Source organism: Sorex fumeus, unplaced genomic scaffold, assembly GCF_029834395.1.
Source record: "Sorex fumeus unplaced genomic scaffold, SorFum_2.1 ptg000099l, whole genome shotgun sequence".
Taxonomy (NCBI): domain Eukaryota; kingdom Metazoa; phylum Chordata; class Mammalia; order Eulipotyphla; family Soricidae; genus Sorex; species Sorex fumeus.
Genome location: NW_026606156.1, coordinates 1,783,176 through 1,855,264, shown reverse-complemented (window position 1 = coordinate 1,855,264; position 72,089 = coordinate 1,783,176).

Below are 72,089 nucleotides of genomic sequence, written 5' to 3'. Positions count from 1 at the left end.
TAGGAGAATGAGACCCATCATTGTTACTGGTATTTGGCATATTGAGTATGCCACGGGGAGTTTGCCAGACTCTGCCGTGTGGGCAGGATACATTCGGTAGCCTGCTGGGTTGTCCAAACTAAGAACAAGATAATAAGATGTCCTGCGGTGATGTCCCACATAGATCCCTAATCCTTCCCCGGAGTAATCCCTAGGTTAAGAGTCAGGGATAAGTGCTGAATACCAATGGGAGGGGCCAAAAATAAAAGTACAAAACTGCTAGTACTTAGAGGTCTTAAATGCAACACAGCAAGAATCAGGGGACCCAGTGCAAGGTCTACGGACAGGTCCACTCATCTAGGACTCAAATCAGAGGGCAAACATGATCCTCTGGGTCATGCAGACATGTGGAAAGGGACAACTAAATTATTCTTATATTTAATGGTGCTAGGTAGGTACTAAGTGGCCAGTAAGGGGAAAAGACACAAAGCTAAGAGAACAAAAATGCTTTTGAAAATTGAAGATTAATATGTGGCAGAACCAGAAAATGAAGCAGGACTTCAAGCATGAAGAAAGAAGTTGAAGCAGTAAGATTCTATCCTTTTGTTTATGACTAGCTAGATGCTGCAGAATTTCAGAAAGTAAACTCTGTGGTAATCTCCTTTTAGAAGACTCTTGTTACACATGGCAAAGTAGTCATTCACACAGAGACTGTAAACCTCAACTAGGGCAGGAGAGAAGAGGAAGTAAGAAGAAAGCAAAGAAAAGTGAAGTTGAGGATATTTCTGTTGGAGGTAACGGTGGGGATTCATGCAGTAATGCTGGATGGTATTTCAGAGAAGGAAACCACATTTGAATTAAGACAGTACGAAGATTTATTCAATAAAGGATATCTGGAGTCTTTGGAAATGCTAAGAACTTGCAAAATCATGGCCCCTAAGTGAAAGATCTAGAGATCAAAGAAGAGAATTTATTGATACTTAAAAAGTGGGCTTCAGGGGAATAATTCGGGAAGATGGTTGAGAAAGAATGGATAATAAGAAAATCAGAAGAAGGCCAAGAAACCCAAGATGATAAATACGCATCATTACAACGATCAACAAGGCCAGCATAGCTACCATGTTAGCTGGCGTCAGATTCTGTGGCAAAAGGATCTAAGAAGATGAGCTTAGAGTGCGAAAGCAAGGATTCTGTGTAGAGTGCTGGCGTAGAAAAGATTTGCCACCGCTTTCCTCGACTTGCTGTGGTCCATCAGGCTTCATCTGAATTTCCATTCATGCTATCCAAAGTACCATAGCCACCATGAAAACTTCAAATGAAACGGAAGTCCTCACTTGCACCCAAAATGGACTCCCTCCTCCCTACCATCCCCTTCTTCAGCACACAGCTCCTGCCCCGCTGCTCTCAACTTCTGTACAAAAAAATAGTTCTTTACTATTTTCTTTACAACTCCCCCTGATCAGCCTGTTAGATGGTTAGACAAGCAGCACAAGATTATTTATTCTGTGCAGGATTGGGGCTCTGGGGTTCCCTCCGACCTAAACCCAACTCCAAGTCCAGATGCAGCACTGGCTCATGTCACAGGAAACTCTGTGGCCCACTGGTTTCCAGCATAGCTGGACCAGCAGTGCAGTGCTGTTCTCTAGCATCTCGCTCCACTCCTGGCTTGAGGATCTCATGCCTTGCAGGAATCCTTAGGCAGTTGTTCTACGTGGAGGGGGGAATGTTTTGCAAGAACGGCCAACCTCCATTTCAGTCGTGGTTAGCAATTCTAATGAAAACTCCGATTGTCCTGCCAACGCCACCTTCAAAGGAAAAGGAGCAATTTCAGAAAAGCATGTTAGATGAGAATGGGGCAAGTGGCTTTGGAAGGAGAGAGAAGCTCTGGTAAGGGAGAAGAGGATGGGGTCCTTGCCGTGTGGAAAGTGAAGTATGGCCACATTATATCCCATGACGGCAACCCAACTCCCCTGCCCGACATGCCTTTCCAATCCCGGCACCTGTGCCCTCCCCTGCCAACGGAATCTTCACAGAAAACTCTTGGGCTTGGTCTCTATTTGCATAAAAGTGAACTTCACAGAGAAAGTTCAGCCACCTGTTCTCTTATCAAAGAGCTAGAGCTCTTGCAAATCTCCGTGAAAGCATGCTATAATCTTGCTCTATAGTTGGAAGCCTGTCTTGTGAGCTGGGGAAGAAGGCAGCTGGGCTAGAGAAGAGATCACTAAGTCAATGATGGTTGGAGGAATGCTTCGGGATGGGAGATGCGTGATGCAAGTAGAGAAAGGACCAAATGTGATAGCCTCTCAGTGTGTATATTGCAAACCATAATGCCCAACGGTAGAGAGAGAGTATGGGGGAAATGGTCTGCCATAGAGGCAGGGAAAGGGTTAGAAAGGGACGGGAGTAATACTGGAGACATGGGTAGTGGAGAACGTGCACTGCTGGAGGGATGGGCGTTTGATCATTGTTTGGCTGAAACTCAAACATGAAAGATTTGTAACTGTATCTCACAGCAATTCAATAATATTAAAAAAAACATACCATAATCTAAAGCAGTATATTCTAAGCGGTGCCATTTGACTCCCCCTACAGCCATAGGTGAAAATCGTATAAATGGAGGGCCATGAGACCCAAGGATTATAGGTGCACTGGGGGAGGGAAAGACGGTAGGAAGTGGACCTAATTGGTGGTAAAAATGTTAAGAAATGCTAGTCTAGAACCCCAGGAAATCACTTCTGGTGCCCAAGTTCTAATCTCCAGGGGAGAGTGCATTTCCCAGCACAAAGGGCAGTAGAAGACATTCTGCTGCTCCTTTGCCTCCTCACCAAACTGCAGTTTCCAAGCTTAGAGGGGACCTGTGCTGGCACCAGAGATGAGCTGGTTCTACTTGCGACCTTCTATTAACTGCAAACAGGACCAAGCAGCAGTGGGTTGCAGATCATTTCTCTGCATGTTTCTTGTGGCAGCACTGGCTGATAAAGCAGCAGAGAGAGGACCGTTTTGTTAGACTTGCACTACGCAAAGCCCAGAGCCCACAGTCACGGTTCTTCACCCATTGTCCAACACCTGCTTGAACCAAACCTCAGTGCTCTGTGTGAAGAAGCCTGAAGGGCCACTCGGAGAGGTCCCAACTCTTGCTTCTAGACTGTTTCTGCCTTGTTACAGGAATTCTGCACCTGGTGTATGATTCTGAATTCACTCTTGTTGTAAGTGTGACTATTTTTAAATTTATTTTTTATTTTTATATATATATTTTTACTGAATCACCATGAGATACAGTTATAAAACTTTCATGTTTGAGATTCAGTCGTACAATAATCAAGCACCCATCCCTCCACCAGTGCACATTCTCCACCACCAATGTCCCCAGTATCCCCCCACCCCATCTCAACCCTCCCCCTGCCTCTATGGCAGACAATTTCCCCCATACTCTCTCTCTACCTTGGGGCATTCTTGTTTATAATATGGACACTGAGAGGTTATCATGTTTGGTCCTTTATCTAATTTCTGCTCACATTTCCCATTCCAAACGATTCCCTCATTATCTTAGTGAAAGAGTGAATTGCGCTTAATTCACCTAGCTATTGGTCCATAGGACTATACTTTTAACACAGACTTTCAATACTGGAAAGCAGTTTTTATTAATTAAAAAACATTTTATACCCCCATCATTCTTGTGTGTGTATTAAATTCCATATATAATCGCTCACAGAAAACAGATTGCTCAAGATTTTCATGGAGATAGCTCAGTAATGCCCTTTGACTTAATTACAGTTTTGAATTTTTGTAATAACACTTTTGATTTTCATTTGCTGGGTATAAGTAATTAACATTTGCCTAATGTTCTTGCTTCCTTGGTTTATTTTATCTTGCTGTTAACTAAAAATTTATAAACGCCATCCTTTTGTATCTTTGTAGATTTGAAGTAAAAAATAACTATTATTACCTTATTTGAAAGAAATGTTCAATGTTCAAATCACCCCCTAATAATCTGCAAAATATGGCTTTTCTCTGACAACCAACACTTGAGAATTGAAAGCAACAGCTAAGCTCTCTAACACAAGCCACTGGTAAAGTTCACTGCAATGAGTAGGATTTTGAATATTCTCTTGGAATGGAACAGTTTGGGAGCCCTTTTTTAGACTTAAGCTATTTTGTGATTGAAATCTAAGATAAACATAAATTTCCCCCCTTTTTTTAATTTCCCAGAAAGTGAAAAATAATAGACTCAACATCTTTCTCATTTAATTCTTTTATCTGGACTCCGCGCCGCGCTGTCTTCACTTGGGGCGCCTCAGAGGGGGGCGGGTGAGAGCCCTCCCTGCTGCTAGGGACCCAGCCCTGGCAGCCGACCTCCACTACCCAACTGCTGCCATGCTCCAGGCCGCTTTCTGGACCGCAGACACATCATAAGACACTTCCTACCCATTTTCCATAATTACCACAACATACTTGATGGGGTTCAGACATTAGGCAACAAATTATAGAGAAAAATCTATCTATCTATCTATCTATCTATCTATCTATCTATACCTCTCGGAGAGCCTGGCAAGCTACCCAGAGCATCCTGCCTGCATGGGCAGAGCCCGGCAAGCTCTCCATGGCATAGTTGATATGCCAAAAACAGTAATGATAACAGGTCTCATTTCCCTGAACCTGAAAGAGCCTCAATTATTGGGAAAGACTAGTCATGGCTGGGAGGAATAGAAACAATACTGGCGCCTGTTTGAGTAAATCGACAAACAACGGGATGACAGTGATACAGTGATACAGTGATCCATGGTGTTATCTGGATATAAAATATCTAAATTTTATTGCTTCTTAGACTAGATTTTTTTAAAGTACAGAACCCCATAATGCAACGTATATCTGACTAATCATAATTCCTGAGAACAGAAACTTGCAAATTCTTATAGCAGTTTTACTTTGTTTGACTTTTGGTCTCTCCAGCTAACTGTGCTAACCAACTAGTACTCTAATCTCCTATCCAAAATTTTGCTTTAGAATTTGCAACTAAGTTCTTCCAGCCAAAAAACTTAAAACCTTACTATTTACTGTCTAATGTCAAAGCCTGATATATCTCTCCTTAAATTCACATTTTTACTAATTATTGCTCCATTCCTACCCACATAGGATTGCAATAACAAACCTATCATTAATTTTCTTTTTCGCTCCTGTCTTTGCCTCTCCAGTTTTCATCCAGTCTCCATGACATATTGATTCCATTTCCACAATATTTCTCTTATCTGTCTTCTCCTTTATATTTCCACTGTAACTACTTTATTTCAACTCCCATTTCTCTTGCTAAGACTTTTTAGAGAGCCTATTCTCTCTGAGTCTAAGATTGACTCCACATAATCCATCCTACACCCGAATCGGAGAGAAGATACGTGACCTTAGCTTGCCTTTCCCAGACATTTTTAACAGTACTTCAATTTCTACAATAACATGAATGTCCATAGTATAGTATAAAAGTATTACTTGGTTATTATAGCCACTTAAGCTCCATGTCCCCTTTTCTATTCATTTATGCAACTACCTGTTACCATCCCTCAAACATGTTCTGTAGTTTTCATTTTTGTGCTTTTGCTTATGGTATTTATCTAATCTGCTTTGCCCTTGGTGTTTCTCTCTGTTGTCTTTTATTTATATTTCAACTTACACTTCTAATGCTGCCTTCTTCCCATTTTACTTGATCTCACATGTTTGCAAGGATGCATTTGTCTTAAAAATCATAAAAACCTCCATCATAGATCATTTTCAAATTGTTTTTTTTTCTGTTTTATTGCTCATAAGCACTTTGATAATTGGAACTGTAAATTATTCAGTTTTCTTTGCCCCAGAATACCTGGCATATTGCCTTGCCCACAATGAGGACTCAGTAATTTATGGAATAAATTGATGGGTTCATGAATAAATGGCTACACAGAGAATCATAAAATAACAGTAAAATGACTATCCAGGCATCACTAAAATTTGTTTACCAGACTCAAATGGGAGAAATTGAAGGTAATAGTGCAACTCAGAAATTAATATTATCTATGGATTATTTCACTTGGATGAGATGAATAAATGATTACCTTTTGCCTGTATTTTTGAAGTAAAGCTGTACTTGGTGATTGTTTAAAATGAACTTATTTCTATAATAATATTTAGGTGATTGAATTCCAAGTCCAAAATAACCTATAGACCCACTCAAGAGTTTATTTATGTTTTTAAATATTCTTATCAGAATAAAGTAACCGTTTTGTTAACATTAAGTAACTAAGATTTGAGTAATTTCTGAAGGCAATTTACCCAATATCTTGATGGCTCTTTCAGGCCAAAACAGCCTCTAATTCCACATTCATTATATAGACCTCTTGCTCTCGAGAGAAGCTGTTGTTTACTGAGAAAAACATTATCCTGCAAAATATTTGGAATTTCTTCTCGGTTCTGTGTTTGTCTTCATTACTCTTAGACTATGACATGCGTTTGGCTTTTAGAGGTAGCAACATTCACATGCTTTGGAAATTCAAGAATTTAACTGTCAAAATACTAGAGTTAATGACTGTAGTACTGAGCTCAGTTTAAAAGTGAGCAGGATATAAAACCTGAATATTTCTGTTACTGGCAGAGAGCACCAAGTATTAGGAAAGCATTCTCCAAGTGCGCTTCCAGATAACAGGATCCTCTTCTAAAAATGCCAGGTGTGTTGATGGCTTTGAGTTTAAAGGCAGAATTTCCCATTTATTGATGTGACCTTAAAATGACCTCCAAGAGTTCATGGAATTCATATTCAGGCAATGTGGAACCAAAGATTGAAGTCATAGACTTCTCCTTTGGTTTCTTTTTTACTCCTGCTTCTCTTAAGGTTGATAATTCTGTTTACTTTCTTCCTTCTCAGATGGCCGGAAACTGCTCATTGGCTCTGCTGATTCTTTGTGATCCCTTGGTGTTGGTTGTTCCCTTGTGACAGCAGTGTGATTGCTCGGTTTGTTTGGAGCATGTTGTAATACCTTTAAATTTGTTTTGATTTATTGAGTATTTTTATTGTTTTATTAAACATTTAGGTTATTGTCCAACCTAGTTGTTGGACAACCTGGCAGGCTACCGAATTTAACCTGCCCACACAGCAGAGTCTGGCAAACTCCCCGTGACGTACCCAATATGCCAAATACCAGTAACAATGTTGGGTCTCATTCTCCTAGCCCTGAAAGAGCCTTGAATATGGCACTTTAAAATCTCAGGGTTAGGACAACAGAGACGTTACTGGTGCGTGCTCGAGGCAATCAACAAACAACAGGATGATCGTGATTATGATTGTGAAATATTTAGAAATAGAGAAAATAGTTTTGCAGGTGAGAAGCTCTTTGCATAAAATGTGGGCTGGAGCGATAGCACAGCGGTAGGGCGTTTGCCTTGCACTCAGCCAACATGGCCGACCTGAGTTCGATTCCTCCGTCCCTCTCGGAGAGCCCGGCAACCAGAGCCTGGCAAGCTCCCCGTGACGTATTTGATATGCCAAACACAGTAACAGCAAGGTCTCCAATGGAGACGTTACTGGGCCCGCTCGAGCAAATAGAAGTATATTAAGCCTATGATAATCTTTTCCGTGGTTTATTAATTGAACACTGAACATAATCCTCAAGTAGCAATCATGACTATAGAAAGAAGCATTTTTACATTATATACTTTGCTTTACAGATCATGAGCTTTAATTTACCCAATTACCTACATTGCCACCCATGTGTTTGGGATAATACACATGAGACATTACCTTTTAATTCATAAAGTGACAATATAATTAAATTAGTTCCTGTGTTGTCTGATTCCTATACAGATTCTGACAAAACAACTGTTCACAAATCACAAATTACAACGATCCTGTTATTCGTCGATTGCCTCGAGCAGGCCCCAGTAACGTCTCCTTCATCCTAGCCCTGAAGTTTTTTTTAAAAAAGTGTCATATTCAAGGCTCTTTCAGAGTTAGGAGAATGAGACCCTTCATTGTTAGTGGTATTTGGCATAGTGGGTACGCCACAGGGAGTTCACCAGATTCTGTCGTGTGGGTAGGTTACATTCGGTAGCCTGCCAGTTTGTCCAAAGTAGAAATGAGATGATAAGAGGTCATAAGCTTCTGGATAAATTTCCAGGAGCTGGGTTTTATAGTCTCTGAGTCTTGGCCTTTGATGGGATTACACGGCACCAGGGGACCAGTTGGTGGGTGTGACCCCCACCTACTGAAATTTGGAGGATCTGGGTGGAAGATGCTCAGCCCTGATCTGAGTAGGCTTGGAGATCTCAGCCCCGGGACACGCGTACCTTTGTCCCTCTGCCGGTACCTTCATGTGTGCGGAGAGTGGTCTCAGCATGGTGGTGGCTGGTTCTGGAGGTATTCGGCTGCCGGAGCCCTGGTCGGGGCGGGGAGGAAAACTCAACCCGCTCCCTTCCAAGGGGCCCTGGCAAGGACAGCCAGGCGTGGGGGCAGGAGACTCTGAGCTGTTCTCTTCCAGTAGGTGGGTTTTATAGTCTCTGAGTCTTGGCCATTGATGGGATTACATGGCAACAGGAGAAAACACAGAAGTTGAATTTTTACTATAGTATTCTTGGATTGGTTGTTCATGGGTTTAACAAGTACATAGATGACTTGTTGGTGAGGAGAAATGGGATAATGGTTGTAATAGCCTTTAAAAAATAAAATTGACCAGTCATCTGTTCTTGGGCACTCAGGTATTTTCCAGATTCTGGCTATTGTAAAGAGTGCTCTGCAATGAACAAACAAGTGCAGATGTCACTTTGACTATACATTTTTGCCTCTCTGGGATATATTCCCAGGAGTGGTATTGCTGGGTCAAATGGGAGCTCAATTTCTAATTTTTTGAGAATCGTCCATACTGTTTTCCAGAAGGGCTGAACCAGTCGGCATTCCCACCAACAGTGAAGGAGTGTCCCTTTCTCGCCACATTCACACCAGCATCGGTTGCTTTTGTTCTTTCGGATGTGGGCCAGTCTCTGAGGTGTGAGATGGTATCTCATTGTGGTTTTGATCTGCATCTTCCTGATCTACACAATGGAGTACTATGTAGCTGTTAGAAAAGATGAAGTCATGAAATTTACATACAAGTGGTACTACATGGAAAGTATTATGCTAAGTGAAATGAGTCAGAAAGAGAGGGATAGACACAGAAAGATTGCATTCATCTGGGGGATATAAAGTAACAAAATAGGAGATTAATACCCAAGAATAGCTGAGTTCAGAACCAGGAGGATTACTCCATAGCTTAGAGGCCAGCCGGGCATTCTAGGGGAAAGGGCAGCTCAGATAGAGAAGGGAGCACCAAATAAAGGGTGTTTGGAGGATCCTCCCAGGAGGGGAGATGCATGTTGAAAGTAGACTATGGAAGAACATGATTGCCACTCAATGCCTTTTTTGCTGACCACAACACCCAAAAAGAGAGAGAAAACAAAAGGGAATGCCCTGCGATAGAGGCAGGGTGGGATGGAGTCGGGTAGGGGTGGGAGGGATACTGGGACCCATGGTGGTGGAAAATGGGCACTGGTGGAGGGATGGGTATTTGATCATTGTATAATCAAAACCCAAGCACAAAAATTTTTAAGTCTACAACTGTACCTCATGGTGTTCCACTAATAAAAATTTAAAAAAATAAAATAAAATTGAAACAAAAATCTAGTCGTTACTGTGCAAAGTCTGTGTTCTTTATCATGCAGCCCAAGCTAGTCCCTCAATAAAACATAGCTTCTTATATATAGCTTCTTCCCCTCCCACTTAAAAATGTTCATTCCCTGAAGGGCTCATCTTGCTTGGGGAGCTTAAGAATGTCCCTAAATCAAGGAAAAAGTTTTTCTATAAAAATTGTGTCTGTCTTTAAAAAAGAATGTTTTGATTTTATTTTTCTGTATTTCTGGCACTCTGCCCTCTACGCTATGCAATTACCTAGCATGAGTTATATGATTAAAGTAATTGTTTCTCAAGTGTTTAAGAGCAAGTTAGAATGTAGTTCGCCTAAACTTCAAAGATAGATCATTTTATTCCTTTTTGGAGGTGGAAAATAAACCCAGGTCTTTTTATTTACAAGAGACAAAAGTTTATCTCAAAATACATGTTACTGTAAGGAAAGGAAGTAATTGGATTACATAGCTTCCCATTAGGACGGCCATGCGTGTAATTAGGGTTGGATCCTGGGACAGAAAGGATTCAACCTTATCTTTTCTTTGAATTATCTTTCTTCAAAATGTAGCCATAGATCTAGGGTTGCAATTGTTTTTATTATTATTTCTAATCCTAATGAGCATACTTAGTGTTTCCTTTCTAATGGAGTGGTAGTCTACAGAAAATTCCCAGGGAAACTGGTTTAGTAAAAAGTCTAATGACATCATGACCTACAGGAGAGCTAGAATCAGTGAGGGCGAAGGGGCTATTTCAATTAAAATAGTCCACAGGCAATGGATAAAAAGCAACTAGCACTGACGTCAGTTAGCTGTGGCCCAACAATTCCAAAGCTGCATTGACAAGGTAGACTTGTGAAGAAAGAGTTCTCTAAAGTGAAAACACAGTACCCAAAAGAAGAGAGAGAGAACAAGGGGGAATACCCTGCCACAGAGGCAGGATGGGAGGGGGGGGATGAGGGGGGGGGGATGCTGGGACCCATGGGGATGGATGACGGGCACTGGTGGAGGGATGGGCACTTGATCATTGTATAACTGAAACCCAAGCACAAAATTTGTAAGCCTATAACTGTACCTCATGGTTTTTCACTAATAAAAAAAAATAAATAAAATAAAGTGAACCTCTTGCTCAAATCTAAATATTTTAAGATGGAGAAATGGGATTTCCCACTAAGTGCTTATGTGTTTTCCTCTCTGTGATGCAGATGTGTTTTCCTCTCTGTGACTCTTTTTGACCTGGACGTAGTTTATACTCCTTCCTCTAACACTTTCCTCTTCTTCAAGAAAGATGTTGGGACGTGAGCAATAGCACAGTGAGCAGGGAATTTGCTTGAACAAGGCTAATTCTGGGACCTGGGTTTGATCCCAGCAGCTGATACCAGGAATGATCCCTGAGTGTGGAGGCAGGAGTAAGTTCTGAGCCCTCGAACAAAACTAAACAAAAATAGTCTTCTCACAAGCTTGCTGTCATATTCAGGGTCATAAGTAATGAGGGTGTGGAGGATGGAGGGCATGAAGGATTAAGGATCTTTTTTTCTTCCTACTTTCTCTACTCATCTAACCCAGCTTTTCTCAACTTTTTCCTGATCCTGGCGCCCTTCAGACCTTTTACTCTTCCCCCAGCACCATTCCTACCTGATGATTCCCAAGTCCCATGCTGTCTCCTTCAACACCCCTACCCCACCCATCTTGGAATATCTTTGGGACCCATGAGAAGACATGTGGCCCCCCAATTGAGAATCATTTATCTAATTTCTAATTAATTTCACTCTTAATTACATAAACAACATACCACCTGCCATCAGATTAATGTCTACAAAAAATACTGGACTGAATTGTCATAATTCTTCATTGGGAATTCTATTATTATTTAGACTTCAACTTGTGTAAATTTATCTTTTGATCTTTAAGGATTTGAATCATATTCCTTAACTAAAATACCAAAGGCCCTCCCGTTGATCATCGATTTGCTCGAGCGGGCCCAGTAACGTCTCCATTGGAGACTTTGTTGTTACTGTGTCTGGCATATCGAATACTCTCGGTAGCTTGCCGGGCTCTCCGAGAGGGGTGGAGGAATCGAACTCGGGTCGGCCATATTGGCTGCGTGCAAGGCAAATGCCCTACCCGCTGCACTATACCAAATGAATGTGAAAACTCTTGATTGTGGCTGGGTGTCTTTCCTGGGGTGAGCGAGGGTTGAGTATTCGCTTGTGGCAGTCGGCTGGGATTACTCCTAACTCCGCTCAGCGGATTCTCCCAGAGGAACTCACAGGGTCCATTTGTTTCTGGGGTTTAAAATCCAGGTTGGTTATAGGTAAGACAAGACCCAAACCCATAAACTATCACTCTGCTCTCACAGGAATGTATTAATGATTCCAAAGTAACATGTAGCTCAAGTTTCCACACAGTATGAGGGAATCATGGGAATTGGTTTTGAAGAACATGGTAATTCAATGATAGCATTGCTGTCAGCTGTTGACCCAAGGCTGCCTATGGAATGAGGATGTCTATAAGGAGCAGCTGTTCAAAGTCCAGCCCCCCCCCCGCCCCACGCCAGCTGAGCAATTGTTTGCTGACTTGGGAAGGGCATTCAAGCAAATCTGGGGAAGGGTCTCGGCTTTCCCTTAAATTACACACCTAAAAACTTTCCTAAATTCTGGTTTTTTTTTTGTTGTTGTTGTTTTTGCTTTTTGGGTCACACACAGCGATGCTCAAGGGTTACTCTTGGCTTTGCACTCAGGAATTACTCCTGGCGGTGCTTGGAGGACCATATGGGATGCGGGGATTGAACCCAGGCTGGCAGCGTCCAAGGCAAACGCTCTACCTGCTGTGCTATTGCACCAGCCCCGAAACTTTCCTAAATTCTGAACTACTTCCCAAGTCATTCTCCTTCCTTGCTCTTGGTGAAGACCACAACACCATGGTTTGCTTGCCGTCTAGCCCGAATGGGATGGCAAAAAAAGGAACTTAAGACTTTGAGTGATTTTCAGATAAACAACTGTCACAAAACCACGGGATTCTGGGAGGCAGTTTCTTTAAGCCCATTCTGAGACTCTTATAATAAACAAGAAAGATAGTGAGCATTTATCAGTCCCAAATTGGCCTGAAATACTATTTACTCCAAGTGTTTGCAAAATTAGAGTGCAGTAACTGCAGCTTAATCAGTGAGAAGTAGAGCCCAATTTTCTTCCTTACACTAATGAGAGTAAATTTTATTAATGTATCTTATGTTTTTAATTATAGAACTACCAAATTTGTTTCATTTATCTCCTATATATTTTAATAGTCACTCTTCTAAAATAAAACAATTCTTTTGTTTTTCTTTAATTGAATCTTCTAGTATATCTATGACAACCCAAGAAGAAACATTGAAGTATTTTTTGCATCGCTTGTTTCCTCTAACGAAACTAAGAGTTTAGTTTAAACTAAGAGTCCATAAACTAAGAGTTCTATGCTGTAGAACATTTGTTGATATTTTCAGTAAAAATGTGAAATGGGGGGCTGGTTTACTTTTTTCCATAAATATAACAATTTACAGACGTCCCTGTGACTCACACATAATAGAATGCAAATTTCAAGGTTATATTCAGCAAAATCAAAATGAAACCCAATATTTGCAAGATGAAAATAGTATCAACCCTAGAGTATTACCTACAATTTTTATAGAGTGACTGTTTAAATTAATCACTAATCCAAATCATGCAGGTGTCTTATTAAGAGCAATTATGTTTTAAAATTATACAGAAAAGAATATTACACAAACATTTTGTGTTAATACTAGTTACTGATTGTTCACTTTTGAGAAAATTTCTATGAAAATCAATATTTTATCTATTATTTTAACAATTTTCTTTTTTGCTTTTATACTTAAAATCCATTTAATTAATGCTCATTTGGTATTCAGAAATTTCTTATTTTTTGCCTATTTTATTTTTATTTTGTGGGCTTATACACACAAGTCCTTAGGAGTTACTCCTGGTGGTGGTCTAGGGACCCAGGAGTACAGTGAATGGAATCAGGGGCTCCCTCACACAAAGCATAAGCTCAAGACCACGACACTCCCCAATTATCTCCTTTTTAATAGACCTTATTTCACAAAGTGTCCTTTCACTATGTAAAATATATTGATGTGTGAATAGTCATGACTTTGTCTAAATCCACCTAATATGCTGATTATAGAAACCATCTGACACTAACAGTGCTATAACTACATAGAAAAAACTTAAATTATGTAATTCCTGGATTTTTTTCAAATTCTCATAAAATTGTGGAAAAGTTACAAAAATAATTTTTACATAAAAGTTACATAAAATTATTTAAAAATTCATAATAAATTTTACAATATATAGTAAATTGTGGTACTAAATGGAGATAGCTAAATATAGGTCATGTCAATATGATCATTTAAAATGTAACATAAACAAGCATTGTTTATTATTTGTCTGACATTGCCTTCACCGAATGTCCCACCTTGCATCTTTTTATTTTGTAAATGAAATAACCAGAAATGAACAAGGTAAGTCTACTAAGTGAAAAATTTACCTTTTGAAAGAATTGAATGTTTGAATCCTATAAATAAGGGTTGTTTTGAAAACAGTGGTAAAATAGTAAGCTGAAGAAATATTCAAAAGCTGTTTTCAATAATGAAAAATGTTTTTAAGTGTTCCAAGTTGTTTGTGTAATTTTATTCATAGGAAGATAGAAACAATATAAGTCTCATGGGTGCACCAAGTCATAAAAGCACATTAAGAGATAAAAATTGAATTTATTATTGTGGCATTCTATATAATGTATATGTGTTGGTGATAAAAATTGCTCTACTTACTTCAAACATGGACACAAATAATTTTTCCCAATATTTGATTCGCTAAAAGGAGACGGTGTGAGATTTTATCTTATGCCTTAAGGATAAACAATCAAGGGGCTGATGAAACACAAAAAGAAAAAGCTTTTAAAGTTCAACCGCAAAAATTTCTCTGCCAATAATTCTGAGTATTTAAGCTGGGGATCATGAGTTAGAATTGTTAAGCCACTACAAAGAAAAATTATAGTTGAGATTTTTATGTCTAGAAATACCCAGAGCTGAAACAGAAATTATCCCAGGAGGTTAAAATAAGAAGCTTTCAAAGGCTTTCCCATTGAGCAGCTGGTGTCATCAAAAGGCCTGAGGAATGTGAGCTTGCAAAGCTGCCATAGTGCTATTGTTGGGGTCACCTACATTAGAGTCATCAGCATTTCTCGCCTTAAATTTCCTGAGTATTCCGACGTTTCCAGTAAAAATTTCAGGTATTCAAAAAAAAGAGAGAGAGAAGCTAAGGTAGTTTACCAATTTGTCAAACATCATTTTGCTCTCACACTGAATAAACCAAAATATTCCTGTTATTCCATTTCTTTATTTCAGAGCTTCATCTTATAATGGATAATTTCCAAAGCAGATATACTTACCAATTTTGGTAATAAAATCTTTTATTGACTAGGAAGCTGTATTAGGGAGTTTTTCAGGTGCCAAGTGAGTGGATTTAGATGCTGAAATGCAGAATTCCCCTGTGATCTGGTGAGTAGAGTTACAACTGAGTGTCTAATTGTTAATGAGCAATTGTAAATTTAAAAGGAATATCATATTTAGCATTACTAAAGCAGAAACTTGCTGACATGGAAATAAATTTTGTAGTTAGCACACAGAACTGATGCCAAAATAAAACTCCTTTGTTTTAGTGATTCTCTTGTGACAGAGAATTCTGGTTTGCACCCAGTTCCTTAGTGTTAACATGGGAACTTGAAAGGGTTAACAGTTTGAGTCTCAACTTCATTATATTTAAAATTAACGTAATACTGAATCTATCTCGGTTGTAGAGGACATTTAATTATTTTTATGGTGCTAACAACACAATTGCTGGTGTACTAATATTTCATTAAGGTATAGAAAATATTTCCTATTACATTTTATAAGTCCCTAATAAATTTTACATGGAACATTTTTCATTTATCTAATTATTCCAAATGATTACAATAGCTCTCTTGGTCAATTATAATTATCTGCATTAGGAGGATGTGGAATCTTGCTAGTCAAATGCACATGGTTATTTCATGAAAATGTGTCTGTACCGTAATTATTTTGTGTGCCACAGGTACTAAAGAAAACTAGAGTCCTAAGAATAAGGCACATCTCCATCCTGTGTGACTTCAGTTGCCTGTGGCATTTTCATCCAGGTCTTTGAACCTAACCATGTAGCTTGTAGCCCCTAAAGGATTGTGGGAGACACCTACCTTTCAGTTACAAAAGTGTATTCCAATTTACATGGTACCATAAAGTTTGCATCCCCAAACTCATTTTCTCTAACTTATACAATCATTTACAAACATGTTTCTTCTTTGAAAAAAATATTTTGAGAGAAATCATAATAAGAAATTTAGAAAGTTATTCCTAATGCACTTATTTTAAGAATTCTTTTCTCATTTCCATGGTTTCAGAGATTTATGGCAATGCAAAGTGTTTCATTGGGTGATGAGAATTGTGAATGTGAAAATAGTTTATATAATCACTGATAAATTATTGGGTTTTCCCATAATCTTGAATATCTAATTTACCTCTTAAAATAAGTCTGTGTTCCTCAGAACCCATACTGAGGTTCAGCAGAAAATTATGTCACCCCACTGAAGTTATCCAATCCTGCTTCAAAGTATGACTTTTTAAAACTCTTTTTATGAAAGAAATAAGAACTATTTTAGTTGATGTTCTCATAAGCAGATTTGTCCTTTCAAATAGCCGTGTCCCGTAGAACTGTCTTGAGTGTTATATGCTCAATTGGTGGCAATGTAGATTAGAACTTAGATGTGAAATAAATATATGTACATACACAATATATAGATTTTCTGAAAATTTTATGACAGTAATAGCATTTGGCCTTTTCAACACTGCTACCAGAAAAGTAAGAATGAATTCAACATTGAGAGATTCACAATGAAACTTATTATTAAATTTTTTCTCTCTGATATTACAGATTTTAATTTGGATAGCATTACAATCATACTGATCCCAATATAGGTTAAGATTTTTAATGATGTTGAGAACTGATGGTAAAATAAGTAGATCTAAAGTCCTATCTCTGGAGATAGTACAGTGAGTAGGATATTTGCCTTGTGTGTGGCTGCCTGAAATTCCATCCTAAGCACCCCTTTGGTCCCCTAAACCCACCACCAGCGCACAGGGTTTGGACCCCCCAAAAACTTTAAAAACAAAACTAATTCACATCATGCATGGTAAAACTTTTCTCACTCCAGTTGGAACCCTGTGAACCATCCAGTTATTCTAGAACAGTCTCCATAGAACAAGGAAGGAAGGGAGAAGCAATTTCTCTGTTCGCCCCCACGGTGGGAAACATGTGGAATAAAAACTGGACAGGAATTCAGCAGCCAAGAACTACACAAGCCATTGTCTGGACAAAGACAGGCTGCATTACACATGCGCACATCTGCGCGGGACCATATGCTTCCTGGATTCTTGGGAAAGAAGAAAGTCATTCTTCAGGAGTCAGGCGAACACAGCTGTCTCTGGGGTCCAGCTGCAAACTGAGCATCAGAGAGAGGGACAGACAGAGACAAAAGTCACAATGAGGGACTAACAGCAGTTGCAGATTTCAAAACGGAAGATTCTTTTGAAGAGAGTTTATATTGTTTGAGACCAATTGCTCTTTCTGCTCTGTCCCTGTGTTGGGGGTTGCATAGGTCTTGCTCCGGTTCACATTTCTCAGCCACGCTCCCCAACTCCATGTGGTGCTCATAAAAACCCATCTGACTCTCGGCAGAAAAACCAGAAAAGACCTTTATTTGCTTTCCGGCTCCTTTTCAATAAATTTCTGTATTAAGAATTTATTGTATACGTATGCTATTTGGATCATATGCCATACTATATTAATATTTTATAATATAAAGTATATAAATGGAAACCTGAGCTAGCTGTTTTAAATTATTAAGTTGCTATTCACTTTGAAAAATTCCAATCTAGAGGAAAGCAGAGGTGTTCAAAATTTCCTTGACAGGCAGGAGTCAACACAGCAGAAAAGGCGGCGACCTTCGATGTCTACCAATAAACAGATGAATTTTCACCCTCAATTCCTCGCCTCATGAAACCATTCAGTTTTCTTGTTTATTTATTTATTTACGGCCATGACCAGTTTTTCTCAAGGCCAACTCGTGGCTCTGTAGGTGAGATGGTCCACAGGGGACCATATGTGGTGCCAGATTCGAACCCAGGTCAGCTACATACAAGGTAAGTGCCTTACCCACTGTACTATCTGGCCCTAACATGTCTTTTGAAGTGAACAGTTGTAGCTATCTAAAAGTGTTTCAGAGCAGCAAAGATTCAATATTAATGAGAGGCTTTGTAGAAAAATCTGTTTTACTTTATACTTAATTCAGGTAATGGCTTATAAAACAATATGTTTTAGTGGCAGAATTATATTAATATTCTAAATAAATGTTATCATGCCACACCTACCATTAAAATATTGATGGTAACCCACTCATCGCTTTGACTCTTTCAGTATTCGGTTCAAGTATCTGTTCACTGGGGAATTTTGTAAAATTCTGGGATATTAAAAACATATAGAGAATGTCTTCGGATTTGCTAAAGACAAACAATGATATAGTGCTTAAGTGGAAACCCAAATGCTACAGGCCCAAGGATGCCCACAGGTGTCCATTTTTCAGTCTTTGTCTCGCATTTCAATAAATTACCCACATTTTTTCCTGGTATGTACAATCTTCTTTCTCCTAGATACCTAGTGGAACCTGATATATTTCAAACTTATATTTTAAAGAAAAGTTTAGAAATCAAGAACAGATAATCCAACACTTGCATAAATATCTTGAATATAGAAAACTCTTACAAAATGCCTCAGTGTAAAGTGTTTTACTGACACACACTTGAACACAAAAGTTAGAAAAGAACATCACAAACACCAGTCAAATCACTTTATTCTATATTATTCTGTCCTAGTTACACTAACCTTTATTTAACAATCTAGCTGTCTACACGAAATAAGTATAGTCTTGAAGAATAACATTCCAGAACTTGATATCCCCGCTCCCAAAATAAAAACATCACAAGTTATCACATCAGTTTGGGGGATATGATCGTCTTTTCAAATATGTTCCCTTCATTAGTTTGTTTTCTTAGCATTCTTGTCACATCTTCGCTGTATGACAAAAATGTCATTTCTAAGCCCATCCTTTTGATATACTCTGCTAGGCTTTTAAAGCAATTTAGAACCCTTTTACTGCCTAAATTGAATAGCTTAAAGCAAAAGAACTAAACTAAAGTGATTTGTAGTTAAAATTATTTGCAAAAAGTTTTACAATGAGATAAACTTCTAAAGAGACTGCAAGGTTCTAAATGCATATTTTAAAGGCCTGAAGGATTTTGTCCAAAGAAAAAGCATGCTAGCAAACTGGACAGTCGGTTTACTTAAGTTTGAAAATTCCATTTCATTCAAATTGGATACAGTAGTTAGGCAAAACAATGAGCCTTCTATTTTGTGGCACTTTTTTTTCCCCCCAAAACTGTATACAGGCACTGTCATATGAGCAGTCGTCTTGCTTGTTCAGTGCAAGGTTTTATGTTTCCGAGGGCCTCCACCCCCAGCTCTTAATGCTGCAAATAAATCAATTTCATCTGTTGGTTGTTTTATTTCTAGGGTTCCCCCCTGCCCCCGCTTCCTTTTAGGCCAGTTTCCACAAAGCCATATGGCAGCTGAGGGGAAAAAAAGCAATGAGCTGTATTTTCAGTCCTTAACAAAAGGGACTGCGGTGTCCAAGGGGCCCATGAATGCATGAGGCACTGGTGTGCATAGAAAGGCCTTCAGCTTGTCACCAGGACTAAAGCGAAGGCGGATGAGGCAGCCCCTGCTTTGACAGAGAAATGCCCAGCGCCTTCGTGGCTCCCGACATCCACTTTCCTCTCCCCACACCTGTACCCCCTTCCTTCCCAGTTGATTGGGTGCCTCAATCCCATTAGTACGATGAATGACATATGGTTGGAGGAAGAAATGCGTGGCAAGACAAGAAAGGCACAATAGGGCTTCGTTCCATTCATTTCTGGTATTTGTGTCCCAGATGCAAGAATCACAACAAAGATGGTGCCCATCATGTTTCAAAGGGCTCAGAATGACCACAGAGAAGGCACCATAAAACATGTGACTTACCCCTCACCTAATGCCATTGAACTCTTCTGTGTTCTAGGAATCAAAATTACCAGTCAACCCTCTGGGAATGTCAAGGATGTAACGTATTCTTGGGTTTGGGGCTTTTGATTCCTAAGTTTTGATATGCTGATGTTTAGAAACGCCCCAGCCCTCTGATAACATTCACCACATACACAAGTATCCAGTTGCTAAATATGCATTTAAAATTTTAAATACACAAGCTTTTAAAATCATTCTGCTTCAGCCCTTCTTGTAGACATATAAAACAAATCACATCAAAGGACACACATTTTAAAGATCATCATTCAGAATAAAAAGTCACAATGAATATAAATACTATGATCAAAAAAATCTTTAAAAATTAAATAAATGTATTTGTTTTTCTTTTTTTTTAACTTTTTGGGTCACACCCAGCGATGCTCAGGGGTTATTTCTGGCTCCGCACTCAGGAATTACTCCTGGCGGTGCTTGGGGACCATATGGGATGCTGGGAATCGAACCCTGGTTGGCCTCGTGCAAGGCGAATGCCCTACCCACTGTGACATAGCTCCGGCCCCTAAATTTATTTGTTTTTCAAGTCCATCCTTATAGGGAAATTTTCAGTGACAATATAGGATAATTACATGGGGAAGTCTAGGAATGCTCAGAATCTCTTCTGAGTTAAGTGCTTAAAAAGAAAGAGAAAGAAGATATGAGGACTAGTTCCTGCTCATTCCTGTTATCATTTGTAGAAAAGTTTACAGAATAGACACCAATGCACAAATCAGCAAAATGTAACACAACTCAGTGAGAAATAGCAATAGGAAGATTTTGGGCGTTGGGGGTTACTCAATATGATAGCAGTAACTCTGCGATACTGATATAAATCTTTACCAAATTATTAGAAACAAACAACATGTACTTCTGAAAACAAAGAGCAAAACCAGAACTACGTCATTGGCAAAGAGTGTTGTGGCTTTTCCCCTGTTTACTCTACAGCTCCAACTACTGTATGGGAAAGCTAGGGCCTAGTGTCTGAAGGCAGCAACTAGAGCACTTCAGGGAGGGCGAAGAAAGATTGGGACTGGACAGCACCCAATAGCTGAAGTTCAAGTCCGCCCAAGGGCCAAATCCCTGACCCAGTTTCAGGCACGGTGCTGGCTCTCGCCAGTCTGGGATATGAGTCTGTGTGAACCCAGGAGGGTTCTGGCTGGCAGAGACCCGTTGGTTCCTGGCAAGAGACGAGAATTGGCAGCAGCTTTGATGGAGGTTTACTCCCCACCCCATGCCTTCCCTTCCTGAGTGAGGACAGGACTCAGCCCCAGTCATGTAAAGAGGAACCACAGAAGAAAGAGCATTCCAGAACGAGTAACATCCCAGACTGGAGTATAAACACGACCCAGACCCGTGACAAGTCTCTAACAAGACAAAGTCGACAGGGGTTATGGCTAAAATTTGACTCCAAAAATCCAAGGAATTTGGACCATTTGAAATTCAGTTAAGCTATCTGCCTACTGGCATAAAAATAAAACATTCTGAAAGATTATATATAGCCCGGCAAGCTACCGAGAGTATTCGATATGCCAAACACAGTAACAACAAAGTCTCCAATGGAGACGTTACTGGGCCCGCTCGAGTAAATCGACGATCAACGGGAGGGCCTTTACCTTTACCTTTACCTTTATATATAAATACATAATGTATACATAAATTACATATATATGGGTATATATCTTATTTTTCAAGCAAAACTAATAGGTATATAATAAAATTAAATAACTGAGTTTGGACTTAGGGTAAGCAGTTAGAAAATGGTTACAGTCAGATCAGACATTAGACTTAAGCAAGAAATAATTCAAACTTAGCTACAACATACACACTTGAAGTTATAGGAAACTGTTTGACAGGAGTGAAGAAAAACTCAACATGCAGTGAAGATGACATTTGGAAAGTCTAGAGCTTAAGACTGCCAGCTGAAAGATTCCTGATCGGGTTTGGGCTGGAAAGATAGTGAACGAGTAAAGGCACCTGCCTTGCTTGTGACCAACACAGTTCACACCGTCAGAACCACGTGAGGTTTGCCCAACCCTAACTCTCACTCTAGGGTACCAGGCAGAAGCAACCCCTAGACACCGCTGGAAATGGATGGACTCCTCTTCTTCTAAATAAATACATTTAAAAAAATAAAGATTTAGTACAGGATTCAATACTAAATTTAATATGAAAGGATATCTCCGAAAAGATAAAATACAGAAGACTTAAAAAGAAAGGAAACCATGAAGGAAAATCAACTAACTGTACCTGAAACCAGTGAAAAATTTGTCATCTGACATTTTTATAATTGTACTAAAAAGCTAAGTTCTAACTATCACTGCCTGTGCGCTTGTAACTGTTTAATAATCAAACTGAAAGTTCATTATGATTGTTCACAATTGAATTTGCCAATACTACCCAAACTATTTTATTCATGAATGAATAGTTTGCAAATTGAAGAGGTGCGGTCCTTCTTATTAGTGAGTACTGCTGAGTGAAAGCTCTTCCGGTGAGGATCAGAATTCTATCACCTGCTCAGCAAGGAGTCCCCAGATTTCTCAGGGACATTGACCCCCACTGATCGGCCATGAAGCTTATATTTCTTTCTTTCTTTTCTTTCTTTTTTGTTTTTCTTTTTAGGTCACACCAGCAATGCTCAAGGGTTTCTCAGGAATCACTGCTGGCGGTGCTCAGGGGACCATATGGGATGCCGGGGAACGAACCCGGGTCCTCAGGGTGCAAGGCAAACGCCCTACCCACTGTGCTATTGCTCCAGCCCCAAGCATTTGTTTCTTTGTCCTTCCTCCCAGGGCTTATATAATAGTCTTCAGTGGCGTTTTACCCATTGAGAAGATGTGACTGTTTTTGAGAAGAATTGAGAGCGATTTCACACATGAGGCTCTCAAATAATCTCTTGGCTTTTCTGAACCTACCACATTAGCTTTATTGGACCTTTTTTTTCCCTTTTGGGAGGGGTGACAAGCATGCTGCCTGCTGTACTATTACTCCGACCACGGAGATATTATTCCTAACCACACTTTCTTGGTTTTGAAATGGATGCTTGGAAGAGCTTAAATAGGTTACAGAGTTTTTCTTTTGCCCTTTCCCTTCTCCCACATAGAAGAAAATAGATTCTTAGAAAGACACAGGGCATCTTTATCTGTTTATTAAATTTTGGTTTAGGGGCCATAGCATGGTCATTCCTGGCTCTATGCTCAGGGATCACTACTCGTCGGGCTTGGGGGACCACACAGAATGCCATAAATCCAACCCAGCTCAGTGGTGTCCAAGGCAAGCGCCCTACTCACTATACTATCTCTCCAACCCAAGAATCAGGATCATCAAATGAACAAAGATAAACCACTTCAGGGCTGGCTGTTAATTTGGTCTGGCTCATCACACTGTTCATTCTGGCATTAACATTTGTCCAGAAATCATTTCTTAATTTCAGTACTTTTATTGTCAAACCAAGCTGGAAATGAGAAATAATTTTAATTTTTAAACTCAGTAAATCTTTGGTTTACTGATATTGCAGGTTCTTTCTATAGCATAAAGTTCTTTCTCCTTTGTTAGGCAGCTAGAAAGAAGGTGGTGCAATCTCCAATGCATTGCCTGGTAGAATTCATTAAACAAATATGCTATTTTCATTTTGCTGCAGTTGAAGAATTTCTAAACTCTCCCACTGGATACCAAGTGCCCTAGCCCTCCAGTTTGGAGTACTGTGTTTCTTTATTTATTGAACCTTCCCACTGACAGACTATTTGAGGTCTCGAAGGTCTTATTTCATAGCCACTCCCTTTTTGGCTTTTACTAACTCAAATTTTGAATTTTTTTAAGCTTTCTTTTGCCCCCTTGCAACTCAGTCCCCAATACAGATAGAGAGATGGGTATATACCTTATAGGTATCAGATTATTTATATATGAAGATAATTAGAGAGATAGAGAAATAGAGAAGATACATAATATATTTTATATTTTGCTAAAACCAAACTTACAAGGACAATTCCACTCAAATTATTCTGACACCTAGTGACTTAACAACTATCTTAACTTTACTTTTTAAGGTATCAGAAGTTTGGTCAAGGCCCATGAAGGCCAGTTCAGCTCTGCATCCTATATGTTTGTTTCCTTGTGTTTTTCATTCTACATTGTGATATCTTGTAGAAACTGGGGGAGATGATTTCTGTTCGTTCTACACCCTGTTATAACCAGTTGTTGAATTGAGCAAAACCCTATTGAAATGAATTAAGAACCTGACATTGAGTTAAGGAAAGGAAAAGGCCAAGAGCTTTGGGAGTTAAGCTTCCTCATTAGAGGCTAAATATAAAATCAAAATTGTATTCCACTCTGATTCTGCTACACTAGGTTGGAACCTCCTGACCCTGATCTTTACATGACACTTTGGGTTACTACATTCTTATACTACTCAAGAATTGCATGGAATTTGTATCCGTGTGTGAGGAAACAGGACTGCAATAAAATAACAATCAAAAAATGCACACAGTTCCTTGTCTATAACTTTCGGAAATATGTTTTATTGGCTGCTTCAGTCTGCTCTACAATTTCCTTTTGAGAGTTCTTCTTAAGTTACCCCAAACCTGTACTGAACAGCAAATTGGATGAGGTAAGTGTGATTCAAATCCAGATACTACGAAAATGTTTGAATTTTACATGAGAAACTATGAAAAACATTGTTAATATGGAAACTTCTAATATACCCAGAAAGCATTGAAATAATAACAGTAATTTTATGAGTCATTTTGCATTCACTAGACATAAGACAAACTACTACTCCAATTATAAAAAGCATGTGGGAAGCAGTTTTGTTACAATTTCTTGCGTTTAACTGTGTGCTATCAGCACTCATATTTCTTTCAAAGTGGAAAGTCAATGATAGAACATAAAAACCGTCTCCGAAAAAATGGAAAATTTCTTTTTCCCTTATGACCCGTGTTATTACCTCATCTCTGAGGAATGTATGTGGTAAACACCGAGTCTATAGTAACACCTCAGATAATTATACAGATTTAGGTGTATTGAGCAGAGAAAGAACTGCTCAGAGATAGACACAATGCCCTCTTTATTCAATATTAGTCTCAGAAGAATATGACCACATAAGATAGCTCAGTTCACGTTGTCCTTAAGGAGAAGAAAGTTTATTATTTTTAGAGGTCAGTATTTTAATAAGCAACACTAGCACGAAGGAAAGAAATAAAGCCTTATAAAAATTGGAATAAATGTCTTCACACCAAACATTATTTGAAACTCTGTTTTACATAGTGCTATCATTTTTTGTCTCACCCTCGCTTAAGTCTGCAAATAGCTACTGAATTCAAGCTGTCTCAAGGGTAAAGGCATAAAGCTGAAAGTTGTTGCTGGATTTAGCAGAGCTCAAAGAGCGTCAGGATTTGTTGGTCATGGCATTCCCTGTAAACCCTCAAGTGTCTGTGTGAGTCTAGTTATACCAGAACAATCCAACAATGCAGGATTTCTCTTTTTTTCTGAGTAAAACATCTGTTTACATGGCTTATGTCTGATTGAATCTAAGCATGTTATCATTCACTGAAACAAAATGACAAGAGGGCACAGAACTTTTGTACCTAGTAATCTTTATTCTTTTCTTATGCTTCAATACTTTAATAAATTGTAGGATATGGCCTTATTTGCTATGCTTTGAGCTATTTTCAGCAGTACATTGTCAATCAGAAAGCAGAGATTTTAGAACTAATCTTTATAGAAAAATATGTTTTAAAACACTATTTACTACTTATTTTTAGAGTTACGAGGAAGTACAAAGGCAAATACGTCATCGGGAACATCAGCATTGTTACGTCCACCTCTTTTAAGTAAGAAAGAGAAAACAGATCAGAAGTTAATAATTTATTAGCTATATTTCTATTAAAAAGTCTTCTTTCCCCCACCATTCCAAGATGGAATGGAATATCTCTACACAAAAACGGGATCTCAACAGAGTACCCTGAATAAAAGGAAGAAGCCATTGATTTCTGTCTCCTCTGTTATCTGCGGCTCTGTCTCCTGTTGTTAATTGAAGGTGTGAACATACAATGTTGATGGATGTATGAGAAAGGACTCTGCAAAAGGCTGAAAGGCTCTTCCTTCACTCAGATGGCTCTTGCATTACAGCACTGGCAATTTCTGAATTTCAGAAATATCTCTGTCCTTCAGTTCTCCAGCATGTCAAAACCATTACTTTCATGTTCATGTTCTTGACATGTTTGTGCCACCTGAATACAAAAAAAAAAGTTAAAGTGTTTGCCAGAAGGATGCATTTGAGCAACACCATGTTGACGCGGACTGAAGAATAGAGTTTAGAAGACGAAGAGATTCTGCTCTCGGGAGCTTTCTGTTTTCCTTTGGGAATTCTCTCACCCTGGAGATACCTGGTTTACAGTTCCCAGGTAATGAGGACAAGACCTGTTCTGGCTGTTTAGTTCCCCTTTCTTGCTCTGCGGAACAGGTTATTTGACCAGATCTTTGTCCCTTTCACTTGGTTTCTTCTCTTTGATTCATAGATGCCCCATCTGTGGACACCTCCCTTGAATCAGCCCATGTGGAACATGTATGTTGACACATGCTTTGCTACAGTCAAACTGTGGACTGCATGCCAATTCTGACAGCAGAGATTATGTCTTCCTTCCCATTTGTGGGTCTTGGATGTGTTTTTCAGGGGATTCAAGGGAACATATATGAAACTCTTCTCTGGCTCATTTTTCTTCCTTTGTCAGCTTAAGGAGGGTAGTTAGTGCTTGCATGGCCCAGCCCCAGAGCAGGAGTAGAGGCAAGAAATGGTCCTCGGAACACAAAAAGAGGTCCTCAATGGCATTCCTTCTCTCATACTGCACAGTTTATTTAGATAGAATCCACTTTAAAATCAGTGGGTATTGATAAGACATTTGAGAAAGTGAAGAAATATTTATAACCCTACTCTGTAAAGGGTTGGAGTGATAGCAAAGCAGGTAAGACTTTCACCTTGCACCTGGCCAACCCGGGTTCGATTCCTCCGTTCTTCTCAGAGAACCCGGCAAGCTACCGAGAGTATACAGCCCGCAGGGCAGAGCCTGGCAAGCTCCCCGTGGTGTATTCGATATGCCAAAAGCAGTAACAAAAAACTCTCAGAGTGGAGACATTACTGGTTGAATTACTGAGATATAGTTACAAAGCTTTCATAATTGAGTTTCAGTCATACAATGTTCCAACACCCATCCCTTCACTAGTGTACATTCCCCACCACCAATGTCCCCAGTATTACCCCCACCTCACCTATCCCCCAGCCCCCACCACAATGGCAGGTACGTTCCTTCTTATTCTCTCATCTTTTGACACAGATACTGAGAGGCCATAATGAAAAAGGCCATTCGCCTTTTTACTATTTTCAGTTCACATCTTTCATTCCAAGCCATCCCTCCAATTAACATTGTCTTGATGGTCCTTTCTCCTTCCCAACTGCCTTCTCCCCCCAGCACTTGAGAAGGCTTCCAACCATGAAACAATTCTCCTGGTCTTTGACTCTAGTGTCCTTGGGTTTACAGTTTCATACTGTAGCACTGTCCTCCTGTTGTTCATCGATTTGCTCGAGCGGGCCCAGTAACGTCTCCATTGTGAGACTTATTGTTACTGTGTTTGCATATGGAATACATCAAGGAGAGCTTGCCAGGCTTTGCCGTGTGGGCGAGACACTCTCAGTAGCTTGCCGGGCTCTCCGAGAGGGGCGGAGGAATTGAACTCGGGTTGGCCTCATACTATTTTTTTAAAATCCTACAAGAGTGCAATCATACTATCTGTCCTATCTCCTTCTGACTCATTTCACTTAGCATGATATTCTCCATGTCCATTCATTTATAAGCGAACTTCATGACTTCATCTTTTTTCTAACAGCTGCATAATATTCCAGTTTGTACATGCACCATAGTTTCTTTAATCAGTTGTGTGTTCTAGGGCACTTGGATTGTTTTCAGATGTTGGCTATTGTGAACAGTGCTGCAATGAACATACAAGTGCAGATGTCATTTCACTGTGTTTTTTTTGTGTGTGTCACTGGGATATAACTTTTATGCCCCATCTAAATGATGTATTTTCAATACAAATAACTCACTGAATGAGAATAACTTGCCCTAACATTAGAGCATGCTATGACTAAACTGACAGCAAGAGAGGACTTTGCTGAGTCTTGAGTATACTACTACTTATATCTGTACATGGACATCAACTTGGTATTCATAGAATAGGAACACGAGAATTTCTTGAGTATCTGTTGTGTGGTAAATCCTGTGGGAGACATGCCCAGAGATAGCCAGAACTAACTGTATCCTACTGAAACAGGGAGGACGACAGCAGGGGCCTGCAAAGACATTTGAGGAAGGATCAAAACCAAAACTCTGTAAAACTAAATTTTTACTTCTCAGAAAGTAAAGATATGAGTAAGATTCTGAAATTCTGACACCATTTTGACCCAGAGATGGCTGGAATCCCACACAAGTCTCTAGTTACGCATATTTTGTTCCCAACTGCTAATTCTTTCATTTTTGCTAAAGTTCTATTACTCCAAATAATTTTTCTCAAGGACTGTAACACTTCTTCTAAAAGCAGATGAACAGCTTTCAGTATAATCTTATTTCATCTAATTGCATCAAATACCTCTTCCAGTAAATCCTACACTGGGATGTGATGGGAATAAAAATATCTGTTCCAGTTCGTTAAAATAAAGTTTGATAAAAAGCATCAGAGCAATGATGTAGATTGTTTCTTGTTTTGTTTTAAAGCCTTCTCTTAGAATAAAAATTCTTCTATTTTAATTCTAACAGCTTTCTAAAATGGGTGCTTCATATTTCAAGCAGAAATGAAGAAAGAAGCATTCTCAGGTGTTTGTCAAAATTCAAGAGCAATAAAAATGAAGACCATAATCTGAATATGTTGCATCAAAATAAGTTAAACTTCTCCAGTCTCCATTAATCATCTCATGCACAAATTTTAAACAGACATGTACACTCTCAAAGTCTATTACTGCAGATTTTAAAATGGAGTGTTTTGGTGTTGGGGGGTGCAGGATATTATCCTGGTCTAAACGTTTGCCTGACAAAGGAAAAGAGAGGGCAGAGTAATAAAGAGAGAGAGAGAGAGAGAGAGAGAGAGAGAGAGAGAAAGTAGAAAAGAAAGATTCTAAGTAGCTAACATCATTTCAACTGTATTTAACCATATACAGCAACTTGATGAAATTATTTAAAGCTTAATTCGATCAGGAAAGTTAATTTAAAAGAAGTTTAATGGAAAGTTTAATTTAAACGAAAAAGAATCTCTTGAAGACCATCTCTTGTTAAGACAGTGGAGTTGTGGGGACGTATTAATTATAAGGAATCCACGCGACCTGCCTAAGGCAATAGAAAGAGAGTGTGGTGCACCCACATCCGCGCCAAATTTTTCAGACAGAAAGAAAATTAATATGATGTAAAATTATCAAAGAATGGGATCTGAGTGTAAAGTTTCTGTTGATTAAAATTGACATTAACTTTCTAAAGTTTTTAAAAATTGTTAAACACTTCCCAGTGAAACATTTCCTACATGAATGCAAAGTAATTCCTGGGAGTGCTCATTATAATCTAAGAATATTGAGCAGTGAGTTTCTAGGACAATGGAGTGCTTGTTCAGCCTTTCTCCTCCTCCTCCTCCTCCTCCTCCTCCTCCTCCTCCTCTTCCTCCTCCTCCTCCTCCTCCTCCTTCTCTTCCTCCACTACCTTCTCTTCCTTCTCCTCTTTAGAGCAGTATGAATAAATCTTTCCTCAAAATTGAGGTTTTTTAAATGTGCATTTTAACACTACATATTTTTAGAATTTAGGATTAAAGTTTATTTTTGATTATAGAATATATATAATATATATGTAAATATCCTGCCCCCACCCCTGCTAAACCCTTTTATTCTAGTTAAAAAAATGTTCTCTTCCAAAAAATGATGCTGCTAACAGTGGATCAATGAGTAATAAAAATAGTTAAAAAGGCAATATGTCATCAATTAAACATGAGTTATAAAAGAATAATACAGGAATCTAAGAAATCATTGACGGCTCTGGAAATTATCTGCTTTGTGTTCTTCATTAAGGAGAAGATTAGCGGAGGAGTGGGAAAAGGATATTCCAGGAGATCCCATGAGAAAAATAAATATGTTAAAGTGGTTCCTGTGGAATTATAGGCTGTGCAAGCAGAGCTGGAAATCAAAACCAGGAATAGAAAATAATCTAGCAACCTCTTAAAACTATGGATCAAGTGTATAGAAAACAATCCAGACTCAAAGGGCCAAAGTAGCAGATTCAAAATTTCAAAACTTAACCAGTATTTCAGAGAAAACATCAGTTAAAGAAACAGAGGAAAATGCTAATCCCTAATTTAAATGAAGGGAAAAACATGCAAAGGGCCGTTTTGACCAAAATGGTCAAAATAATTAAAAAACCAGGCAAAGGCATGGGATCCGGAGCTCTACAATTAGCAAATATTGAGGTGAGATGATTATTTTAAATGTTTCATCTCAAAGCTATGGCTTTGCTGATTAAAGAGACAATCCTAGGTTAAGATCAGTTGATTTTTTTTTATTAAATCAGGAAAACATTTGCAGAAACTGTGGCCAGAGAGATAGTACAGAGGGTAGGGCGTTTGCCTTGCACACAATCAACCTGGGTTCAATACCTGACACTCTATGTGGTACTCCAGGCATCACCAGGAATAATTCTTTAGTACAGTGCCAGAAGTAAGCCCTGGGCATTGCTGGATATGGGAAATTTTTTTAAAGAAAGAAAAGAAAAGAAAAATGTTTTCAGAAATTAGTTTGAAGGTACCATCTGGAGCAATGTAAAATATGGGTTAGGTGTAAGCATAAGAGCTCATTAGATATAAGCAAAATCACAAAGATGAAAGGTGATTGCAAATAGCAAAGAAAATTACAGGTGGAGCAGAAGAATCACAGGGAGTACCTCAATTTCCTTTATAAACAGACTCCAAAATGCTAAATTACTCAAACCCAAACAGGAGTTTCTTCTTTCTCACATAATGATAATGGAACGTGTCACCCTCCGTGACCTCACTTATGAGCCCAAGCTGACGGAGTTGCTGCCATTGGCACAAGGATTCCAAGGGATGATCTTCATTTTCAGGTGACAGAACCACATAGGACTCCCGCAGTCAAGAGAAAGCTTCTCCTCACTTGTCCAATCTGACCAATGATCCCAGATGCTGCTGGTGGAAACCCAACCCAACATTTTCAGTGAAGTCAAATTTACCCTTTCAAAGTCTAAACATGTTTCCTAAAGAAGAATGTGCCTGGGAGAATGCTATTACTCCTATGCAGCTCTGCTTCAGACCTCCGGGTCGGCCTGTTTGAAGCTGTTAGAATGTGATCCAGTCCAAGCTTTTCCACATCTGACTGGCCTTTCTCTTCTCTCTAGGGACCAGAACTTCATCAAAATCTGAGCACTCACCCTTCTTCTTCTATTTCCCTACTTCTCCTAAGACATTAATTCCCCTTCTACATTAATACAGATCACTAATTTACAACAAAGAACATCCAACATAACCAGGCTTTTTCACAAGCGTATTAAAGTTTCTTCAACACATGATGTTGAGAAAATTGCACAGTCACCACCAAAGGATGAAACCGAGCCACTGTCAAAGAGGTGCAAAATTTATTAAAAATAAAGACTTGAATATGAGCACTGATGTCATAAAATGCAAAAATGAAGTGTAAGTGATACGCTCTTTGGTATGTATTAGGGGATGTCTTGGAAATGTTTTAGGGGACTTGACTCCAATGGCAAAGCAAGCAAAAGCAAGAGCAACTGGGCTTATCATAGGATCCCAAAAACTTCTGCACAGTGAGAGAAACACATCAAATGGAAAGACCTTCCTCTACATGCGAGAAAATAGTTGCACATTGCATTATCTGCAAAGAGGTTAAACATTAATTTAATTTTTTTTTTTTGCTTTTTGGGTCACACTTGGCAATGCACAGGGGTTACTCCTGGCTTTGCACTCAGGAATCACTCCTGGCGGTGCTCGGGGGACCATATGGGATGCTGGAAGTCGAATCCAGGTCAGCCGTGTGCAAGGCAAGTGCCCTAACTGATGTGCTATTGCTCCAGCCCCCAAATTAAATATTTCTTAAAGCTGATAGTGGGCCAGAGAAATAGTAGAGAGGATAAGGTGCTCGCCTTGCACAAGACCAGTCCTGGTTGATCTCTTGCACTGTGTGTGGTTCCCTGAGCATCCCCATGAGTGATCCCTGAATGGAGTCAGGGTAAAGCTCCGAGTACCATCAGTGTGGCTCTCAGCCCTAAAAAAGAAAAACAAAAAAAAACAAAACAAAACATGCAATCCAGTTATCCCAGTTTTTAGTATATGATTTTCTACACTGGTCTGGTGTGGTCTCAGAAAGCCAAAACAAGAGACTAAGAAAATGAACACAAACTCAAAATATTTATTTCTCAAATGTAACTGGCATTCCATGGATTGGGAAAGGACGATTGCTCAATGTTGACTTGTTGCAGTAAACAAATGGGTGCGGACATCTTTTTGAATTAGCGTTTTCATACTCCAGATAAAAATCCACACGTGGCATGCGTGATCACGTGGCACTTCTAGTTTTAACTTGTTGCGGAACCTCCACACTGCTTTCCACACTGGCCCTACCAGTTTACGTAGCAGCACAATGTATGGGGCTCATCCTTCTCCTTCTCTTCACCAGCACTTACTCTTTCTTGTGTTTTTATAATAATTCTTGTCGTAGGTGTTGGGAAACTCAATTCAGCTTCCTTTCCTCATCCCCAGTTCTTTATTTCACACTGTCCACAATAGCTAAGATTGGGGCACAAATTGAAGGTCCACCAACAGGTGTGGATGTGCCCAAGACGGACAGAAATCAACACATCGACACAAAGCAGGCAGTCTTCTTTCCGAATTCATGTAATTCCGGTTAAATTTGAGAAATAAATATTTTGAGTTTGTTTTCATTTTCTTATGCTCATGTCTTAGCTTTCGAAGGTCATACCAGACAAGTATATAAACCACACACTGAAAACTAAAAGATGTTTTTCTTGTTTTGTTTTGTTTTGTATTTTAAAGGATAACATTTGTTTGAAGGTGCATAGTCACAGCCATTCACTGTGTAAATATTGACTCTTCAGGTCGTGAATCAATGTTTCCCTATAAGCAATAGTATTGAACAATTAGATACATCAGGGATCTGACTACTCTAGTGGGCAGTTTTATTTTCTTTTATTGGGACACATCACATATCTTTTACCTATTTTGTACAGGGGATTTCACATTGCAATGAAGTAGATGTAAATAAAATTCAAAGCCCACTGTCCTGATTTACTTAGTCAGGATTCCATTAAGCGCAAAAGAGTTTGATGGTCCAGATTCCTCCTTTACTCGATTGAGCAAGCAGAGAATTCTTTGAAAAAATTAAAAACATATGACTTTCTCTAATCTATGACTCACATACGCTTAAAGATTTTCAAAGAGGTCGATTTTGTCACATTGTTCTGATGTTCAAGTTGTAACCCATTCCACTGGAAATTGCTCTATGTGAGGCTTTAATGTACTGCGGGACTTCAATAAGTGAGAACTAATATTGTAATGAAATATTTTACACTTTAATGTCTTGGAAGAATATATAGGCACATAGAGTTATTGCATTCTTATCTGAAAACTGAAGGTAATATTGGAGCAAGGTCCGTTTTTGTAATCTGGTCTAACTATTCAATGTATTTGTAGGACCACCGCCCAATGTCTTGAATAAGTAACATTTTTTTAAGTAGGTAAAAACAAGACAGGAGAAAATGAAGTCACATCTCTACCCTTCTGGAAACAATCATGTATGAGTCAGAACACCAGGCCAGGGCTGTTTGGCCAGAATACCATGCTATTATTCTATTTAAGAACTAACCTTCAAAAAATAAAGCAGTAAAAAGAAACTAAAGAAAACATTCAGGGTCTCACAGGCCATAGAGTTTGATGCTGTGTGATAGTCTTCATTTATAGCTAGGGATTGGAAGAACTGTCGTGAAGGGTAGTGATTAGACCTTGGAAATAAAAGACAGCAAGCAATTCCAGGATAGACAGTATAACAAGTATACAACTTAAAGGGGGTCTTTCATTATTTAAGACCACTTAGCACCTGTCCTTCAAGATTAGAACTACCCACTGCTTCCCCATTTAGTAGCACCTGACGATGTGCTGCACATCCCACAATAATTAGGAAGACAACAGTCTAACAGAAGCAGCCATACATCTATTTAAATGTCACAGTACAGTCTGATACTTTCCTTGCTCACCATCAGACAATGATATCAGCTGGAATAAAATGGACTTGGAAAACACAAACTAAAATCCTACCTTAGGGTATAGGATATAGGTATATTTTTGGAGATAAATAGCTCCAAATTTCATTGTTTCTCATATTTTTTGGTGGTGATAATAGATATCTTTTTATGTCTCTGTGTTTAAGTTTGTACAGTTATGTATAATGCAAAGTATATAAAATTTTAAACTATCAAATATTGATGAAAAAATAAAATGTGTTTTTAATTATGAAATCTGTAGAAAAATATTACCAGTCAAAAGAAAAAAGCATTTTTCCAATTTGATAACTCATGTGGCATGTTTGGGCCAGAGATTCTCTTAGTATGGTTTAAGAGACTACAGAGAATTTTGGTTTATAGCTATAACATAAATATATAATATATATAATATATATATCGCTCCAGCACACTATAATGATAAATGCTGATATCTATGAAAACTACCCAAGGGTAAATATAGTGGTAAAATAGAATATAGGAAGATGATAGATAAATAATAAATGATCAATATGACTATGCATACCTAAACACAGAAATACATGGAGGAGGAAAACTACTGAAAAACTCACTATGATTTGGAATCTATAATCCTGGTACGTAATGAAAGTTTATACATGTCTCTGCAGATTCTATTGAACTGTAGCACTGTAGCACTGTCCTCCTGTTGTTTATTGATTCCCTCGAACGAGCACCAGTAATATCTCACAACTAATTGTGAGACTTATTGTTACTGTTTTTGGTATATCGAATTCATCACGGGAAGCTTGCCAGGTTTTGCCGTGCAGGCGAGATAGCCTTGGTAGCTTGCCGGTCTCTCCAAGAGGGGTGGAGGAATAGAACCAGGGTGATTTTATATTATTATTTTTGTTTGGCGTTTCATGGGGGCCTTCCTGATGGTGTCCAGTGCTTTGCTCTGAGGAATCACTCGTGGCTCATCACTCAGGGGTCACACTTGGCGGTACTTGGGGCATCTTATGCATTGCAAGGGATCCAACTGGAGTCAGCCATTAGCAAGGCAAGCACCTGCCCCAGTACAACCTCTCTGGCCCCTGATATTATTTGTTAAATTTTACGATGGAATGACTTAAGTACTCAGTAAAGACTAAATTTCTTCTTTACTGCACCAATTCCCATTATGTTTCAAGGCATTTGCTTTATTTCAATACACTAAACAAAATAAAGAATAAAATAAGGGGCCAGTGGGGCTGGAGCGATAGCATAGCGGATAGGGCCTTTGCCTTGCACGTGGCCGACCTGGGTTCTATTTCCAGCATCCCATATGGTCCCCCGAACACCTCCAGGAGTAATTCCTGAGAGCAGAGCCAGGAGTGGCCCCTGTGCATCGCCAGGTGTGACCCAAAAAGGAAAAAACAACAACAACACACAAAATAAGGGGCCAGGGAGATAATCCAAGGATTAGAGTATTTCCCTTGTATGTGGCAACACAAATTTTGGCCCCCAGCACTGATGTAGTCCACAGTGTTCTGCCAGGATTGATCTTTGAGCACAGAAGTGAGCTGTGATTATTGTTGGGTCATGTAAAAAATATAGAAAGAATAAAACAAAATTAAAATAGGCTTTTGGCACTTATATAAGCATTGCCATTCTATTTTTGTAAAGTCTAAAATTGCTACTACTACTATACCCTTCTTACTTCTCCGCACACAGTGAATTCAAAGTTGTGTTTTGCGCAGAGGTTATGTAATTAATGATTTATTACAAAATATACGTAGTTCTAAAATATTGCACAGAATAAATACGGCACAGTGGATAATGGCAGAAGCACCAGTATTATTGCAAAAGAAATGAAAATGAAACTGATTAAGACCAATTCCTTAGACTTATCAGATTCAGTTTTTTGATGAAAAAAAAATCTTGACTACATATATGTTTGACAAAATGATTGTTTACCATCATTTAAAATCTATTTATTAATTTATTTTTCAGCAAAGCAGAGGTGGTGTAGTAGCCGACCATCTATCTTTACTGCCATTCCTTCCTATTCCAGTCATCGCATGGCATTCTCGAGGGTGGCACTGAAGAGGTTTGGTGAAATGGTGTCACCCTGCCGAACCCCTCTTGACATCGATGATCACTTCTTTGTAGAATGGTGAGATCCTGGTAGTGAATCCGTAATACAGCTTATGGAGGATCCTGATGTATGGAGTTTGAATGCCCTGTTTGGCTAGTGTTTCGTTGACCGCTTCCTTCTCAACAGAATCAAAGGCCTTCTTTAAATCAATGAATGTTAGACAAAGTGGCATCTTGAACTCCCGAGAAACCTCAATGAGCTTGGTTATCGTGTGGATATGGTTGATGGTGCTGAATCGTTTGTGGAACCTGGCTTGCTCGCGTGGTTGTCCTTCATCAGGCGTTCTGCCAATCCTATTCAGAATGACTCTAATGAACAGCCAGTAGATGACAGACAACAGGCAGATCAGGCAATAGTTGCCAATGTTGTGGATGTCTTCCTTCTTGTACAGTAGTACAGTCCCGCTAGTTTTCCGTTGGGACAGAACCTGGCACTCAGACAGGTAGTGTGTGAAGAGCCGAGCCAGTGTATTGATTAGTACTGACGGCAGGTTCTTCAGGTGTTCTGGTCTAGCTTTGTCTGGGCCAGGTGCTGTTCAACTTTTTACCTAAAATATGGCATGTTGAATTTCGGAAGGGAGAACATTGGGAACAACATATCCATCCTGGAGAATTTTGTATGTGGGAAGGTGGATGTGGCTATCGAAGAGATCCTTGTAGAAGTCACGAATAGTCTTCTCCATTGTCCTGGAAGATGTGAGAGATTCATCAGGGTGTCGGAGGGCAGTCATCTTGGTCTTGTAGTTGGTGAAGAACAGGCAGGCATTGCAAATGCTTTTCCCGGCTTCTGCCACATCTGCCAGCAATGCTGCTCTTCTCTCTTTGAGGTCTTCCTTGATCACTTCTATGTATTACTTTGTCAGCTCGGACATTTGCTTGCAGTTGTCTGAAGCTTGTGTCAAGCCACATTGGCAAGTGAGCTCGAGAGTGTTCGAAGACAGGCGTCTTGTGTGGCTATCTCTTTCCCGACATTCCTCGCACCAAACTTTAGCCAAGCCACACAAATGCTGGCCGATTTCAACCCTGAGTGTAGAAAGGTCGGACTACAGCTGAATCTCATGAAGACAATATTTATGAAAAACAGTCTCATTTCTAATATTCCATTCACTTTCAACAGAACGAACATCTCTGAATGCAACATTTTGTGTACCTAGGTCAACATGATGAATGACCTGGCAACTGAGTTGCACAGGAGGAAGAGAGTGGCTTGAAAAAGGAATGCCCTGCCACAGAGGCAGGGTGGAATGGGGGAGGGGGTGGGTGTGGGAGGGATACTTTGATCAGTGTTGGTGGAGAATGGGCACTGGTGGAGGAATGGGTATTTGATCATTGTATAACTGAAACCCAAGCACAAAAATGTATAAGTCTACAACTGTACCTCATGGTGTTTCACTAATAAAAATTTTAAAAAAAAAGAAGAACATCAAAGAAATAGCTTAGAGGACAAAGAACTTCAGGCTTCGTGCATGTTTCTTTGATTTCACTGTTGTTCCTGCATTAGCATATGCCTCAGAGACCTGGGCCCTTGAAAACAGGATGAGAAAGCTATTTGGGTCTCCCAAAGAGGAATCGAAAGAGCTATACTTGGAGTATCATGCTTCATTCAAATGAAAGAATCTGGAGTTCTGACCTCCGTCGATGGTCAAGAATCAGGGATGCGGTTAAAGAAACTTTGGTACATTTACACAATGGAGTACTATGTAGCTGTTAGAAAAGATGAAGTTATGAAATTTACATACAAGTGGTACTACATGGAAAGTATCATGTTAAGCGAAATGAGTCAGAAAGAGCAGGATAGACACAGAAAGATTGCATTCATCTGGGGAACATAAAGCAACAAAAAGGAGAGTAACACCCAGGAATGGCTGAGATTAGTACCAGGAATTTTGCTCCATAAATGGAAGGCCAGCCACAGGCTCTAGGTGAAAAGGAAGCTTAGATAGAGAAGAGAGTACCAAATGAAGGGTGTTGTGAGGGTCCTCCCAGGGTGGGAGAAGCATGCTAAAAGTAGTCGATAGACCAAACATGATTGCCACTCAAAGCCTCTCTTGCAAAACACAGTACCCAAAAGAAGAGAGAGAGAACAAGGGGGAATACCCTGCCACAGAGGCAGGATGGGACGGGGGGGGGGGGATGAGGGTGGGGGGGGGATGCTGGGACCCATGGGGATGGATGACGGGCACTGGTGGAGGGATGGGCACTTGATCATTGTATAACTGAAACCCAAGCACAAAATTTGTAAGCCTATAACTGTACCTCATGGTTTTTCACTAATAAAAAAAGGAAAAAAAATAAAAAAAATACAAAACCAAAAAAAAAAAAAAGAATCAGGGGTGCTCTCTCATTTGCGAAGGCGTCAAAGATCAGATGGGCTGGACATGTAATGCAATTTGGAGATGACTGCTGGATTAGAACCGTTACCAACTTGATTCCATGGGACATCAAAAGATCGCATGGCCACCCACCTATGAGATGGTCAGACTTCTTTGTCAAGACCCTGAATGATTGGTTTGAGGTTTTTTGTGTTCCTAGAACGAGCATATGCCACTGGGCTACACTAGCATGTGACAGGGATGAATGGAGACATTACTTGCGCCTGTTTGAGCGAAACAATGAGTAACAGGATGTCAAGTTATCAAGTCAAGTGAATTTATTTTTTAACACTAGATATAAGTCATATCAACAAACCATTACTTGTAGAACTGATAAAAAGAAGATCATTTCTATATCTACATTTATCAAATCTGCATTGCTTCCATATAGAATTTTAGTTTGCTAAGTTCTGAGGCTAAAGGATCAGTGAAGCATTATCTTTGGGTTACGGATTCTAGCCTCTGGAAGGGTTGACTGCAAATCGACTTCATGCATCAGTGTCATAGTGAAAACAGCCAACGGAGCCAAGAAACAGGGAAAAAAAAAACATTTCTTATGCATTTTCTTTACTTCTCTGTCTTTGCAGATGTAAGGAGTTTCTTAAATTTCTTCTTTAAAATGATAGTCCTTGTCTCTTTGTTCTTCAAGGTTGCTTTCTCTCCGTGTGTGTTTGTTTCATTGATTTTTATATAAAACATGTTCTATTGTATTTCTGTAATATGGTCACAGTCCTACTAACATGAACAGGGTTTATGTACAAAATAACAACTTTCCCCTCCCCAATAACTAAGACCTTTCAACCCCCCCCCCCCCTTTGCTGTTGTAATGCTATTGGTGCATTTTCACTCCTGCACATTTGTTTTGCTGATACCAAGACCAAGGCCAAGAAAAAAATGAAACATTATGCAGGTGTCATATATTTATGCCAATTCTTATTTGCCCAAGTAAATTTAAAATTGTATGCTGCTCCTTATAGTCATCGTATAAAAAAACATATGCTATTGGATATGTGGGTCAGGGGTAACATCTAAAACTTTCACTTAAACAATAGAAATATTAAAATAATACATCAGCACTTAATATATAATTTGTGAAAATATTTGTTTTTATGTTTATGTGATTTGTATGCCCGGGTGATAGTAAGAGTGGTATGAGACCTTTGTAGAGAAATTTATGATAGTCTTTTTTTCTTTTTGTCTTACCTACATGGATATATTTCAGCTATCATCGGTATGTCTTTCATAAGTATAAATTCTACAATAATACAGCAAAATCAATTGAAAAACTTGTTAATGCTAGAACCATTTTGTTCTAGGAGCAAATGTGAAAAATGATGTAATCTGCAGATAATAAAATGGTGCTTGTTTAAGGTCAAAATGATCAGTTTTATTTTCTCTTGAGCAATACAGGAAGTAAAGGGACTTTTTCATTAATTCCATCTGGCTCGCAGATGTTATTTATTGTGAAAATTGGAAATATATGAAAACCTTATGGCTAATCTTTTTTGAAACACATTCATTTTAATGGTGAAACATAGCCCCAAAGACATTAGAGGCATGTTTTTCAATGATATATTTACATAGTTATCAAATCTAAAAAATCTAGTTTTCCTGAACTTTTTCCCCAACACTTGTTTCTCATCTGAAATAATGTTCAGCAGCATTTTTCAGCAAGAGATGAATTTCAAGTTACATATTTTTAAAAGACATTAAATGTTAGGGGTCGGAGAGATAGTACAGTGGGTGAGGGGTTTGCCTTGGAAGAGCTATCCCAGATTTCATCCCTGGCACGATTATGTTTCCCTAGAGCCATACCAGGAGTGTTGCAGGAGAATAGAGCCAGGAGAAAGACCAGAGAACGTGCACCCACCCCTCCAACCACCACCATCCTTCCTGTTGTTCATCAATTTGCTCGAGTGGGCCCAGTAACGTCTCCATTGTGAGACTTGTTGCTACTGTGTTTGGCATATTGAATACGTCACAGGGAGCTTGCCAGGCTTTGCCCTGTGGGCGAGATACTTTCCGTAGCTTGCCGGGCTCTTCGAGAGGGGCGGAGGAAATTGAACCCGGCTCAGCCGGGCCAGCTGCGCTCAAGGCAAACGCCCTACTGCTGTGCTATTGCTTCAGCACCAGTGTGCCCCCCAAACAATAAAAATAAATAAAATGAAAGAAATTAATTTGTATTGTGCAAGGATATATGGGACATACATGGCAATTGCTAGGAAAAAGCTTTATTCAGATAATGTTGTTCTTACAAGTCTGGGATCATTATATGAAAAAAAAATCTGCTCTAGTTTTTGGTTTTTTACTTAAATAAAACTTTTAAGAAAACATCAAGGAGATACTAGAAATTACTTTTAGGTTGTGGAAGACCATACCTCATGGTTCTTAGGGCTTACTCCTCACTACATGTTTAGGGATCACAGAGGCAGTACTTGGGGGGACCATACTCAGTGCTGAAGATCAAACCTGGGTTAGCAGCAATTAAGACAACTACCCTACCTGATGTACCTGCCTCCAAACACACACACACACACACACACACACACACACACACACACACACACAAACACCACCATTTTTAAAGATCTTTTATTTAAAAAGTGCCAAAGTAGACCTTTGAAATGTTATCATACAGTGTGAACTGTAACATTAACCTTGTCAAGACCAAAGGGGGGTTCCATTCCAAACTCAACTCCCTCATAAGCACTGCCATGCACTCATTTGGCTGATAAAATAGTTTGTAAGTGAACTTAAATGTGGCTCCCTATGCCGCTTTGATAGGGCCAGATGCTATCCAGAACCTGACTCACTGCATCTTATTTTCCCACCTTCTTCCCTGTAGGGGCATCCAAGCTATATGTATCTAGAATCCCTGTGAATAGAAAGGCAAACTCCTTCCTGCCGGTCAGCGGGGAGGGAAAGGTGACAAGTTCAGAAAATTGTGCTGACCGAAGCAGCCTCTGATTTCACCTATGCACTTAGGGAATACAAATAGATTTTCTCAGTATCACACAGAGAGACGTGAACTAACGCCTGTATTTTTTTGGTCAGGCGTCTGTGCTGAGATAATAACACTAAGGTCCAGTGAACACAGCCTCGCTGTGATATACAGTTTAAAACGACAAGAAGATTACAGTTAATTATGGCCTCACTGACGCCGAGGTAGATGTGCAGTAGATAAAACTAGAATTGGGAAGGGAGGCTGCCGGGAGGTGGATGCAGGATGAAACAAAAATGTTATGCATGCCTTTCCATCTGAAAACAATTTGAGATTTTGGCCCCACAAATAGAGGCTGCATTCTGTTCCTGCTTTTGATCACTATGGGCTGTAATTCCTAGTCAAGTGTTTAGAACTCCTAGGACGTTAGCTTCAGATTACAAATATCCTGATATATTGTCATAAAGTTGAGGATGATTCTACCAGGGTGACCTCAGAGCTTTTCTAAGCATGCTGGTACACACTTTTTTTTAAGACTTATTTTGTTATCTTTATTTTTTTAATTTTTTTATTTTTTAATTTTTTTATTAGTGAAGCACCACGAGGTACAGTTATAGACTTACAAATTTTTGTGCTTGGGTTTCAGTTATACAATGATTAAGTACCCATCCCTCCACCAGCGCCCATCCTCCACCACCAGGGGTCCCAGCATCCCTCCCACCCCCCGTCCTCCCATCCCATCCTGCCTCTGTGGCAGGGCATTCCCTTTTGTTCTCTCTCTCTCCTTTTGGGTTCTGTGGTTTGCAAGAGAGGCCTTGAGTGGCAATCATGTTTGGTCTAGAGTCTACTTTCAGCATGCTTCTCCCATCCTGGGAGGATCCTCCCAACACCCTTTATTTGGTGCTCTCTTCTCTATCTGAGCTTCCTTTTCCCCTAGCACGTGTGGCTGGCCTCCAAGTCATGGAGCAAAATTCCTGGTACTAATCTCAGCCACTCCTGGGTGTTAGGCTCCCATTTTGTTGCTTTATGTTCCCCAGATGAATGCAATATTTCTGTGTCTATCCCGCTCTTTCTGACTCATTTCGCTTTTTCACAAAAACAGAAATGTCTCCTTGGAAAAAAATGAATGGAGAGTAAATAACTAGAACAATACCTAATGTCTTTGAATAGTCCATCAAATCCAGTCTTTTGCAAATACAATCTTCTGACTTAACTATTTGGGGGCTCAAAACCACACTCTTTGGATTTTAGAAACTAACAGCCCTATAGTCAATGTCAAGTCAGTAATGATATTTTATTTGGTTCTTTTATTGTTACTTTCTAGAATCCTGATAGGTCTAATAATTTCCGAGTGCTGATCAATACCCCACACATTATGTCAATATAAAAAGTACAAGCATCCATTTCAGTTATTTGGAAAACTGTCTGAGAACTCACAGAAGAATTTCCTCCACCTTCACATCCTTAAGTACAGGAGTTAGCAAACTTATCCTTTTTTTTAATGAGCATCTATCCTTGTCAAAGAGAATCGTGTCATGTGTTAGCTTTGAGCAACGTCTGCTGAAGAGTTTTGCTAGTATGTGCTTATTTTCCAATTTCTGAGTTTATCAGGGTCATTTGATAATGAAAAACTATTTGAATAAAATATAATGTATTATTCACCATGTGACTTGGGAGCAGATTTCTCAGCCTTGTTTCAGCGTCCTGCCGCGGTGTGCTCTGCAATGACAGGTTTTAAGAAGGGTGTTACAGAAGATCACAGTCACTTCCTTCCTTGCAGCGTCGGGGCTGCTCTTCCTACTGTGTATGTTCAGCTGCTTCCCCAAACCTTGGTCACACTCTCACTGACCTTGGTTGCCTAGTTACAAAACCCTCTTTGTGATTTGTGAGATGCTTGTCTTGAAGGAGAGCAAAGAGGTATATTTTTTTCCTTAAGTAAACTTAGGCAAGTTCTATTTCAGATTATAAATATATTAAAATACCATATCTTACTAAAATTTAGAACTCCAATGGCTTAGGGATTAAAATTATTAGCCGGGATTTTTTTTCCTGTCCATTTTTTTACTTAATATTTCAATATTTCCTTCCTGATTCTAGGAAATAGTAACTCAGATACTGTGGTTGCTGTGTGGGTTCCTTTAAAAAGAAGGCATCTGGAGGAAACATAAAGTAAAAATACGAAAATATGCTATAAAATGCCATTGTATGTGTTTTTCAAAGAAAATACTTTCAAAGTGAATTAATGTGTAATAGGTACTTCGTTTTTACATCCTTTCTATAAGTGAACTTGGAAGGAATTCTTTTTAACAATGTTGATGCTTAAAAAAATAGTCTGTGGTGTGTATTTCTTAACCTTCAGTACTGTACTATTTTTCTCTTTTTATAGCCATATCTCTATGCTAATGTGGAAAATATATGTCTCTCCAGACAAGCATTTATTCACATTTTTATACCCAGGATTCTCAGATGCATTTCCCAGAGACTCTGATCCACTGGTGTATCTATAGACTTCAGCAGAGATTCCATGAGCTTATAAATACCCTCCAAAAGAACACTTGCTTTTGTGAGAGTGTGGGCACACAATTTTGGAAATTTCCTTGAATGGGAGCCAGTGGGCCAACTGCACGTGAGCACGGTGGTCCAGCGGGAAATAGCAAGTCCATTATATGGAAGATGCAGTTCCCTGCTTGGGTGCTTGCATCTAGTCCACAAAGTTAGCATAATTGGGACCAGCTGTTTCACTGTTGCTTATTTTGTTTTGCTTGGGACAAGAGCCAACTTGACTTGAAAGCAGTTCTACGCCGAAGAAGGAGCTGAAGGAGGATGCCAATGTATATGGATATATTTCTTTCAAGCTATTTTCCTCCGGCAGTTCATCTCTAGGCCATGAGGATTCAAGCGCAATAATAGGGATAATGGACTGCTTGATGGCGAAAAGGCAGCTGGGCAGACTGAAGCCAAGACAAGAGGGGGGTCGTGAGGGTAGAGGCAAATGGGGAATCACTTTGCAACTACTTTATAAAAGAATGACTTTCACTCAACAAGGCAGCAACTGGTTTCTTTTCTTTCTCCTAATATTTTCTGGAATATCATCTTTAAGATTTACTTGTAGCTCAAATAACAGATGGAAAAGCTCCAGCTATGAGTGGAGTGGCTTCATATTTTTTTCCTTTATGAAAATCTGGTGTAGCATTTTGAATGGGATGCAAAACATTCAGATACTAGTCTTCCACTCCTTCAAAATTACAAACTACACTGAGTTATATGTCTGCTTTATGAAGATCGACCCAATTGCTCAATGTTGAAACCAAGACTAATAAAGGTTTTTTTTTTTTGAACATTCCTATTAATGACAATTCTACTTGATGGTATAGTATAAGTAGCCATGTAGATCTATTTTGCTAAATAGTGATTTTTCTTTAAAAGATCATAGTTAAAATAAGCAATGACAAACTACCTACTGACAGTACAGTGATACACCAAAAATTTGTTATATTAAAAGCAATTTCTAAGATATTTTTCAGTGCCTAACAAGTAGTAGAAAGCATATAGAAAGTTACATTCTAGAAGGACCTGTTGGTCAGGTAGTCCAAAAAATACCAATAGTTAAAACATTAAAGTAATCAGGAAAGGAAGCAAGAATGGGTGTTCCCCACTCTTTCCTGACTCACATAAAGGTGAATTCTCTTCATCTTAAGAGAAAGGACAAGAAGAGAGTCAGAAAAGCTATAGAGGGAAAAAATTCCTGAAATTGAAAACAACTGCGTTGGGAAAAAAATTGGGAGTGTGACTTCAAAGACAGTGCCGGGATTCAGGCACTTATCTTTTTATTTTTTATTTCTTTTTAATTTTTTAAGTTTTATTGAATCATCGTGAGATACAGTTACAAGGTTTCATGTTTGAGTGACAATCACGTAATGATCAAACACCCACCCCTCCACTAGTGCACATTCCCCAAGACCAACATCCCTAGTACACCCCCACTTTCCTGCCCACCTGCTGCCCCCATGGCAGACAATATTCCCCATACTCTCTCTCTACTTTGGGGCATTATGGTTTGCAATGCAGATACTGAGAACTTATCATGTTTGCTCCTTTATCTACTTTCAGCACACATGTCCCAACCCGACCGATTCCTCCAACCATCATTTTCTTAGTGGTCCTTTCTCTATTCCATCTGTCAGGCACTTATCTTGAATGAGGTGGACTCTGATTACATCACCAGCACTACATGTGGTCCCCCAAACTCCAGCCCTGAACGCAGAGCCAGGAGTAAGCCCTGAGTACCACCTTGAGTAGCCAAAAGCCCATAAATAAATGTATTAATGCCTTCAAGCAGATTTTGTGTTTTGGATAATGGAACAGTTTATACATCCAGCCAATATTTAATAGGGCCATGGCTACTAACGATTCAGTCATTGTTTATTGCCTGTGATGAAGAAAAGAGTGGTGTTATTGATAAACTGGTAATAGAGAAGGCGTTATCATTATTATCATTATTCAACATTTTGCCTTTGTTTGGAAGATTTGTTTTGTATTATGTTTCTGGGGGAGCAGGAAAAGTCATCAAAACGGTCGTAAATCATAATGAAACCAGAGGGGCTCTATAGTGCTTCACTGGGGATTTTACAAGTAAGTAATATGTCATCCCTGGAAATAAAAATGAGTCACCTGGCCAGCCGTGTGATGACTTCCCCCCCTCCTCCTCTCAGGCCACCTTATCAGCACCTTCTATTTTCTTTATTGTCTTGCCTCCCTATTCTGAAGGCATCCTGAGTCAAACTATGGTTTATACGAAAGAAAGAAGGAGATTAATGTAGGCCCTTGTAAGCCACTCTTATGAGCTAATTAATTAGGTCCTCATGGTGCGAAGAAAAAAAAGTCCTTACCACTGGGAATTAAGCTCACAAAAAGAATTGTATTGAATATTAACATTTGCTCATGTAGCCCACCTCTAATTTCTCTCGCATGATAAGGAAAGCAGGATGTGTTTGTGGAAAGTAAGGGCTGGCTGGTGCTCAAAAATTGAGAATCATCTTTTGGACAATAAGCTTATCAATAAGTAGGGTCCCAATTTTACCTTACTTTTACCTGCTTGTCTACAGGGAGAAAACCATGGATCTGCTCAGTTCTCCATCTTAGTACTGTGGATGAATTTTGTCATGGGAAGCGATCCTGTGTATCAAAGGATGTGTAGTAGGTTTCTGGTCTCTGCTCAAAGGATTATTCCATGTCCCTTCCCCCAAATTTTGATGATTAAATATTGTTAGAAATTTCCGGTGTTGGCCTGGAAGAAGACAACTTAAAATCGCCTTTGAAAGGTTATTTCTCTATGCTGCATGGATCCATCCTGTAAGAAACCAGCGTTAATTACCTCCATGTAGGTGATTAGTTGAGTCATGCTCACAGATCTCATATAGCATTTTCTTCCATCCATAAAAGAAAAGCACACCATAAATTTCTGCATCAAAACAAAAATCTTTATCCTCTCTGTTTTTAACCTATTCACTGAAAACAGCTGCTAGATTCTTATTGGTTTGGGGCCTTCCTCAATAAGATAAAGTTGATCAATGCTAGAATAAAATAATTTCATAGTATCTGTCTGCCAGCAAAAAATTTACCTCTAATGATCCCACTGTATTAATTTTGTAAAACATAGGATTTCTCTTTTTTGACTCATGCTCCCACTCCAAAATATTATAGAACGTGGGGCTGGAGCAATAGCACAGCGGGTAGAGCGTTTGCCTTGCATGTGGCTGACCCAGGTTCGATTCCCAGCATCCCATATGGTCCCCTGAGCACTGCCAGGAGTGATTCCTGAGTGCAAAGCCAGGAGTAACCCCTGAGCATTGCTGGGTATGACCCAAAAGGCAAAAAAAAAAATTATAGAACTTTAAGTCAATGGGTCACATTTATTTTGAATCCTCACAGATGTCAATGAAAACACAATATCAATGCCCTCATCAATCTGAACTTGTATTTTAAACATTCTGACCTTTAATATTCCAACATTTTATGACAGCTCTATTTATAAAATAAATGCTCATACAATTTACACAGTAAGTAGATCTATTTAGCTTAACTTTTAATTCATTTCAAACATGATCACATTTATGTTTTTAATAAAAGTATATGACACCATTAAAATAAAAATCTCAAATGTCATTTCTGCTTCATCTTCAATCAACATTTAACGGGAATATGTATTTTCATTAGGTCTTTATTTCCGAGATTAATCAGGAAGAGAACAAATTAACCAAGTGCTTAGGATAATTGAGGCTATAAACTGGAGCAAAATATTTGCTTATTTTGTTCTCTAAGCACTGAATAAAATGATATAAATCTTCTATTTTAATATGTTTCACTGCTTAATGTTTTATCAAAATCATTTTAATGCCATGACAATTCCAAAAGTATCCTTTCTAACAATAAAAGCGTTTTACCTATAAACTTATAGTCTATATTACAAGGACCAAATTGGAATCATTTTGTATTGTCTGTTTCTTAATCTTTCTTCACTTAATTAGCTAATATGTGCAATGAATTTACAGAGGAAAACCTGAAACTTACCAGTTTCTAATTAGAATGCATTCTTAGCAGCTAATGTCATAAGAGCTAATGTTATGCAAAGAAAAAATTGGTAAAGCTTCTCAATTTGGTTTATGTTTATATATGCTGATCCTGGAGAAGTTTTAGATCATTTCAGTGAACTATTTTGCTAGAAATTATTCTACATGTTTCAGTATATATCACTTTGGCTCAAGTATGTATATTGAGATCTTCAAGGTCACAGAGACTCTGCATATCTTGTGTCAGATCTTATGCAGTTTAAGTGAACAATATCTGTGGATATATTACATGATTTATACATTTGATGGTTTTAGGAGTCTAGATTTTGACTTTTGTTCCCTAAGATGTAAGAAAATTAAATAATTTATAGGAATGACCTAAGAGTTCTTTCCTGTGGATGAATTCATTCTATTTGTGGTTTTTAGGTACAAAGTGTACTTATACAGTAATGCTTACTTTCAATAGTGATGAATGATAGTCAGTAGGTAGATTGAAAACTCAAATGTGTTTAAGATCTAAATCAACATATGTTGAGCCTGTTCACCCTATTTTATTTACAGTTCACTCTCAGGAAATATCTACATTTCAAAATATGTAAAATTTGCAAGAAAGAAATAGCTTTGCCTATGTTTTTGGCCATCAATGATTAAATGCAAATCAGTACTAACCTCTGATTAATTAATTTTGATATTAAGAAAATTAGAGTATTCATATTTCTGCAAAATAGTTTCACTTTCAACTTTTATTTATGTAAAATCAATGTGTCTTATTTTCTCAGAAGATACTTTAATCCTAAAAATCAACTTCTAAATACAAACCACCTCCTTTTATGAAGTCCTTGGTGACATTTTGGTATTACTTGTCTGAAATACTGGTATAAATTGCTAGCAGTGTTACATATGAATCCCTAGAATGACCATGTGTAGGCCCTTATAGAGGCTGTACTTGATGGCTCTGATTCTGACTAATCACATGAGCACAATGGATAGGTAAATTACATAATTAAATATGTAATACATATATACATTTGTCTACTGACTTCTATTTAAAACTACGTGTATACAATATTTTTAGTAATATATGCAGAGATTCACAAGTTCAAATTATGTCTTAGAATATCTATTTATTCGTTATTTATGGTATATTTTAGAACTCAGGACAAAAGGAATTCTCACATTTATTGTGTAGCTATCATTCATGAAATGCAGCTAATATATTGCACTGTACATTCACAAAATTCAATTAATATATTATATAATACATTTCTACATTATGCATTTATTTATGACTTGCAATTAATGTGTCTTATATACTATGCATTTCATAAATGCTAAATGTATAGTGTATTTAGTTACTTATGTGTATACATAGCTATATCAATGTAGTGTAAATATATATAATGGCAAATATTTACTTAGCGAATTTCTAAGCAAGTCACTTAAAAGTTTATTCTCCTAACCCAATGCTAGTTTCATCTCCTTAGACATTTTCAAAACTCTCTTTTGGAAGTAGCTTTATAGTCTGTGGCATGTTTTATTGACTTTCCCAGTAGCAATGGGGTTTTATACTTTAAATTTGGAATTCATTTGAGAAAAAAAAAGATGGAGCTCATTTAGAATCAAAACTCATGAAAAATGTAAGTGATGAAATTGGACTGTGCCATTTTTAGCCCCCAAATAGTCTGTGTTTTTAATAGTTTAAGATTGATTTTTGTTTTTTGCATGACTCACATATTTGCAGGAATACGCAATAAAAAATGTTTTCCAAATTAGTTTTTAGAATGAAATAAATAGACCCTCTCCCCAGATTTTCATTTGAAAGGATGGCACTCCATTCATGAAATAGTTAGGCAAGTTTGCAAAAAGCAATTATTTGAGTCATATTTAGAGTCAGTTTCATTTAGGAAGAGTAAGGTGTTATTGGATTGTCCAGTGAGAAATCTGACTTATGAATTTGAGAAATGAACAAGATATTCAGAGGTGGTTACCACAAAACTATTGTTACCAATAGCTTTAGAATGTTTATGAAAGACAAAATGTCCTTTCCAGTGTTCTTCTAGCTTTGTTCTTAGACTTGCAAATTAACTTTTATGGTTTTACTTGATTTTTTTAGCCTGGGGATTATTTGGGCTTAAACAATCAACATAAACTAATTCTAGCTGGTAGGCAAGAACTGGGCATTTGTCCAAGAAGTAAAACCGTTGATTAGAAGCCCCCAAACTTAAGAAATACATCCTGATTTTCCCATTGTTTTCCTGAAATTGGGGGGAATAAAAGTGACATTTTAAAACTGAGATTAAATGTTTGTAGTACATGGGACAGAAATGTGAGTTGTAACAAGAAAAGCCTGTAGTACCCGCTGTAACTGGACAGCTGTAATTTTGTGGAATTTATTTCCACGGAAAATTAGAGCTTTTCTTTAAAACCCCTTTTAATTATATATGTTCAGAAAGGGGTTCTTTGTCTTTTTGATGTTGAGGCCATACTGACTTGACCATTGAAAGTTTGAGTCATAGTTTATGGTAAAGTTTTACTTAAGGTAATTGTTGATCTCAGTATTTCTCTTACTAAAATGATGCATTTGTAATAAGTAGGACTTCATAGAATGCACGTAGTGTTAAAATATTTAAGAGCAACCTAATAAAGTAAGCATCATTCATTTGCATGGTTTTTAGGCTTGGACAGCATTAGATGTGTCAGCTATAATTGTAAAGAAAAAGAAACTGAACAAATGCTTGTGGACCTCATTGTATAGCAAAGTTGAGAGAATGGTAGTAACGGTCAACTCCTAAGTGTCCTAGTGACCTTTAGGGTGGTGCCCTGGGGTAGAGAGGAGTCAGTTGTGGCCAGAAGAGTAGGAGGGGCTAGGGATGTCCTTCTGCATGGCTGATTTCACTGTGGACAAGGAATTGGAGCTTTCAGCTTCCAAGGATGATATTGAGGCTCTTTGGCTACTGCCTCTTTCTATATTTATTTATTTATTTATTTATTTATTTATTTATTGAATCACTGTGAGAACAGTCACAAAGCCTTTCGGTTCAAGTCTCAGTCGGTCATGCAATGATCAAACACCCGTCCCTTCACCAGTGCACATTTTCCACCACCAAGAACCCCAGTATACCCCTCTCCCACCCACTCCCCGCCTGTGTGGCAGATTTCCACTTTACTCTCTCTCTCTCTCTCTCTCCTCTCTCTCTCTCTCTCCCCGTTGATCTCATTCAATCACTTATCACTTAATCACTTAACTTCCCATTAGTCGTCGATTTGCTCGAACGGGCTCCAGTAACGTCTCCATTTGTCCCTGTCACGTGCTAGTGTAGCCCAATGGCATCTGTTCACTCCGGGAACATGAAGGGCCTCAAACTGATGGTTCATGATCTTGACAAAGAAGTCTGACCATCTGGTAGGTGGGCGGCCACGCGGTCTTTTGACATCCCGTGGAATCCAGTTGGTAACAGCTCTAGTCCAGCGGTCGTCTTTAAATCTCATTACCTGACCAGCCCATCTGATTTTCGACACCTTGGCAAATGAGACAGCGTCCCTGATCCTTGATCGTCGATGGATGTCAGAACTCGGGATTCTTTCTCTCATTTGAGTGAAACGTGATATTCCAAGCATAGCTCTTTCTATCTCATTCAATATTATGACAAAAGACCCAGCATTGTTATTTGGAATTTTCCCCAACATTCAGACCTGCCACAAAGACATCATTAGAAAATTTGTTTCCTATTGCTGTTTATGAAGAGCATATGATGTCGTGTGGCCACAGTAGCGGCCATGCAAATTTGGATTTCTGATATTTTAGTAAGAAACCTAGATGGATTGCTGCCAGAAGCCCCTCGGTTCCGAGATTGGTATGTGTGTCTCTGGGTTCATGATCTGTCAGAAGCCGGGGGAGGCTTTTGAGGATGGCAACCAGGAGCATTGTCATGGTGGGGAGCAGGGCTGATTCCACCCCCCATCCCATGAAGCCCCACGTGCCTCATTAATGCAGTCTCATGCCTGGTTGTCCATTAGGCTCTAAAAATGCAGGCCACCATGTTGCTGCCACAAAGGGGGGCAGGTGGAGGGACAGACACCCTTCCCCTCCCAGGGCAGCACAGCACCATTGTTAAATACACAGTCCAGATGTATTTTGGTTGGGCATTATCTTTTGTTCAGATTTTCCCACCACCATTCAAGTCTGATTTTCAGGGACAATTACTAGATCATTTACTTTCCATTGATCACTTTGCATACCAGGAAACGCGGGCGCACAGTTCGGAAAATAGTCCTGGTACCTGCATGCCAGAGCCATGCTTATAGAAGGTCACCGGGATTCCATCTGGAGAAGGTGGGGAGACAGCACCTATCCCATCTGGGACCTCCTGGTGATATCGGCTTTGTATGGGGCCCGGAGAATTCTCTGGGAGCTTTGGGGCCCTCCAGCTGGTTTTCTTCTTCGCTTCTGTGTGCTCTACAGCCTCTTTTTAAATTGGCTTTTTTCTGAAGGTTCTTGATAAGCTGGCATCTGACCATACAGAAATGTTACTACCTCTGTAGTAGGACAAGTCTTCGCTGCCCAAAGGATCACTTTCTGTCCCCATCAAGATTAGAAGCCATACCCCCTCAGACTCATCTAAATGATAGCATGTGAAGACCATAGTACTTGTCTTAGTATAGACAATAGCAAATATCTTTGTATAGATATGCAGATATTAATTTTGAAATTATTTTATCATCAAGGAATATTGGAGTGGATAATGTATTTCTGATAATAGTAAGCTCTTCAACCTAGTTATAATTTCAGAAATGTACTTTATATATGCATGTATATATGTACTTTAGACTATAAAACCCAGCTCCTGGAAGAGAATAGCACAGATTCTCCTGCCCCTGCGCCTGGCTGTCCTCACCAGAGACCCTTGGAGGGGCGGGTTGAGTTTCCCTCCCCACCCTGAGCAGAGCCCCGGCAGCCGAAGACCTCCAGAGCCAGTCACAGCCATGCTGAGACCACTCTCCACACGTCCAGACAAGCCTCATGCATGAAGGAACCAGCAGAGGAACCCAGACATGTGGGTCCCGGGGCTGAGATCTCCAAGCCTGCTTGGATCGGGGCTGAGCATCCTCCACCCAGATCCCCCATCTTCCAGTAGGCAGGTGTCACACCCACTAAATGCCCCCGGTGCCAGGTAATTTCATCAACGGCCAAGACCCAGAGACTATAAAGCCCAGCTCCCAACATCTTATTATCTTGTTCTTACTTTGGACAACCCGGCAGGGTACCCAATGTATCCTGCCCGCACGGCAGAGTCTGGCAAACTCCCCGTGGACTACTCAATATGCCAAATACCAGTAACAATGATGGGAATATTTCTCCTAACCCTGAAAGAGATTTTCTCAGGACTAGGACGAAGGAGACATTACTGGTGCCTGCTCAAGGCAATTGACGAACAGCAGGATGATTGTGATCATGACTTTACACATATGACTCTGCTCCTTTATGCAAAACAAATAATGCTTAGTATACTGCCCATTTGTTTGTTTTTCTCAATTGCAACAGAAAAAAGTATTTTTAGATAATGGAAGCCAGTATTTTACACTTCATTGGCTTCTTTGATAATCAAGACTTTAGCTAATTACATTTAATGTTGTATGTGTATAGATACATCTATTCAATCCTGATATGCTTTATGCTTTCAACCAATATATTTCTCTTAACTATGTTTCATAAAACAAGGATTCAGGAACCTCTGAAGCAGATGCGATTCTTAAATACAACAGGCATTAAGAATTAGGAAAAGTAGTTGGTGAAATAGACGTGACCATTTCAAACATACATAATTATAAAATTATTGTGTTTAATAAAGCAGTTATAGACTCCTTAACTTTGCACTTAACTTAGCCAATGAAAATATTTTAAATTCATATAGTCATAAAAAATTAAATTTTGAATATTCAAACCCATTTAAATAATTATTTTTATCTACTACCACATAGCTAGTTATAAGTGTTGAAATTACAGTACAGATATACAATGTTACTACATACAATTTCCACAAATATCCATGACTGTCCATTGCTGTCCCTAAGACCCCACTTGTATGGTCTTCTTAGTCCCAACACCCTGCAACTTTTGGTAATTGGATTTGTATTTCAATATCAAACTCTTGTCATTGTTTAGTACTGTCTATTCTCTTGTTATATACACTTTTTATATTTTAATATAAAAATTTATTTATATGAAGGAGAAAATATTTTTTGCAAAAATAGTGCTTTAATTTTCTAATCATTTATACTTTAATCAGGGATTAGAGTATAATTTGTTTCTCTGCTGGTACCTTCACGCATGTAGAGAGTGGTCTCAGCATGGTTGTGGCTGGTTCTGGAGGTCTTCGGCTGCCGGAGCTCTGCTCGGGACAGGGAGGGAAACTCAACCCGCCCCCTTCCAAGGGGCCTCGGAGAGGACAGCCAGGCACGGGTCAAAGGCATGCGGGTCCTGGGGCTGAGATCTCCAAGCCTGCTCGGATCGGGGCTGAGCATCCTCCACCCAGATCCTCCAAATTCCAGTAGGCTGGGGTCACACCCACCAACTGGCCCCCTGGCGCCATGTAATCCCTCAACGGCCAAGATCCAGAGACTATAAAACCCAGCTCCCAGAAGAGAACAGCAAAGAGTCTCCTGCCCCTGCGCCTGGCTGTCCTCACTGGGGCCCCTTGGAGGGGAGCAGGTTGAGTTTCCCTCCCAGTCCAGACCAGGGCTCCAGCAGCCGAAGACCTCTAGAACCATCCATCACCATGCTGAGACCACTCTTCACACGCATGAAGGTACCGGCAGAGGAACACAGGCATGTGGGTCCTGGGGTTGAGATCTCCAAGACTGCTCGGATCTGGGATGAGCATCCTCCACCCAGATCCTCCATCCTCCAGTTGGCAGGGGTCACACCCACCAACTGACTCCCAGCGCCATGTAATCCCATTAATGGCCAAGACCCAGAGACTATAAAACCCAGATACCAGAAGACATCTTATTATCTCATTCTTACTTTGGACATCCTGGCAGGCTACTGAAGGTAACCTGCCCACACGGCAGAGTCTGGCAAACTCCCCGTGGCATACGCAATATGCCAAATACCAGTAACAGTGATGGGCCTCATTCTCCTAATCCTGATGAGCCTTGAATATGGCACTTTTTAGAATCTCAGGGCTGGGACAAAGGAGACGTTACTGATGCCTGCTTGAGGCAATCAGCGAACAACAGGATGATCGTGATTGTGATAGAGTACAATTTAACATATCATGCTACATGGATGAATGTTTACATTGTAGTCAGTTTGTATTTTATTTGCTAGATGAGGCACTTTTAATGTGACTTAGTAAGCTAAAAGTGCAATTTGGAGTAACCATTCAATTTTATGTTATCAATGCATGCATATTATTTCTCTCACTGTATCAGAAGCCCTTTATTAGTAATCTCTCCATTATCAGAAAGTTTTAACATAAAGAAGGATAGAGATCACAAAATAATGAGTATTTTATAAAATATAAATTTGTCAATCAATATGTCAATTCAAATTTGTTTAGCTTCATAAGTGTACGTGAAAGTACAAGACATTGACCAGCAATATAAAAATGTTGTATGCTATTAGGTTCTTTAAGTAAAAATACAATTTTTTAAAAATTCTTCTGAAAATAAAAACTTAATGGACTGGCAAATAGAAAATATGTGATAGTGAATCTTAAGCTGGTGATGTAGGAATTACTTACTATAAACAGAAAATAAATATTCTATTCTAAGGAATAAATGGTTAGTCTAGATATGAAATCATAAGGTAAATAGAAAAGAGATTATTTCTCCTGAAAATTTTGATTGATAAAAAATGGCCTCAATTTTTGCTCTATATGCTCAAAAGTGACAATATGTTTGTCGTGACTGTTTTTTCATTGAGAAATAAAAACAAAGTAAATAATGAACTGCAGTTAAATAGGTTATTTAGTTTTTTCTAAAGCATATGCCTTTAAAATATTCAATATTTTCAGTTGAAATCTTCTGAATCACTGAACTATTGAATAGCTGTCAAACCCACTATTGTATCTACTTTTTAGTTATTATATCATTGGCTATTATAATTAATAAATGTGTTACTCAGTTTAATGTGACTTCTTTTGTCAAAACATATCTTGGATGTCAATGTAATTTGATGGAAATCACTGGATTCATAGTTATACTTAATTAAAAATGTTTTAGGAGCCTGCAAAGACAGTACAGAGGGTAAGGTGCTATGTAGATAAGTTTCTAATGTAGGCGGTTCATATTTTATTTGTTTAATGAGACATTTTAAATTTGGTTTAGTATGCTAAAAATATAATTGCTAGAACCACGTTTTAAATAAGCCTGCATTTCCATGTATCACAAATGAATCATCCTTGCTTTAAACAGGCTTGCGACCTGTCCTATTTCCCCAAATTGGAAAAGTGCAAATCAAGAATTAGACAATAGGGGCTTGACTCTAAAGCCCAACGCTCTTAGAAGAGAACATGTTGATGTGGAAAATACAGTGATAAGCAGCCTCCGCGTGGATATGGACTATGCTGCATTCCCATCCTCATAATGTCATTACTCTTCCCTTTTCATAAATATCTCTTGCATGTAGCACTGTCCTCCCATTGTTCATCAATTTGCTTGAGCAGGCCCAGTAACGTCTCCATTGTGAGACTTCTTGTTACTGCGTTCGGCATATCGAATACGTCACGGGGAGCTTGCCAGGCTTTGCCATGCGGGCGAGATACTCTCGGTAGCTTGCTGGGCTTTCTGAGAGGGGTGAAGGAATTGAACCCGGCTCGGCTGGGCTGGCTGCGCACAAGGCAAACGCCCTACTGCTGTGCTATCACTCCACACTCTCTTGCATGTAACCAACCAAATATTTATTTGTGGGGCCTATAAGACAGCCTAAAAATGAATTACTTCTATTTTAAAGAGGCAGATGATTACTGCTCTCAGATTATGCATCATGAATTGATCCTTTAGTATAGATTAGTAGTAGCCCGGGATTGATGCTGATAATTACTATTGATAGTGCCCTTCTGAACTATTCCCTGCACGTTTGTGCTCATGTTCTCCTTATCCTCAAAGATCAGAGAGGGCGGTAGACAGAGGTCTCTAAACTTAATGTTGGTGAATCAAATCTCCAGAATGTAGCAGAAACATATCTCTGAGTAAGTTGTTCACTACTAACATAGAATTATAAATATCATTCACCGAATCCCTGCCATGTACTAAGTACCCCAACATATATTTCTTGTAACGTTTTGAAATTTGAATAACCCCCCCTGCAAAATAGATATTATATTCTTCAAATGAAGGAAAAGGATCCTCCGTAAACACAAATTATGTCTGTTTAATTCAAAATTACTGATTTGTAGTCACTGTGCCAAACCGCCTCTCATTCTCCCAAACTATGATAAATCTCTTCCTTGACCTATCTGTTTTACTTCCATTCTTCAGAGACTTTATCTCGGTGAAATAAAATACCCTCTAACAACTCTTCTAAACACAAACCTCCTCTTGGCTCCTTCTTATCAATGTCTGAGACTCAAGTGTTTTCTATGTTAGAAATTATTTCCTCTCATTCTTCTCTTATTCAAACTTTGACTCTAAGTTGATCCATTCAAAATTTGTTTAGTACTCAACCCAAAGTTAAATACAATTTATTACTCATGCTTCTACTCCAGGAAAATAAACAGCGTCTGAACATTTCAAACAATGTTTTTTGTTAATATTTTTCTTGTGAGGGTTGGGGAAGAGAGTATACCTGCTTGAGCTCAGGGCTTACTCCTGGTTCTGTGTTCAGGAATAAGCTATTCTTAGGGAATTATATTCAGTTCGGGAATCAGAACAGGATTGGGCACATGGAAGGTAAATGAGAACAAAACTGAATATAGAGACTTTTATTCTATACCAAGATAAAAGGAAAAAAAGATATTAAGTTTCACTATTATTGAACCACACTGCATTCAGTTTTGGTGCGTGCCAAGGTAATTACTTCCTGCAGTTAGGGATTGAGAGAAGGTGCAGGAATTCCTTTCCCTCAGTGCTGGTGGAGAACTTTATCCCATTCTATGAAAAAATCTTTGAATTTACAGATAATAAAAAAAAAACTGAAAAACAATTCAAGGTAGTTTAGTATACTGGCTTCCCACGGGTGTTCAATATGGTTATTTTATGAAGTAGTATGAAATTAATTAGTTCAGTTCATAGAAAAAATAGATGTTCCCAGGAAATATCCATAGATGGTAAATAGAAGGATGATAGAACAGTGCATAATTATCTTAATAGTTGAAGAAGTGTGCACACCTAAATAGTAGTAACTTAAATCCTTTGGAATTTTATTTTTAGCTTTATTTTTGGCATAATGATATGTGTAGGCTCTAGATCTTAGCTTCCTACGAACTAGAAATTTGATCTTAACTGAAATTTCATCTTAATTTATATCTTGGTGATTCAATCTGTTTTCTCAATAAACAGAACTATTGCTGTATGCATAAATCTCATTTCATGTGCAAGTTACATAGATCAGTATTTCAAAAATATTTGCAAGGGATAAAATCAATATTTATCTTTCAGTACATGAATACTTCGTGGTTTTTTGTTTGGTTTGGTTTGGTTTGCAGGCCATACCCAGTGATACTCAGGGCTTACTCTTGGCTTTGTGGTCAAAATCACTCCTTATCAAGCTCAGCATGATGTATGGCATGGGCTGGAATTATATGGGGTGTCAGGGATCAAACCCGAGCCGGCAAAGTGCTGCAGTTATATTATAGTTCTGAGACCCTAGAATGTTTTGTTTTAATGCCAATCTAAACTTCTGGAAATATGTAACTAGAAGAAAGTAGCTTCTAAAATATAACTAGAAGAAAGTAGCTACAAAGTGATTCTGAAATTTGACCAAATTTATGCAGCTACTGAGCACTGAATCCTAGGATCACGCAAATTCCCATTTAAGTGTGATTGCCTCATAGTTATAACTTGGAACTATTTGCTCAAACACTTTACAGTAAATAGGTCGGTTATCTTAAGCAATTTAGGAATCGCAGCCACCATCACAAAATAAAAAGCAATTGGCATTATGTATAGTTTGTCTAATTATGTGGAAAAAAATCATAAAAAATAGAAGAAAATTGTCAATTTAGGAAATAGTTGAGACAGAAATGCTAAACAAGGGACCAATGTTTCTATGAAAGTCACAAAGATCAAAGCCAAAAAGGCCAAATAACTAAAGCACTTGCCTGACAAGCATAAAATCATGGGTTCAAACCCCAGGTGCCACTCTATGTACTGAGGTGCTCTTGAGTTTCCATTTTTTGATCTTGACTTTTCAGTTTGTGAGCTGATTTTGTAATGGAGCTTTAAGATGGCATAAGGCCTGGAAAGCATGAGGCTTCGAGTTCAAACCCAGGTGTTACCGCAGGCACTGGGGAAATCGTGATGTTTCAGTGTACAATTGCTCTCCAGCCCTGCTGTCTGGAACCCGCAGTGAGAAATGGAAATGAGGCTGGTCCAGAGGCTAAGGAAGAGCCCAGCAAACGCTGACCTTAATGCCCAGGAGCACCCAAGCCATGCTCACCACACTACAATCCCCAGGCATCAGCCAAGGAGAGTTTTCATTGTTTGAAAGGTAGCAAATGTGGCCTAAAAGACAAACAAACAATCACCAGGAACACTGCTGAAATATATAATATTTTGTTTAAGAGAAGTCTGAAGGGTAAACGATGTAAAAAAAAAAAGAGGCTTAATTTTAGTCATCCAAGTAGGGGAATTGCAAATGAAATAAAGCTTCTGTGGCCCATTACTATGACAAAACATTTTGAAAGGTCTAGCGTCTAGTGATAGGGAATATTATAATACTGATGATGGAGTAGAGATTGGGGGAGCTTTGAAAAAATATGTAAATTAGCATTAAAAGTCTCCCAGTGGTTTTTAAAATTTATAATACTGTCATCTCTGATCCAGAAATCCTTTATTTTAATGACCTTCTAGAAACCAAGTAGCTAGGGAATAACATATGTGCAAGAAATTTCACTTTAGGATTTTTTTATGTGCAAGAATTTTATTATATCTGTAGCAGAAAAAAGAAGAATCATCAGTAGCATAGTTTGGTAATTGTGTCTACTCTGAATTAGATATACATTAGTTTATTGAGTGAAATAACTACTCTATTTTAAGCTATGATGCATTTAAAATATGAATATAAGTCTTGATTGTAAGCAGCTATAACAATGCACATACATGTGCATATTTGTATATATGATAATGTGATAATTTGTCAAGATAAGGTAAAATACAGCTATTATTATGATTGGTCAAGTCAATATGATGAAGGAAAGTTAAGGATATTTGCATTATAGTATATGTCATTTCAAAGGGATATAAAGTTGTTTATGAAGTAAATCTAGTGACATTAGATATCCAACTAATAATATTTTCTCACTTTTTTCTGTATTCTTCAGCTTCAATTTCATTTGTAATCTTATTTTTTCAAATTTCCTTCATCAGAGATTGCTTATTTGAGTATTTCTGTGATCCATGGCATCTCAATTCTAATTAAAGTCAAAAACATCTGAAGTGCAGAGTTTAGCACAGAAACTTAAAACGCCTTTAGATATGCAGCACTTTGGGAGACGAGACAAGCATAGAAAAATGGAAATTTTATCATCTTTGTAGAGGATCTTTTTTCTTTCAAATTTCCGCAGTTTTTGTGAATATTCAAAAACACCACAATATAATCAAATAGCCAAACAAAGCTTATTTATCATCTGAATACACCAGTGCTCTTACCAGTCAATGTACCAAAGAAATTAAGAAGCCATTATCACCTTATCCTAGTGCTCAAACACTTATTAATAAAAGCACATTAATAAAGTCAGTTGAATATATAGTCCATGTACCATAGGAACCATAGAAAAGTGAAGAAGGAACCATAGAAAAATAAAACATACAATTGACTAAACACCTAAAGAAAATTCTCCTCACTGGAACTAGTCTGCTTGCCAAAAGAATCAGACTTGGATTTCAGTAAAGAGAAAGAGTGAAGATAAAGTAAAGACTTGCAGCTGCATTGAGGGGAAGATCTCACATTGAATGATAGGTTCTTACAGAAAAACTGAGCATGCCAATTCCTCAACAACAATAATAAAATGACACCTACAGCCACACACATACACACACATGCACTCATACACACTCACAGACACACTCACACACAAACTCTCTCTCTCTCACACACACACACATACACACACACACACTCACACACACCACTCCACCAATATCACCTACTTCAGACAGAGTCAAGCCAACAGAAGTGAATATGGTCTAGAAGTGTGTAAACAGCCCTAGATTTCACAGAGGGAAAGCTACACCAGCCTGGTAACAGTGGCATGACAAGAGGTGAGCTCCATCTCTCTGAAGGGGAAAGCACAGAGGACATTAGGTTAAGTTAGAAGGAAAGAACAGGAATTCAAGAATCCCTGTCACCTGGAAATCACTTGGGGAAAAAATTGGGGTACCAAACCACTATCAGTGGCCACGTCGTATGTTTCTTTACATTTTTGTGAACAAAAAGAATTGAGGACATTTGCTTGGAACTCACATATTTTCAATTATGTACTTCTCTCTTTCTGCTCTTAATGCCAAATGCTGTGGGTGCTTCACCTGGCAGTTCTGAGAAGCCCTGAGAGGCAGGGTGTCTGTCTGTCTGTCTGTCTGTCTGTCTGTCTGTATGTCTGTCTCAGGATATCTAGAGAGCAAAGAGGCTGAGAAATTAAAGTTGCATCTCTCTCCAGAGCAGAGATCAGGCGTGCTTAGGAACAATATGGGAAAGGTAATGCCCACAAGATGAAGACTAGTTCTGGTTATCCCTCGTGACAGAATGGTTTTGGTCCTTCCTGAGGGCCGCTGCACTGAGCCCTGTGTGCATGGTTGCATGGTTCTCTGGGCGGGGTGGGGGAGGCGGATGAGGGAAAGGGATGAAACTGGAGAGCTCGGCTGTGCCTGGGATGAGGAGGAAAATCCTGTGCCTGCCCAGCATCTCCTGATCTCACAGGTCTGGGACACTGGACAGGCTGCTCTGAGTTTGCTGCTTCTAAGATTCCTCACCATCTGCACAGTACTGCTGGCAAGAATGGAGAAAAGACCAGTCAGGACTTCCTGGAAGAGAGAGAACAAGGGCCTTGTGGTCCAAAGAAGGGGTCTACGAAGTGGACAGTGGGGATTCAGAACAAACACAACCCCTTAGAAAGAAATGTTGACCAGAGACAGCGTTCAGGGTCAGGGGCAGGCAGGCCTCATGCAGCTGACCCTGGTTCAGTCCCTGTCACCACTGGGTTCCCGAGCTTCAGTGGGTTCATCCTTGCTGGGGGGCACAGGCGTGGGGGGCCAGTGGCCCTTGACACTTCAGGGTCCAAGCAGCACCTACAGGCCCTGGATTACAACCACCGGTGTTGGTCACGAAACACACGAGGCACCCCAAGTTTCGTGAATAGTACAGAACCTTAAAATGGCTTCAAAGAAGCAGAAAATGAAAATTGTGCCAGCTTTATGATGCAGCTGGATAATTCCACACATCAAGACTTAAAAAGGAGAGAAAGAGCAAAGAAGCAGGGGAGAGGGGCCATTTCTTCTTGTTTTGATGCACTTTTTTGAAGAAGCTCCTCTAAATCTGAAAAGTATGTAGATTGTTACAACAAAAAGAATTGGAGAAATGCTGTTTTATACCAAGGTTTTTCAAATCCTATGATTTATTTGGATTTTTTTTACGTTTGGTTGGTTGGTTTTCGAGTCATACCCAGCAGTGCTCAGGGCTTACTCCTTGCTTTGTGCTCAGGGATCACTCCTAGCTGGGCTCAGGGGACGATATGGGGTGTCAGGTATTGAACCTTGTTTGGGCTCATGCGGTGCAAATACTCTATCCTCTGCATTATCACCCCAGCCATTCTTTATTTTTTTAAGTATTCTTGGGTTAACATTCATAAAAATAAAGATAATAGGTTATAGGTAGCTGGAAAGGGTCATTGTATTAAAGTTGAAATTGCACTATATTGGTAATCCAAAGACATTTATCCAGCTACACTGCTTATTAAAACATTTTATTAGATAAAATATAACATTTTTCTATAAATTATTTTGCAAATGCTTTCAGTGATACAGTCATGGAAATATTAATTGGCTCTATACTATATATAAACATATCATTTTAACAATTTGTAGAATTCAATCTTCACTCTTGTTTTAATCCTAATATCTAAGAGCCATAATGTTATACTGGAAAAAAAAGAGAGAATACCTTAAGAAAAGGTAATTATAAAAAAAGTAAAACATGTTTGAAAGAAAACTCAATTTCCTAACTTAGTTAAATCCTTACAACTATTAGTCAATCGTCAAGGCCAACATTAGGTTATATACTATCAAGATCTTTCCAGACATTTATTATGCTCCTAAAAACAGCAAATGTATCTACTCCACTTAAAAATCTGGATCAAAAATATGCACCACTTTCAGGAAAACTTTTGTTAAAAGCCTAACTCATCTAATTCCCAACTTCGAAAATATATTCTACCACATATCCGCTTTATCCATGTTGAACCTGGTGTTCTCTTTTCCTTTGGTACTTTTCCTCTGGTACTGAAATCCATTCACTCATCTTGCTCCTGAAACAACTCCTGAGTAGCCCTATCCTCCTCTTTTCCATCTCCGGCTCACACCCTGGATTGTTCCCGGAACAGTTCATAGGTCATAACAGTCTCCAGTCATCGTGAGAGAGGGCCAGGCTCTAATAACATTCTTTGGTGCAAATTTATCTTTGTTGATCTTACCTTTAAGGTCATTAAGCCTTTCTTCATTTACACCTTCTGAACTCATGGATGCCAAGTGACTGCTTTCCTGACTTTCCGACTCTCTTTTTTATTATCTTAGGTTTAGAGGTGGGGTGGGAATTAGCCTCCCAAGTAATGCTCAGTGAAACCAGGGACCAACTGAACCCAGCCCTTGTAAGGCATGGTAGTGGACCAGGTCTACCTCTTCAGGGCTGGCAGAGGGTTGGTGTTGAGGAGGGCTGGCAATGTTATCATCTTGCCCCTGGGTGGTATATCTCATTCAACCTTCTAAATTCAGATTCAGTCCTATAAGTTTGTTATTGAAAACATATATCTCTCTCATTTCTTGCAGAAAAACATGAACTGTTTTTAAACAGATTTTAAAATAATTCAGTCATTTGCAACTCAAGTAGTGATTTTCTTTTTGTTTTACAATGAAGCAGTATTGTGGAATGTTATTTTTTCATAAAGACGTAAAGGCTACAAGAGGAACATACATAATGCCTTATAAAATATCTCATTTTAATAGTCCTATTTCAGTTGTGTTTATTCGGTCGTGCTCAGAAATCAGACATTTCCCTTCTGAGGGACAGGTTTTTTTTTTTTATTTCCCACCAAACGGTTCTTTCTGGAGAATGCTGATTTTCTAGCCAGGAATGCAAATTTTATATGAGGGTTTCATATTCCAATAGGTCACCTACATTTTTATGACTGTCTTTTCATGCAGCCCAGACAACATCCTCTCCTCCTGTCCTACATATTTGGTCGGCACTGGCAGAGACACTCAGGAATCCAGTCACTGGCTAAGATTTTAAGGCCTTGAAAAAAAATGAAGACTCCTCCTGTGCTCTCACTTGCTGGTCCCCTCAAAAATGCAGTCCTAATCAACGAGACAGGAAGTGTTAGTCAAGGATATTTCCTACTGGTTCTTGAATATCGGTTAAGAATTTTACCCTTAAGGACTATGTATTAAGATCTTGTTAAAAGCTTTGGACTTGAAATTTGGGGAGTTTAATTAGGAAGCGAAAGACTTGAAGGAAGGAAAAAGAAATTAGAGCGCAGTGAAATTACTACAACAGTTCATTTTCCTTAAACTTGAGAAACAATGATCAAATATCTCTAGAGGAGGAACAAAAGCTCAAATTCAGACTGCTCCAGGGGTTGCATGAGACAAGGCGTGTTGCTGATTGTTAAAACACTGATTCTGCTGGGCATTACCGCGTTTAAGGAATGCAAGGAAGCTCAAATATTTCAACCTAGGAACCTCTGTACTAGGCATCTAACAGAAAATGACTATTATTTCCTTTTCTGTGCCTGTGACAATGATGTATAATCAGATGATATAGAAACATGCAACATGATGATGAAAGGGAATTTGAAAAATATCTGATCTTTCCTTCAGCTGTAGAGAAAGCAGTCATAGTTGTATGAAATATTGTGGCGTGAAAATATAGAAAGTCTGAAAATAATGCTTCTAATCAACAATTAGGATAACAAGAAAATGAAAGTTTGAAATGACACTGGAGCTGCTGCATAAATCCTGGGATTGGACCTGACTGGAGAAATAGCAGAGAGCATAAAATATGTGCTTTGCATGCAGTCAACCCAGATTCAATCCCCAAAACCACACATGGTCCCTTAAGAACTGACAGGAGTGGTCTTCAGCATAGAGTCAGAAATCAGTCCTGAACGCACTGGGTGTGCCCACCACCCAGAAGGAAAGGATGGAAATTTCAATATGAAGCATATTGAGGTTAGCCCGACTGTCTGTATTATTGATATGCTATCCAAGGTGGTGCTTATCTAAGAATACCCAACTGCAGGGAGAAATGTGATCATTAAGGAATTTGGTGGCAACATTAATGCCAAGATACTGGCATTTTCCTTTGTAAGATTCCACTCTGGAAGAAATTCGAACTACTAATTTAAAACAACTGTGCTTATCTAGTAAGACAAGGGGGGGAAATTGAGTTTATACTTCCCCCCCCCTACATATACAAGCACTCAAGGAAACACGATCAAATATAGTTGAAAAGTACTAGAATTTGTGAAGATCTCTCCTTTCAATCCAAGTGGAGAACTTTGAAGTTTTTCAAAGGCAATGCTTTGACAGAGAGAAAGCTCTCTAAATGGTGATGGATGGCCTCATTTTGCGAGTTGAAAACTAGGTGATTTTGGGCGTGGAATCCAGAGTGGACGTCAACATCTACATGCTGAGATGCCTACTATGCTGAGATGCCTACTCATTTTCATCTACCCCTGCGAGCAGAGAGCGCAGACTCTGGTGCCTGCCAAGAATATGCTCCCGATTATGCCTTTCTTTACCTATTTCCCTTCTGCAGAACCTGGGTGACCAGGGGCACAGTTCACAGTTGCAACCAGTGACAACTATTTTCCTCATTGTCTTTTAGCATCATGCTTGAATGTTATTGCTGTCAGGTCACTACTTATCTGTGGCTGTTGCGGCAAATACTGGCAATGTGCTCATAATTCAGAAGTGGGGATTTTTTTCCTTCTCTGTCAGCTACTGCTGTGGAAAACCAACCTAACGGCACACAGGCTAGAAGCAAGCAACAGATTCTGGAGATGTAGAGTCAGAGGTCACTCATTTGACTCCCCCGTGCCCATTTTTCCTGCTCGGTCTCCAGTACCCAACACCCATTGTACAATGAGCTGGATTTGGGCACAGTGACCTGTATTGGATCTTACCCCTGTATTAGGAAGGTGTCATTGTTACGGGGACTGGGTAGAACAGAATGTCACTAACCAGGTTTCTTATACACAGCAAAATACTTTTGTTTGGCTGGGGGTTTTTGTTTGTTTGTCTGGGGACCATATCTGGCAATGCTCAAGATATGGTGGACTCTTGTCTCTGCATATATGGATTACACATGGGTGGCTCAAGAGACCGCCTGGGGGTGCCAGGGTTTGAATCTTGCTACATGCAAGGCAAGTCCCTTCTTCATTGTGCTATTACTCATGGCCTCGTAACAAAACTTGTGATCTCCGTGTGTGTGTGTGTGTGTGTGTGTGTGTGTGTGTGTGTGGTGGCAGGAGCCTGGGGATTTGAGATCTAGTGTTAGTAGGATTGGTAGAACTCTCTTGCAGTCACAGACTCCTGGTGCTGATACCTGGAAGAAGGGGCTTCAGATCCTCTGAAGTCTCTTGTGAAGGGCTCAAGTCCCACTCAGAAGGTTCCATTGCTGAGGATCTAGTCAATTCCTCAAAGTTTTACTTCAAAATCCCATCCACTCCAGAACCGACTTTCAAATTTTAGGGAGACACCAGCGTGTGACAGAGCAGAGATCTGGCATCCGCTGGGACCCTGGTGCATCCCGTGTGCTTGGTTACTTGGTGATTTATTATCTAATCATCCCTTCTCTCCAGCATCCCAGCACCATGCCAAGAACTGCTTCCAGACAGGCAAAGTCTGTCCAGTACGATAGAGAGGGTGGCGCTCTTCCAGCCTCTGGGGGTGTTGGGGAGGGGGATATTATTGTGGGTGAGTTTTCTGCGGAGACTTGATAAATACATCACCCAGTGTGTTTTCAAAGCACTGACATCTTCAGCCCCATGGAGATGAATGTATCTTAGAGACGGGGTGCTGGAACAGCTCCCCTACTGCACACATCTGCCGCAGAACCCTTTTGTGCTCTGACCTCTGCGGGTCATTCTTTTTCATTCTGCCACCTTGGCTTCTTCCTTTCAAAATTTCCATTGCCTGGCCAAGTTTGTGCTCAAGTGATACCAGCTGGCCACTGTGACCTCAGTGGCCAGTCGCCTCTAGGTGACACTTGCTCTGGGGACTGACTCATCTCAGACCTTCCTAGACTCGGCCTCTCTGCCCAGCACTTCTGCTGTGGCCTTCGCATGCCCGTGTCCAGCACTAGCTGAGTTGGGTGCCGTGTTTGTTTCATGCAGCATACCCTTGGTAACATGTCCACCCTCCTTGGCTTCATTATTCCTTATTCTACTCACGGCCAGGGCACATCAATCATTTCAGCAATGACCATTGGCTTTTCTAGAATTCCCAAAAGCCATCGAGCGGTGAGACATTTCATCTAGCCATGACTTTAACAGATGTTCGAGTCCGTTCTCCAGTGAATTCTTGCCTCTCCTGGCTTATCTTCTAAGTCCTCTGAAATCCCCAGTCCCAGAGAGAGTGTTGTGATTGTTCAAGACAATAATGAGCATATAATCCCCTTCCACTCCCCCAGCCCCCCATCTCTTAGTTAAGGATCTAGAGTATAAGAGAAGAATCGGATACTCTAGGAATACTGCAGGAATCACGGCTTCCTGTTGTCCCGAAACAAAATGTCCACATAGATGTTAATTTTTTAGCACAGATGCTGTGTCCATTCACCAAAAACAGTGACCCTCTCTGCCAGTATGAGGCTCACGCTTCTCTGCAGAGACAATGTTGGCAGGTAAATGATAGGTATTTCTGGCAAGGTCTGGTCCAAGGTTTTCCACCCAGGATCAGTAGATCTTTGGCTGAGCGTTTTCATGACTCTAAAAGCCCTCCAAACTTCACTTTGCTGCTCAGCTGCATCCATTCTTCCTCTCAAGAAATTAAAGCCCACTTTAAGTTACCCAGAGACATTGAGCCTTCCCTCCAGACTTTAATTGCTAGCCCTCAGCGTCTCATTATCCCTGTGCAAGCCATCTAGACAAGTTGACAGAAATCAGCCAAACCCTCCTTCATTGTAAGCTTTCTTCCCCCTTTATCTTCCAAATGTCTGAATTTTCTCACTTCCAAGAAATTTCCTTTCCATTGAACATTTTCCAAGGCTACCATTAGTGATAATTTGGGCAGTGTGGCTCTGGACTCCATCCTAGGGTTTCATTTATCTACATCTCAGTTCATCAGGGAGAGTCCTGATTTCAACCTGTGATATGAACCCTCAAGGTTTTTTTCTAGTTCCAGAGGCATTTTAGAATTGCTTTGTTTCCATCAGTTTTTAGGTTAGAAAAAACAGGGTACAGATTTTTATGGTGATTTTAGTTACTCTGTAGATAGATATTTGGGCATAATCTGGACTTTTTAAATATATTATTTTTAATCACCTATGAACAGGGCCATATTTCAATTACTTGTATTTTCTTCAAAGTTTTTTAGTAATTTTTATGGTTTTCAGTGGATATATTATCACTTTAATTTAATCTAGTTCTGCATATGTATTCACCTTAATGTTGTTGCAAATGATTACTTTCTTTCTCAATTTCTACTTTTTGATAGCTCATTTTCATTGTACAGAAATACAACTGACTTGTATATTAATGTGCTATCCTGAAAATTTACTAAATTTACTTGTTTTTCACCTCTCATATTTTGTCATATGTTTAGGTATATAATGACATGTATTCTGAAAGTAAAAACAAAATTGTAGCTACCACAACTCCTAATTTCAAACTACATTACAGAATTGTAGTAATCAAAACAGTATAATCACATAAAAACAGATACACAAATCAAAGAAAGAGAACACCAGAAATAAACTTTCATTGAATTGTACAATTAATTCTTGACAAGGGAGCCAAACATGCAATAGGGAAATTGTCTCTTCAAAAATTGGTGTTTGGAAAATGTAATGGAATTTGGCATATAAATAACACAAAAATAAGAATTTTAACTCATACCACATATCATATATATATATGTATTATATATAATCTGGGTCTGTGTTCTCTCACTGTTCATAGATTTGCTCGAGTGGGCACCAGTAATGTCTCACAAAAAATTGTGAGACTTGTTGTTACTGTTTTGGGTATATTGAATACATCACGGGTAGCTTGCCAGGCTTTGCACTGCAGGCGAGATACTCTCAGTAGCTTGCTGGGCAATCTGAGAGGGGCAGAGGAATCGAACCCGGGTTGGCCATGTGCAAGACAGCTGCCCCAGCTGCTGTGCTATCGCTCCAGCCCATATATATAATAACAATTTATAAATATTATTAAAATAATAATATATAAAATATATTAAGGACTAAAATCCTTAGTTATGAAATCATAAAACTCTTAAAAGAAAGCACAGAGAAAACATTTCCTTAACAATAGTTTCGGTAATTACAGTTTTCTTTAACACAAAATATAGGCAAAAAAGCGAAAATAAATAATGGAGAGTCACCAAACTAAAAGTTCTCTGCACAATAAAAAGAAAGTTCATCCACAAGAGTCTACAAAATGGAAAAAAATGTTTCTAAATAATATTACTATGGGGCTGCAGTGATAGCACAGTGGGTAGGGCATTTGCCTTGCACGCGGCCCGACCTGGGTTCGATTCCCAGCATCCCATATGGTCCCCTGGGCACGACCAGGAGTAATTCCTGAATGCATGAGCCAGGAGTAACCCCTGTGCATCGCTGAGGTGACGCAAAAAGCAAAAACAAAAAACATATTACTATCAGAGGTGAATAACTAACATGTAAGGAATTCACAGAGCCAAATATAAAATAATTTAAAATAGTGCTATGGCATTGCAATATGATCCAACAGTCTCAGTTTGGGGTATGAATATCCAAAGAAGTTAGATAACCATTTCAACGATACATCTTTACCCCCATTTTATTGAGCGATTGTTCATAACAGACAACCTATGTATCTACTGGTATAAAAGAGTGGATAACAACATAATTCTATAAACACATATTTACACATATAGACACACAATGAAATGTTATTTAGTCAAGAAGATCTTGTAGTTAATGTCAATATGGGCATATATATACATATATATGTGAAGTAAGAAATATAAAATTTCCTGCTAGTTATAAAATATAAATAGAATGTATAAAAGAATCAAACTCAAAGACAAAGAATGCTAAAACATGGTTAAATTGGAGGAGTGGAGAAGGATAATAGATAGGAAGAAGATGGTAGAAGGGCAAATATTTTCACTGATAAAGTTGATGTCATCTGAGTTTCTCAGATGTAACATGCTAACTGCAGGCTAACGATACTCTACTGTAAACTTGAAATTTTTTAAGAGTAAAATTTTTTTTTTACTTTTTTTTTATTAGTGAAACACCATGGGGTACAGTTATAGGCTTACAAATTTTTGTGCTTGGGTTTCAGTTATACAATGATCAAGTACCCATCCCTCCACCAGTGCCCATTTCCCACCACCACAGATCCCAGTATCCCTCCCACCCCTCACACCCCCCATCCCACCCTACCTCTGTGGCAGGGCATTCCCCTTTGTTCTCTCTCTCCTTTTGTGTGTTGTGGTTTGAAAAAGAGGCATTGAGTGGCAATCATGTTTGGTCTACAGTCTACTTTCAGCATGCTTCTTCCATCCTGGGAGGATCCTCCCAACACCCATTATTTGGTGCTCCCTTCTCTATCTGAGCATCCTTTTCCACAAGCATGTGTGGCTGGCCTCCAAGCCATGGAGCAAAATTCCTGGTACTAATCTCGGCCATTCTTGGGTGCTAGTCTCCTATTTTGTTACTTTATGTTCCCCCCAGGGCTGGAGCGATAGCATAGAGGGTAGGGCGTTTGCCTTGCACGTGGCCAACATGGCTGACCCGAGTTCGATTTCTCCGCTCCTCTCAGAGAGCCTGGCAAGCTACCGAGAGTATCTCGGCCACACAGCAAAGCCTGGAAAGCTCCCCATGATGTATTCAATATGCCAAACACAGTAACAAGTTCTCACAATGTTACTGGGCCCGCTTGAGCAAATTGATGAACAATGGGAGGACTGTGACTGATGTTCCCCAGATGAATGCAATCTTTCTGTGTCTATCCTGCTCTTTCTGATTCATTTCGCTTAACATGATACTTTCCATGTAGTACCACTTGTATGTAAATTTCATGACTTCATCTTTTCTAACAGCTACATAGTACTCCATGGTGTAGATGTACTAGGGTTTTTAAAACTAGTCATCTGTTCTTGGGCACTCGGGATTTTTTCCAGATTCTGGCTATTGCAAAAGAGTGCTGCAATGAACAAACACGTACAGATGTCACTTCGACTATACTTTTTTGCCTGTCTGGGATATATTCCCAGGAGTGGTATTGCTGGGTCAAATGGGAGCTCAATTT